At 39.5% G+C, this 66,480-nt stretch overlaps 2 protein-coding genes across 10 annotated transcripts in view; one reads left to right on the top strand and one right to left on the bottom strand.

Moving 5' to 3' along the window:
• The window catches only part of jhamt (juvenile hormone acid methyltransferase), an 8,571-nt gene extending 584 nt beyond the window's left edge, over positions 1-7,987 (bottom strand). Inside the window, exons 1-5 of the mRNA XM_076191357.1 lie at positions 7,500-7,987; positions 5,065-5,252; positions 3,149-3,322; positions 2,086-2,233; positions 1,578-1,818 (exon numbers count right to left, since the gene is read on the bottom strand). Of these exons, the coding sequence (XP_076047472.1) occupies positions 1,649-1,818; positions 2,086-2,233; positions 3,149-3,322; positions 5,065-5,252; positions 7,500-7,635 (816 nt within the window). The 5' untranslated portion in view covers positions 7,636-7,987 and the 3' untranslated portion in view covers positions 1,578-1,648. The remainder of the gene's footprint in view (positions 1-1,577; positions 1,819-2,085; positions 2,234-3,148; positions 3,323-5,064; positions 5,253-7,499) is intronic.
• Positions 7,988-25,510: 17,523 nt separating this feature from the next.
• Positions 25,511-50,412, top strand: LOC143029262 (palmitoyl-protein thioesterase ABHD10, mitochondrial-like). Of its 9 annotated transcripts, XR_012966810.1 has the most exons (8): positions 26,034-26,073; positions 30,121-30,235; positions 35,607-35,773; positions 39,879-40,026; positions 43,326-43,610; positions 47,565-47,763; positions 47,867-47,980; positions 48,239-50,412. XR_012966810.1 is itself a non-coding variant. In XM_076191963.1 (7 exons), exons 1-6 carry the CDS (start codon positions 26,057-26,059, stop codon positions 47,733-47,735), a joined length of 903 nt encoding a protein of 300 aa, XP_076048078.1. In that variant the 5' UTR covers positions 26,034-26,056; the 3' UTR covers positions 47,736-47,763; positions 48,239-50,412. The 9 variants fall into 9 exon arrangements, 7 of the variants coding, with proteins under 7 accessions (XP_076048080.1, XP_076048079.1, XP_076048082.1 ...); XR_012966809.1 differs by having other exon boundaries at positions 47,565-47,980; XM_076191963.1 differs by lacking the exon at positions 47,867-47,980.
• Positions 50,413-66,480: the final 16,068 nt, after the last annotated feature.

Raw genomic sequence — 66,480 nt, 5'->3', positions numbered from 1 at the left:
GTGTGTGTGTGTGTGTGTGTGTGTGTGTGTGTGTGTGTGTGTGTGTGTGTGTGAGGTCACAGTATTACCCGTAGATCAGTCATATACGAGCTCTGAGCACTCTTCCGGGAGGGAAATAGCTGTCGATCACGAGTCCAACACGTGATCCAAGTGCGGCAGGGATTTTTTTTATTAAGTAGAAAGTAAGGAGCCTACGCCAGGAGGCGCTGAGTGGCTGCGGCAGGAGCCGTCACCTTTGCCCTATTATGCGCTTTGGAGACTGTTGGGACAGGTAACAAACGGTCCTTGCTAGTAGTCGGCGAGGAGTCCGGGATTCGAACCCACAACTAAGCGAATGCGAGACCAGCACGCTACCGATGACGCCACCAGCGTAGTTAAAGGTCGTTTATGAATAGGAGGAAGAGAGAGGTAGACAGAACAAAACCCTAAAGGACACCAGGCATTTAAGACATGGATCTTCATTGCTGACTGTCAACAACAGCTATAGAACAGCGAAAAAGAAAGAAATGACGGTGGTATTCTTAAAAAAAATTCTTTCCTTATATAAATCTTATATAAATCCTTAGAAGAGAAAGATTTATATAAGGGATTTTTTTTAAGAATATTGCAGTAAGAATCTTACGGAGGTATTTTTGAAAAATCTTTCCTTATATAAATCTTTCCCCTCCAAGGATTTATATAAGATTTATATAAGGAAAGAATTTTTTTTAAGAATACCGCCGTGAGAGAACAGAAAGATGGCTAGACACCACACTAGAGTAGCCATGGTCAGAAATACCCAACTACTTATGGACCAAAAGGTCTGTCGCTATGTTCTTCATTTGTAAACCTTTATAAACCTTTGTAAAATAACAGAATAGAAGGATTATTACTAGAAAGAGACTTAGAATGTTGGATCAGTCTCCAGAAATAAGGCTGAGCTATCATATTACTCAGGTTAGGTAACTTGAAAGTTCCTTCACCAGTTGGATCAGTTTATGAAGAGGAATAGTGTTGTGATCATTGAAATCTTCTAATATGGAGATTTTAGTGAAAGGAGAATGGGGGTAGAATGCGTTCTATCATGGAAGTTAGGTAGTCGAAGAATTCTGGATAGTTTATGATGCTGGGCGCCTGATACACGATAGACAGGTAATTAGTGGAGGGATTTTTTTTTTTTTTTTTTCAGGCAGAAAGTCGAAAATTCGAGAGACTCGAACATGGGAACACGGACGACAGCAAGATCCTAAGGCACATATCCGCAACAATCAGCTTAAGACTAAATTCTAATAGAGAGAATAGAAGAGGGAATGCGGATTATCTCTGTCTTCCAGTAGCACAGTTATGAGGAAGAAACCCAAAGAGGAACACTACGGTATTGTAAGGGTTGGAATCAGTCGCCAAGATCACACTGTAAGAAGCACAATGTGACTGTCGTAACAAAAAAGAGAAAAAGAGCACCACCAGCGCAGCTGTAAGAAATTCAGAGAAGAACACTACCGTAATGGAAAAATGGGAATAAATCTCCAAGTTCGTACTGCAATAGATGCAATGCAACTACCACAGCAAGAATTTTTTAGAAAAACCGAGTATTTCACCTTTGTCACAAATCCTCGGTAGATCACCTACTGCGTCGTCTTCGTGCCCATCCCTGATCAAAGCACCTTCACTACTCAGGACGCGTGAGGTGAGCTACCATCAGGTTGTAGTGGGCAAATGTTCGGCCATCCTGCTGTGGCGTGTTCATGTCGGCCAGAACTTGCAGGCAATCCTTCACAAAGGCATCGTGATCGTTCTTTGGGATTCGTGGCAGGAATGGATTAACAGCTTTGATGGCATCTGTCGAGAGGTAAACACTCAATGTCAATAAAAATTCCTTGTCACCAAGAACCATTTAAACCCCTTCACTACAGTGACTTTTCAGTGATATTCTCAATAGATTTTAATGTGGTTAACCTAGACAAAAAAAAAAATCAAGCAGGAGGGGCAGACTCGAAATATAATAGTCTCAAATGATTAAGTTTCGTGCAGTTCATTTACATAAAAAAGCCAGAGAAAGAAAAGACTTTTTCATAGACCATAATGAGCAGACGAAAGTTTACTTACTGATTAGGTAATTGATGTTCTCAAAGACATAAAAGAGCTGTGGAGCTTTGCATTCGAGGACCTCGAAGCCGATCTCAGTGGCGGTGTTGGCGAAGTCCGCGGCAGGGTCAGCCTTGTACTGGTACCGAGGGACGAAATTACTCACGTCCTGTGGAGAATAGATGCAAATAATCCCTCCACCGTGACACCCCAGATACATTTTTGGTTTGACCAAATACCATATGACTTTTACAGTAAATGAGATCACTCTTTAGACCTGGGTCTATCGCCTCACCCCTTCAGTACTGATACATTCCAGATAGATATTTTTATTGAACAAACTGCTACATTTATTTTTTTAGTCTGTGAGAATACTATCAATGAAATCATTCTTAAGACTCAGATTGTCAACTCTATGTCAACATGTGTGTGTGTGTGTGTGTGTGTGTGTGTGTGTGTGTGTGTGTGTGTGTGTGTGTGTGTGTGTGTGTGTGTGTGTGTGTGTGTGTGTGTGTGTGTGTGTGTGTGTGTGTGTGTGTGTGTGTGTGTGTGTGTGTGTGTGTGTGTGTGTGTGTGTGTGTGTGTGTGTGTGTGTGTGTGTGTGTGTGTGTGTGTGTGTGTGTGTGTGAAGTGAATTAGAGCCTACTAAAGGGTCATACCCTATCCTCACTTTGTTTATTGGTACGTTGTCAAGTTAAACCTACAAATTACTTGAGAGAAGTCCACCCGTGACGATTGAAAGAGGTGTATTTTACATCACAACGGGTATATAGACCTAAATGAAACCACTTGATTCATATTATATCACCACTCTTAGGTTGCGTTTACACCAATCGAACCATCGAATCGATTCAATTCACAAAAAATCAAGACGATTCATGAATCGTGTTGTTGATTCTCCAGACTAGTTTCATCGTAACCGTTTACGCCAGGCGAAACGCAGCCTTAGCCAGATTATTTTTTCTCGCCTTGTCTCGACCCAAACCGGGAGATGAGAAAATGAACACAGGAACTCAGCTCAGATGTACTATTTGTAGGATTACAGGACATAAAAAAGAGGCTTCGGGTCATGCCCGATGTGTACCTTCATGTATTCAGCCCAGCGGGGTTTCTCTGCCATGCGTTCGTACATGGTGAAGAGCGGATGTTGTGCCAGGAAGACGAGAAGGGCCTCTCCGCCTGGCTGCAGAAGCTGAAGGACATTCGTGAGGCACTGCTCCTGGTCCGGGATCCAATGCAGGCAGTAGAACGAGAAGATCTGCAACACGGTAATGTCTTCGTTAGAGTGATTCGTAATTGTCGCCATTCTGAAGTGGGTGAATCCGTGGTTCCCCATTCCAGAGATCTTACTACATGGTCCACTATGGATCTACTGCAGACGATGAAATAGTTTCTTCAATACGCAATATGCCATCACTGTGGTTCTTACAGGTCGCTCCTTTTCAGAATATGGCGTTTTTGGCCACCAAACTCCGACCCAATACCACATCCTGCAGATTCTGCTTTTTTACCCCTTTTGTAAAAAAAAAAAAAAAAAAATCAGAAGCGCTTTTCTTCTCTTCTGTTGGGAATTATATAACTTTCTTCCTCCAGATATCTTTTCATCTAGCTGCAACTGACACTTTAACTCTTTGATACCAAGAAATTTCTTTAAGCTAAATAAAATTGACATTAAACAAAACATTACATAGAAGCAACTACCGGGCCTGAAAGCATTCAACAGCAAATGTGAAGACACATTCTGGTTTTCAGGCACTTATACACTTCAAGGTGGTGACGTCGGCAACGGAATTTGCTCAGAGCTGGGCGCATTCCTCGGTGCGTTCCTAGGTGCGTATTCCGGTGTCCTGACTGACACATATAGTCAGGACACCGAGGAACGCGCCCAGCTCTGAATTTGCTCTGACTAAGGACAGGCAGTTTTATAAGCTGAGAGGGTCAACTCTGGCATCCGTGGAGCAGTGCACTAGAGACTATTTTTTTTAAGGTCTTCAAACCAGCTAAGAACTGAAGGTTTCAACAAAGTAAAATAAAGGATTCGAGGATACAAATGATACAAGTTTGTCCATTGAACCTTATTGAACATTCTACCCAGGAGGATATCATGTAATAGCATTCTACAAAGGATTACAAAGGAAGAACATGCCGACAGGAGACCTTTTGGATGTGAAAAAATTGTAATAATGATAAACAAATAAATGAATTAATAAGATTGTCTCTTTTTAGCAATACTTTTTTTCAGTTCTTTGTCAAGCCATTTTGGGCGATCCTGATTTGGGGGGCGTCTGTCCTTTAACGGGATGTAAGTATGAATCATCTTAGTAAGCGTATTTTGAAAGATTTCCCATATCTAATCTACAGGTCTTAGGCTTAATTTTGCCTCCCAATCTGTAAGCTGAAGCTCCTGACGTAGTCCTATGGACTGAACTTTACTGAAATCTGGTATTTTAGATACACAAGTATTTATTCTAAAAAAAAATTAGCAGTTTGAATCTAAGCTGTGATCACTACTTGCAATGGTTTCACCAACTTCTACATCAGTTATCATGCTTTCGCGGTTAGTGATCAATAGATCGAGTAAATTTCCATGTCTTGTGGGTTCTTTTACGTGCTGAACTAAGTAATTGTCACCGAGAAAAGCTATCAAGCGACTACCTATATAGCCATGTTCTAGGGTCATCCAATTAATGTCAGTAAAATTGAAATCACCTATTACCAATAAGTCCCGGTTGCAGAAACTAGACAGTTCTTGAAACAACAGTTTGTTGTCTGCTAATGATAATGTATATACTACACCAATGTAATGTATATACTACACCAACATTTATCTTTTATCCATTTGTTTGGGTTAATTCTACCCACAAACTACCATATGCATCCTGTTACACTTTCTCTAAAACACAGACATTGCTTTTAACGTACAACAGAACACCCCTACCTTTCTTGTGGTTTCTATCCTGATGAAGAATAGTTTCTCAGACAACGAAATGGTTTGCATACCTTAGTGAATCCCTCTGGGAAGATTTGCCTGGGCTGAATTATCCGGGCGATGTCAAGCTGCTTGAAGGACAAGCTGTTGTGCTCGAAGTTCTTGGAAGCGAAGGTGACCATGTCATGGGATACATCCACACCCACTACCTGGTCCACAGTGGGCAGCAGGGGCAGCAGAAGGTTCCTCGTCACGTCGCCTGACATCAGAAGGAGGAGCAGAGTTGAAGAATCACTACATGAATAGATACAAACTGATACAGAAATAAGTCAGCACTGAATGAGCAGACACCAACTGTTGCCCCAGTTACGCTGCTTTCTAGTGGGATCACCTACCAGCCAGAGCAAAATAGATACACTATGCTATTGAACTGAAGGAGGTTAAAAGAGTTAAGTTTACCAACAAACAAAACTAAAACATATCACCAGGTTTGAGAGGTTGTTGATATGGGCTGTAGTTCACCACCATTTCTATTCTTATGGACAACCTCACGCCGCTAGGTTTAAGGGATCAATTGCCATCATGAGTTACAAATTCATAAGTGATTCGCCTGAATTGCAAAATATCATGACTAGAGATTGGTCACTTTTTCAGTATACTGTACCACTGTTTGAACTCTCTCTCATCACCTGCCAGAGAGAAATGGTATTCTTGAAACAGAATAACTGCATGTCAGACTTGAATAATGAAATCTAGGTTCTCTAACGGGCTGTCGAGTAGCCAACCAAGACTCCATCTGTTAATTCCTTCCACTAGGCAAGAAGTCTTGTGACCGATCCGTAAAACACGGACAAAAGGCGATGTACTGTCCCTCAGAGCCAGTTTTTCTACGATAGTGGTTCTTTACTGATCCATGATTATTTTTTTCTTTTCTGTGGTCCAGACGTCCACTGTATTTGGTAATGAACTGGAGATTAGTGGTTATGTTTTTAGATGTGTTAAACATGCAGCATGAAAAATATTAGCAACTGTTTTAGATAATGTCTTATGTTTTTGTTTGTAATAAATATATGTTACACACCAAAACGTTTGCCAGGATATATCCATGACGTATTTTCTAACTGCGCTCGCCAGGTGATCCGTAAATCGAAATGAGTCAAGAAACACTGCCCCCCTAAGTCTACAACTCGAGCTTCTTTGAATGCTGTCAGCACAACTCAGCTAGGTCAACTTTTTGCCCATTTACTGTAGTTCCTCTCAATGACCTAACTCTTTAGATTTTTTTATGTGATGAGTATATCAACGCGTTCCCACTATACAACATTCCCTTGATCTTATATCTCCGTGGTTTAATGTCTCCATATGACTGAGAAATGAATCATAATGAAAGAGCACATGAAGGCATCCCCCACGGGGCCCACAGCCACAAAAAACACAGAGAGAAGCATGTTCCCTTTGCAACCTCCCAACGTGAGTGACCTCACAAGCGTCCAATGTCATTTCGAAAACGTATCAGTTGACCAAGGCTCCATTGGTTAATGTCTTCCACTAGGCAAGTACTTCACTCCGAACACTTCCTTTCCAGTAGGTAATGGTAGAGTTCATACTCCTACACCAGTGGTTCTCGACCTATGGTTCAATGAGCCCTTGTAGGCCACAGTTGTTCACAATTAGGACAATGAATCGAAAACTAGTAATACCTAGTGGATACACTAGGGCTCTAGTCACTAGTGATGGGATTTCTAAGAGGCTAAACAACAGCAAGACATAAGAACGGGGGTACATAAGGAAAGAGGTTGAGAACCCCTGCTCTACAGTACCTCTACCCTTCCACTCGGCGCTGGAGTAAAAACGACAATGATCCTCGATTGGTAATGCAGAGCGACCAAGTGGTATCAACCACACCACTGCATCGAGCGACTACGCCGTTGAAGGGCACACTTCCTCGGAAATTGTGGAAGAGAACGACTGTTGAGAATGTGAACTCTATTATTACCTGCCGACAGCTCGTAGTAGAGTTATTCTCTATTAGACCTGAGTGAAGTCGTTCCGCCCCGCTGACTGGCTGTCGAATAAATAATACGCTCACGAAGCACATCGTGACAAATGTGAAGAACAGGGATAAGATATGCTGCAATGCCCGCCAGTGCCGCCTTTTCCAAGATGACCGTCATTGTACACAATCATGTGATCGAGTCTACTGATTCAGCCATTGATCAGTGCTTAGCAATCGCCGAGTTACTCTACGGAGTTCGGAAGATCTAGAGGCCTAAGACAGAAAACACAAGATAGAAAAAGACTGAGATCGAGAGAACCCGAGATGGAAAACAATAGCTCGAAACAGAAAGATCGAGACTGAGAGAACTCCAGTTCGAGAAAGTTTGAAATTGGAGGAACTCGAAACCAAAGAAAGTTCAAGATCGAGAAAACACGATGGCGAGAGAACTAGAAATCGAGGAAACTTGAGATCGAGAGAACCCGACATCTTAGACTACCTTCGCCGCACCTGAGCCACAGCCGATATCAAGGATCTTCTCCCCTTCAGGTTCCCAGTTCATGGCGGGCAAAGCGCCCCTGAGGACCATGAGGGCATCACGGCGCTGAAGACCGTTGCTACTGACGTAGAGCTCTGCGTTTTCCATGGTTCCTTGGGTCTTGTCTCACTCGAAAATAAAAAAGAAACTAAAGTCTTGTATCGGACTTCTTCGGGAGGATCTTCGTCTCGAAGACTGACGACGGACTCGCCGGGCGAGATAGAGTGGTCAAGGGAAGTAAGGGGAAAATATCGACAGATTTCGATTTAGCTCGGGTTGAGTTCGAGGGTGAGTTAGCTTTGAGGACTATGTCTTTCGACTGTCCTAAGATGAGGAGGAGGTAGAGGAGGGGGAAAGGAAGAAGGGAGGAGGGACTAGGTATTCCTCTCTCTCCCGCGATCAGCGAGTCGCCTGAGACTGGACCTGGCGTACTCCGCTTTTATAAGACTCGAGGGTCAGGAGGGGGAAGTGGAGGAGGAAGAGGAGGAGGTTAGGAGGGGGAAGGTTGTGAGGGGAAACAAAAGGAGAAGGAGGAAGTAGTGAAGAGGAAAATAAGATAACTGTACACTTTTTTTAATAGAAGGCTCTGAATCTTTTCACTAAAGGCGGCCTCCTACCAAAAAATATGTACATAAATAGATGATTAAATAGATAAATAAATAAATAAATAAATATGTAAACAAAAAGATAAGAATTAACTTTAAAAAGAAAATACCTTTAAATAGCGGGAATTAGCCAGAATAAAGACATAAATCAGCAAACAAACCGAATGGAAACAGATTTAACCCTCAGGCTAAACTATGAACTTCTCTCGGTTGAATTAAATTGCCAGGCGACAGCCAGAATAAAAATATCCCCAGTAATTGGATCGAGGTGCGATTAACTTTAGATTAGGAGCTTCCCTTAGCTGAATGAAATGCTTGGTGGCAGTCAGGATAAAGAAAAATGTGGACAAAATCTTAACAACTGTCGCATCGGGCTACATTTGATCAACAAAGAGTTTATGTTGAAACTTTAAACAACAGGAAGCTCTCTGGCTGAGTGGGTTAGGGCGTCGTTACTTGCGGAGAAGGTCGAGGGGGTGTCGGTTCGATTCCTGCCACCGGCGAAGTTGAACCAAGGGCATGGTTCATTAAATTCCACGCTACAAAGTCCTCTGTGAGGGGCACCGTCCTAGCCTTCCGATGTAGTGCGCTGGTGGCGTAATCGAAAGCGAGCTGACCTCGTATTCGTTTAGCCCTGGGTTCGAACCTCGCACTTCTCTGCCCCAACAGTCCCTAAAGTGCACAGTAAGTGACGGCTTCAGCCGCAGTTACGCGCCTCCTGGAATAGGCTTCTGACCATCACTTGGCAGCAATCAATGACATAGTCTAGTGCAGCGTTGCCCCCACCTTTGCAATATCCCGGAACCCTCCCAACAAGTATGATGTCCCAAGGAACTCCTACATGAAAGAACATTTTATAATCTTAATTTATCTATTTCTCTTTCATGAAGCAAACATACTTTATTCTGATAACCTCCTCAGGACAAAAAGAAAATTGTCTTCTTCAGGTTTTTTGCAGGTTTAGAAAATAAAAACAACATTTCTTTTTCTGAAAATTGATTTAAGTACATATTAACTGGAGACTTTTTTTCTAGAATGTTCACTTCATCACTATCTCTCAAGAAAACCCTGGCAAACCCTCAAGGAACCTTGGTTAGGAAGCGCTGGTCTAACCTAATTGAACTAAAGTCTATATTGTTAAACTTAGAAATGGTCATTCATTAGGGTGTTTCTGTGATCATTCTATTTTCCGTGAAATTTTACTTTAGAACAATGTTTAGGTATAACCTAATCAAACCTAACTTATCCTAACCTAACCTAGCCTAGCCTAACCTAACATAATTTATCCAAACCTAATCTACACTAACTTATCCAAGGCTAACTTAATTTATCCATACCTAACTTAATTTAACTTATCCTAGGCTAAACTAACGTAATCTAACAAACTAACTTAACCTAACCTAACCTAACCTCACGATTGCTCTGTCGATGTCTCAATTTACTTGGTGAATTGGCTGGAGGGACAAGGAATGACAACAAATGAAGAGTTGATCTTTGTAAACCTGTCTGCAACTGAACTCATAATTCTTCTAATATTTACAATATTTACTAAGTTTTATGCCTTCTCCAAGTCCATGAAAGACAAGTACAATAGTTTCCTTTCCTCACATAATTTTTTTCAAACTATTTCAAGGCAAATATTTGATTTCCACATCCCCATTAATTTACGATAAATATTCTATTTGTACCACCTAAGGTTTGCGGATGACATTATTCTTATTTCAGAAAGAGCAGAAGACTTGCAAGATATGCTGAGTGATCTGAACAAGGAAAGTCCCAAAGTAGGTCTAAAAATGAATAAGAGTAAAACCAAAGTAATGTTCAACATGAAAGTTCAAAGTAAAGAGATTATAATCGATGGTGAAAGTCTTGAGGAAGTTGAAGAGTATAATTATTTAGGCCAGATGGTGAAAATAACCAATGATCATGATAATGAAAAAAGACGTATTACAATTGGTTGGAAAGTGTTTCGTAAGTATGATAAAATCCTGAGAGGCTCTCTACCTTTATGTTTGAAACATAAACTTTACAAACAATGCATTCTGCTAGCAATAATCTACGGGTGTGAGACTTGGAAACTGACGAAGGCGATGGAAACAAAGCTAAGGACTGCACAGAGGAGAATGAAGAGATCAATGATGGGAATAACGCTGAGAGACAGAAAGAGAGCAAGTTGGATGAGAAAGCAGACTAGAGTGAAAGATATTGTGGAGGCGGTAAAAAAAAAGAGGAAGTGGAATTGGGCAGGTAAGTTGGTGCGAACGAGTGATGAGCGATGGAGCAAGTGTGTTACTGAGTGGACGCCGCGAGATGGGAAGCGTGGAAGAGGGAGACCAAACAGAAGGTGGAGAGACGAGATTGAGAAGTTCGCAGGAGTTATGTGGCAGAGGTTGGTGCGGTCGTGTGAGTCGTGGAATGCTATGAAGGAGGCCTTTTGTTCAGCAGTGGAGTTAGGATGGCTCTGATTATATATACAGTATATATATATATATATATATATATATATATATATATATATATATATATATATATACATACATATATGTATATATATATATATATATATATATATATATATATATATATACTGTCACAAAGTCTGCTGGTGAAATGACGTGACCTTACGTAATAGGCTCTAAGAATATCACGTCTCTTATGCTACAGGGAACAATGTTGGGCGTGGTGTACCCCCAACGGGCGGGGATTGAGGGTGGGGGTTGGGGCAGAGGCCAAGGACAATAAAGAAAGATAAGAGAGTCAGGAAATAGAAATGTCACCAAGTAGCCAACAAGTGCGCGCCGCGTTTATGGAACTGCCTAGTGTAGGCCTCATTATCTTTTGCAGTCCCCTTCATTCTTATTTTCTTATGTTCACATCACTCGGTGTGTTGTTTGTTTTTGCTGGTCACTAGATAGGGCCTGTCGTTTTCGTCCCCCTCATCCTCGCCTTTGTGAAAGGGACGTTTGGGACACTGATTGACCCGAGCCTGATTTCTACCAACATTTCGATTTCGATTTTTTTTTTTTTTTTTTTTTTTTTTTTTTTTTATATCACTGATGTATCTCAAGGACAACAATGCAACACCAATTGGTGTACCACAAATTTTCAAAAGAGAATGACGGGTAAATGAGTGGTTGATGATCTGCTCCTACACATTGTTATGATAAAAAAGCATAGCAAGTTAATTTTCATCTCAAATTGTGACAAATTGATGCTCAAGCTTCGGGACTTGACCATTCGCGTTAATCACCCTGCGTTTACCTTATAAAGTACAGTATCTCTATCTTCAGCCACAACTTGAAAATTGGTAAGAGTCGTTAAAGCTAATTCCGTCGTAAAGTGAGGCTAATTCTTTCCACGTACAGCGCCATCTCTTGGTATTAGTTGCGATGAGGTCATGAGTTGTGAACCACTCCAAGCGTCCTGTAGCAAACCAGACGGTATTAATTCAGCGATATTGAGAGTTTCATCGTCTTTTGAAAGTAGTCTCAGCTCCCTAGATATATCTGACAACAACCAAGATATGTGGATAAGCGTCATAGTTATATGCTATAAACTCGAACCGGAATATATCTCTGAAAAAAAAAATCGTGTTGGTGCTTACCAGTGTGAATGTTGGTTCTGTAATGCTGCCTTTGGGCACTCAAAAAAGCAAGGGTAGTATACGGGTGAACGGACCATACACCCAACGTACAAAACCCCAATGAGTGAAATAGGTCATACTCGGACAAAACCCCGGTGGTAATCTGCAGGTGAAGTTAGGTTAGGTAGGTTGGTTTAGGTTAAGAAAGTTAGGTTTGTTAGGTTATATAGAAATATTGGAAAATTACAACGACAAGCCATAAACATTATTCTAAATATCAACAATAAATTATACGAAATTCGACTAAAACCTATTAATCTGTTCTCCCCCCAAAAAAAAATTACTCAGAGGTGACTTAATACAGGTCTTTAAGATTCTAAAGGGGATTGACCAAAATTTTCGCATTGAATGAGAATCCGACAAGAAATATAATGGTCTCAAACTGTTAAGAAATAAATTTGATTTTGAAGTGGGTAGAAACAACTTCGCCAACCGTGTAGTTAATGAATGGAATAAACTTTCTGCAGAGGCAGTGCAATGCAGTTTAGTTCGAAGTTTTAAGATTCGTTTAGATAAACACCTAAGCAAGATGCTGTAATGTCTGCCATCTATTTTATATTATTTGTTTGTTTGTTATTATTTGTCTGTTTGTTTATTATTATTTGCTTGATTTTCATTTATTATCATGTATCTGTCAATTTATTATTATTTATTATTTTCCTCTTTGTTTATTATTCAACTATATCCATTTATTTATTTTGTTTATTATTTATGCTGTTATATTTTTTACTTGTTTATTTATTTATCGTTGTTACAACTTTTTTTCGCATCCAACCTAGTTATGGATCAAAAGGTCTCCTGTGGGCATGCTCCTCCTTTGCAATCCTTTGTAAAGCTTCAGTATGAGTAAAGGTCTAAAGAAAAAATCATATAATGTTTAGTCAGTATTGTTTCTCTAAATTCAGAAAAAAAAACTGCAGTTTAAAAATTAGTAAGTCAAGTTGTCTGTGTCTGCCTGTAGGAGAACTTGGTTTTATGTAACTTGAATTACATAATTTAATGTTGGGACCCCTAACAAAACCCTGTCTTCCCAATTAATCTATCTTCTGTGTTATTTTGTTTTATTTTCCCTTTTGTTATATTTATTCTGTGTATTTTTATTCACTTATTATTTCTCCTGCTTTTATTTTTTAGTTTATCTGATAAATCTGATCAATTTTCCAAAAACAACATCTCTTATCATTTGTTTTGCTTATTCTTAAAAAAAATATTTAGTATTATTGTAAGAGAATTTAGCCCTATCATTTAGCTCTACGTGTATATTCTGTAGGTAAATAATGTTATTGATTCTGAGCGGTTATAGTAAACTTTCTTCTCCTGTCTTTCTCTCTTAGTTCTATATGTTATCAATATTTCATTATTCTCCACATTTTTCCTCCTATTATTTTCATCCCAATCGTGTATTTTCCTTAGTAGTTCTTTTTTACTTTCATATTTCCTAAATGTTGTATTACATAGCTTGCGACACTCGACGAGATCACCATTCATCAAACACAATGACAATACATGAAGAAGGAATATGACTCATGACGTCACTGCAGAACAGATGGCGCCACGGATTGGTTTTGGGAAAATGGATGAAGCAGACGACGTTTTTTGGGATAGGATCAATTATCTCAAGTTGCAATTGTTGAAAAACGAATGACTTTTTGTGTAATTTATTTATTTAGCTATTATTGACTTTGGGAAGTACTAAAAACTAATTCCGGTAAAATTAGGCACCTTTTATTTACAAAGTGCTTACCCATTAATCTTTCCTTTATGCTGTTCCCTTGAAACCGTCTTTTACCAATTCTTTGGGTACACTTTTTCTTTCCCCTGTGATAGGGAGGGGAAAATATGCCACCGTGATTGTTATGCGAATCGTAAATGGCGACAAAGTGGAACTGAGTTATGGGACTAGGGATCTTACTCTCTGTATGTTCATCCTACGAGAAGTGAAGTCTGGTATATAATATTTATTGATAAAATGTTGAAATGTTTTCGTTTTACTGTTTCAAGGAAATTTGTCATCATTCCTATTGAATATATTTTCAAAGCACTTCTAGGGGAGCTAACGAGGTTTTTTTTTTTTTTATCTTGTTATTATATTTGTTTTCTCTCTTCTTTTCCCATTGTATTTTTTAGGAAGGTGTGGGTAAATTACTTGTTACACTCATCTTCCAATACCATTTCCACTTCTAAAGTCCTTCTGCCACGCATTATATAATGTATTCCTTAAAAACAGGAACATCTTCATCAGTCTACTCACCATTAACCTAACCTAATATCTAACTAAATCACTTAGCATCTGCAGCCAATCCTTGTCTGCCACTGTGACTTCCCTGTCCACGTGTCAGCGCTTGGTTGCCTATTGGAACACGTACAGGGCAAGGAAAATGGCCTTCCATCACCACTCCAGAGACCTCACTGCTCTTCAAGAAAGCAAGACCTCACAATCGTTGAGTGATATCAAGCACATCGATCATCATGGCCAACCTAAATATCATCAATCACCTCTCAGATCCCCAATTTCAACTCCAAAATAGGAACTGATGCAGCAAACATCCAACAAATCACTTTCCTACTGTTTTCCTAATCTCGTAGATAGCAACCAACTCATTTTCTTAGCCATTTAAGTGACAGAGAGACACTGGAAGGATCATGGTAACAGACCTCTAACCATACAAATCACAAACCCGAATTCCTGTCTCAGAAGACTTCCTTCAAATCCCGTTTGCCTCCTGAATTTACACCTAATATCTAGAATACAACCGAATATTTACAAAAACAGAACTTCAAAATTCCCTCTCCAACCGCAGACCAACAGCCCCAGACCCAGACAAGGAAAAAATAGGAACATATGGCACGGCACTTGCATTCAACTGCATAAACCTATTATTGACGCTAAACCTATTCAGAGTTCTTTCGACCCTCTATTCCTGCAACCCATTGTCCCACGAAGTCCATTCGTGGTTCATAAGTGGGGAAGTGTACGTGTACTTAGTTGTATTCATTGGAGGCAGACTCAATTCAAATTGTTAGGAAAGGAAGACCGTGAGAATCTAACGCCAGGAGGCGCTGAGTAGCTGCGACCGAAGCTGTCGCCTTTGCCCTATTGTGTGCTTCTTGGACCGTTGGAGATGCAGGTAATATGCAGTCAATACTAGGAATCGGAGTGTGCGGGATTCGAACCCACAACTAAGCGAATGGGAGACAATCACGCTTCCGATTGTGTTATAAACACACAAGCGGAAGAGAAGTAACATCTTCCCAGTGTTCCTGACCTTTAGGAAAATTACCCTCACTCCTCCTTTCCTTATCTCTTCTACTGGCCCGTCCCACGATCTTGCCGACCTGCAATGAGATCCCATGGGACACACCTGCGTCACCCGGCTGCGTCGGATCGACCAAAGTTTCCTTGAGGCCCAAGGGTGGGACAAAGCCTCCTTGAGGAATTCACGTGCAGTACTAGCATCAGTCCCTGCGATGACTCAACTAGAGCATCGCCTGACCACCTGGTGATGAACACTGGATTCTTTGAGGAATGCACATCTCATACTTGGTGACTTAGCACCATGAGAATTTTTTGTGTCCGACTTTCCAGGCATGGACTTTGACCTCGCGCCAATTAGGAGCACGGGTCATGATGCGACCCATGTATTGATTGTTTTTGGAAGTATGGAAGTATACATTTTCCTTATACAAAGTCTGATCAGGTGGAGAAAGAAAGTAAAAAAAAATGAATGTTGATATGTGAAAATTATTATGTACGATCGCTAAAAAAAAGTATCGGTAAGAAATTGTACGTAAATGGACGTAAGTAAACGCTAAACTCTGACACATTGTTCAAAATACTTGGAAACTGTTGGTACGCCCTCGAATGGAATTCGTATTACATTCATAATGCTTCACAGTCGACAGAAACCATCAGAGGTAGCAAGTGCTGTTTAGATATTTGACTTACACATGCCAGTGAGGCTACAGCGGAAAATGTGATAAAAAGCGAGACACTTCCGGAGCAGTGACGTATTGATGCTTTCTCAACAGAAAACGGGATCTGTTATACGATGAAAAGAAAATAAGAAATATGGTTTCTTTATTTTGAACAAACCCTGTATGTGGTAGATAAGTTTAACACGGTAGACAGAAGGGGGTCCACATGACCAACTGTCTGCTATGCCACGCGCCTCACTCCAACACTACTGCCTCTTACATCCGCTTGTTAGATATTTGTTACCGTAGGATTAAACTTAGCGGCTGTTTGTCGTCACCTCTTGCCACATGATATATAAGATGAGTTCTGGTGTTCCATCCACAGTTTAGGGGGTTCAGGTGTGTGTGTGTGTGTGTGATTTCAGTAACGATAAAATATGAACAAATCTTGCCGGTGCAAATATAATTACTCTTAATCTTGTCACATCTTCACACATTAAATGCTTATTCTACGGCACGTATTTTAACGGGGGGGAAAGGGTAGGGCGCAACTCTGTCACGACTACGAGCTGTACAGCAACATCGATTCTGTTGTTTCACTCGTCTCCCACAAACACCTAAAACTATCAACCGCTACTTTTTTGAGTGACTGTACATTCCGCTGAAATGCAAATTTTCTTTCAATACTCGAAGGCGAGACTGTTAGCGAGGTAAGATGCACGGTTGAAAATTGACCATCCTAAAAAAATATATACATATATCATACAGAATATAGCTTTCTTGAAAAATATATACAATTGAAAATATCCGCTAAATCAAAAGTGCTTGAAAGGCTGCAATGAACCAATGCAAATACAAAAAGAAATTCGTTCATTGTTTCATGGTTGCAGACTTGCAGTAACGACTAGTAGACCTCGCTGCGAAGGTAAAGTATGATCTTGAAAAAGGAATTTACTTTCTCAGCTGATAAATCACTACAATATGGAGATTATAAAATATGGACTCACACCACATGCATATGTGAAGTTTGTTAGACTTAAAACATTACAATAGGTGGACATATTTTACATGTACAGTAGTTACCAAATTTCGTTTGTTCCGTAGAAATGTATACAATTTCCTACAGCCATATTGAAATGTGGTAAAAAATTAATCCAGCAAGATTAGTGTTACGTTGAATTTTTTTTATAGTTACATTGATTACGAATAAATTTAAAAATTCCGGTCTCACTAATTGCCGAACAAACCGAACAAACCGAGAAAAGCCAAACAAAACAACAAAACCCAAACAAGGACGGGTTTTGCTCAAATGCACACTTCTATATATGTATGGTTGCATTATTTGAACTATTTTCTTTAAAGTGTGTGATTTCCATGTAATATGATCAAAGAGAACTTACGTTTTTATTCTCTGCAATTTTACCGACCCCGGCTACGACTCGTCCAGCCCGCCGTTTATGATCACTGGTGGTATGGATCAAACTACACTCTTTTAAGTTTCTTACTGTTGTGTTATTAGTGTAATAGACTGCATATAGTTGAATTATTTAAACTCTTTTCTTTAAAATGTGTCATTTTCATGTAATTTGAACAAAGAGAAGTTATGTTTTAGCCTCTGCAGTATGACCGACCACAGCTACAAATACCGTAACAAATTAGCATATGGTTGCATTATTTGAACTGTTTTCTTTAAAAGGTGTGATTTTCATGTAATTTGATCAAAGAGAAAAAACGTTTTTATCCTCTGCAAAATTACCGACCCCAGCTACGATTCGTGGTTACAAATTTACCGCTAGCCTGCCATCTATGTTCTGCGAATGCAGATCATCACTGAGCGTCAGGGTTGCCAGATTGGCGTTTTTAATGCCAAATTTTGTATTTTTGGAATGTTTTTACTGTGTTTGACAGGAAAATTTGTTGGGTGGCATTTTTGAGAATTTGGCATTATTGGGGGGCGTTTTTAAATGCCCGGTCGTGATTAGAGATCATTCTTTTACTTGTATGAAGGATTAAATGATGATGTATGTGAATGATATAAATTTATCTTGGTTATATCATGTTGTAAAGATTTTGTGCCTAGCCAAAGGATGTTTCAGCTCTTCTTTAGTGAAAATATGTATGAACGGAGTAGTGCATCAAACATTTCTAAATCTGATGATGCTTTTGATTATATTTAGACACAATAGAAAAGTCACAAATGTATTTTCTATTTATGTATGTCAGAGTCTCTAGGAGGTTGTTTAATAAACTGGTTTAATTTATTGTAGAGGATACCAAAAAGTTTACTTAGGAACTTAAACGTAATGTATGGAGTAATACATTTTATTTTAGTTATTGGTATTTTTTCTTTCTAACATAATACGGAGTATAATATATTTTATTTTGGAAGTTCATATCTTTCTTTCCTTTTCACACACAGTCTTGAAAGTAGATTTATTTCAGAGGATGGTGGTTTATTACAGTACCACTAGAATTAAATGATGTACATGAATGATATAAATTGATCTTGGTCATATCATGTGACATTGTTTTATATTGGCTAGTCAACAGTAAAAACAAATTATATTGTAATTGTAGTTATACACATTATTTTTAACTACTTGATCTTGGTTATATCATGTGGTATTGTTTTATATTGGCTAGTCAACAGTAAAAAATATTTTTCATATTGTAATTGTAGTTATACACATTATTTTTAACTACACATGTAAAACCAAATGCAAAAAAAAATCTTAGAAAATGTAATGGTTGGCATTTTTGGGGCATGTTTTAAAAACAATTTGGCAGTTTTTGGCAGCATTTTGTCAGAATTTGGCTTTTTTCCTGGTAGAAAACCTGGCAACCCTGCTGAGCGTGGTTGATGGAGTTGGCCAAAAACATAATACTTGTAGAATTTCTTGTGAGGTTCGAACATGTGGGGCATATTTGCATACTAACTTGAATAAATGTAGAGTGAAAACTTTTATTTTAAAAACTATTGTTGTTTATTTCTTTATAATATAAAGATTACATAAATATTGCATACAATTAAATACAAAATTTTAATTAGATGTTATTTAAAATACGCTATACAAAATTTATAGGCTATGAAATATGACATTGCATACATTGTATTATGCAAAGTAGACCACTTGAAAAAAGAAACTAACGAAGCAGAGCGCTTTCGTATATTACATATTCAATGCAAAAAGTACATAGTTGAATAGAAATACATATTTTGTATATACATGAAAAAGGAATACAAAAACTCCATTAAATATTGACGTCAACTTCGCCGTGTTCCATCATGCCAACCAAGAAGACCACAGAATGGACTGGGATAACGCACCAATTATTTTCAAATTCCATTGTAGCTTTCAAAATGGTACCATCGCAAATGCCAAGATATTCCGCAAACTACGTTCCAAGAACTCGGTGAGATGTCCCTTGGGTACTGGTGCAACTCTTGCGTAACGAACTGGTGCTTCGAGGATAAACTGTTGCTTTTTTGTATAACCATAATAGTTTGTTGCTGGGAGCACAAAAAGGGAACAAATATTTTTGCGCAATACACCAAGTACATCAACACCTATAACCTTGGGTAAGTTTGAATTTAAGATTTGTTATATTCTTGGGGGTGTTTCTCCGTATCGGTTATCGCTTGTCGCCCCCCCCCCCCCCCAATAACAATCCTGGATCCGTGCCTGGGTGGTATGGATCAAACTTCATTCTATTTAGAAACACTATTGTGTTTTCAGTGTAATAGACTGCATATAGTTGAATTATTTTCTTTAAAAGGTGTAATTTCCATATAATATGATCAAAGAGAAGTTACGTTTTTATCCGGAGAGATACAATAGATTCTGAATGGAGAACATTCACGCTCGATTGCTCATCACATCGATTACGCCCTGTCATTTACCCTAGTCTCTATCTCTGATTGACGTGCTACACCACACCGAAATTACCGAAAGTACTGCTACCCGAGACTTCCCCCTTCTTGAGGAATCTCACTCTGGCAGGATAATGTCCCAGTCTCACACGTCTAGGTGCACTCGGGCCTCGTGTTGCGAGATTACAAAGGATTACAAAGGCGGAGCATGCCGACAAGAGACCTTTTGGCCCATATCTAGGTCGGATACGAGAAAAAATCATAATAATAAAAAATTGATAAATAAAAACTATAATAATGTATATAACAATTAGAATACATAAATAAATGCAAAGGTATAGTTAGATAATAAACAGGTTTCGTGCGTTAAGCGACTTATTTGGCACCAAAAGGATTTTTTTTATGTTCATTCATCCATTCATTCATAAATAAATAAATGAAAGTAAATAAAGTATAAATAAAGAATGACCAAAGTAGTTATGTTGGTGCTCAAAATATAATAATGGCATTTTGGTGTTCTAAATTTTAAGTAAACAAAGAAACGAGTTAAGCGTAAACATGTCCAACTTCAGAATAAACTTAAATACATGTGCGAGCAGCATTGCGATGGCATATCAAATGCCAATTATTTCCTTCGTCATGTTGGAAGAAGTCTGCGATCATGAACTAAAAGTTTCAATAAACTGTGTTTTTCATGATGATATCTGTGCTACAACGTTGACAAATACCGGTAATTCTACTCGTCTTATATAATTGTAAATTTATTATTGTGAATGATTATATTACGTTGTATTGAAAATAATGTATATTATATGTGTCTATATATATAAAGAATGATCTATACATAAATTTCAATCTTTTTTGAATGATTATATTACATTGTATTTAAAATAATGTATATTATATGTGCCTATGAATAATAAAGAATTATCTATACATAAATTACAATCTTTACTTTTTGTCTTAATACTGATGTTTTAAGCTGATTATCCTAATATAACTTGAAGATGAGGACTAATTGCCCAGAAGACTAAATGTCCGAAGACTAAATGTTCACAGTTATTTTTCAAAGGAAGACTAATTGTCAGACGACTAAATGTCCATAGACTAAATGTCCGAAGACTAAATATCCGAAGACTGAATGTCCGAAGACTAAATGTCCGAGGACTAAATGTCCGGATATTAAATGTCCGAAGACTAAATGTCCGAAGACTAAATGTGACAATGGTTAATCAATTAATAAAGGTTTATTGTATAAATTATGTACATGGATGTATACATTAATATACAATGCGGGTAACAGCACCCCAGTGGGAGAGTTGTTGTGCCCTAGTGGGTGGAAGGTGAGAGCGTGGTTCATACTTTCACAGTTGTTATTGGTCAATTTGAACAGAAGATTATAATTTCGTTGAGGTTGAAACACATGAGAACGCAACGAGGGAACAGTTTCTCACTAAAGTACTTTGCGAACTTCGGTAAATCCTTATCGAATTTTAGGTGCATCATATGAGACCTCTCATTCACAGTTTCATTTTTCCTTGATTGTTCCGTGGACTCAGCATTTAGATGACGTTTTGCATTTTCCTCCAAGTGGCGGGTGCACAGAAGGAGCGTCGCGTTCGGGAAGAGAGGGCACAGAACATCCCACGTAGGGTCGTTGTTCTTGCCTTTTTAGATTGTTGTCCGCACTCGTAAATTCGTGGCTAGGTGCTAATTCCCGCACAGTGCTACCGAAAAAGAGTTGAACTGGTAATTCCATCCCCTGTTACATGAATCGTTCAGTTCTTCACACCACCACACTTGTCAAGGACCGCAACGGCATTCGTATCAGGTTCCAGATGAGCTTCAAACTTGCCTAAGGTTATAGGTGTTGATGTACTTGGTGTATTGCACAAAAATATTTGTTCCCTTTTTGCGCTTCCTGCAACAAACTACTATGGTTATACAAAAAAGCAACAGTTTATCCTCGAAGCGCCAGTTTGTTACGCAAGAGTTGCACCCGTACCCAAGGGACATCACACCGAGTTCTTGGAACGTAGTTTGCGGAATATCTTGGCATTTGCGATGGTACCACTTTGAAAGCTACAATGGAATTTGAATATAATTGGTGCATTATCCCAGTCCATTCTGTGGTCTTCTTGGTTGGCATGATGGAACACGGCGAAGTTGACGTCAATATTTAATGGGAGTTTTTGTATTCACTTTTTATGTATATATAAAATATGTATTTCTATTCAACTATGTACTTTTTGCATTGAATATGTAATATAAGAAAGCGCTCTGCTTCATTAGTTTCTTTTTTCAAGTGGTCTACTTTGTGTAATACAATGTACGCAATATTTCATAGCTTATAAATTTTGTTTAGCGTATTTTAAATAAAATTTAATGAAAATTTTGTATTTAATTGTATGCGATATTTATGTAATCTTTGTATTATAAAGAAATAAACAACAACAGTTTTTAAAATAAAAATGTTCACTCTACCTTTATTCAAGTTAGTATGCAAATATGCCCCACATGTTCGAACCTCACAAGAAATTCTACAAGTATTATGTTTTTGGCCAACTTCATCAACCACGCTCACCAGGGTTGCCAGGTTTTCTACCAGGAAAAATGCCAAATTCTGACAAAATGCTGCCAAAATGTTTTTAAAACATGCCCCAAAAATGCCAACCATTACATTTTCTAAGATTTTTTTTTGTATTTTGGTTTTACATGTGTAGTTAAAAATAATGTATATAACTACAATTACAATATGAAAAATATTTTTTACTGTTGACTAGCCAATATAATACAATACCACATGATATAACCAAGATCAAGTAGTTAAAAATAATGTGTATAACTACAATTACAATATAATATATTTTTTTACTGTTGACTAGCCAATATAAAACAATGTCACATGATATGACCAAGATCAATTTATATCATTCATGTACATCATCATTTAATTCTAGTGGTACTGTAATAAACCACCATCCTCTGAAATAAATCTATTTCAAGATTGTGTGAAAAGGAAAGAAAGATATGAACTTCCAAAATAAAATATATTATACTCCGTATTATGTGAGAAAGAAAAAATACCAATAACTAAAATAAAATGTATTACTCCATACATTACGTTTAAGTTCCTAAGTAAACTTTTTGGTATCCTCTACAATAAATTATAATCAAAAGCATCATCAGATTTAGAAATGTTTGGTGCACTACTGCGTTATTACATATTTTCACTAAAGAAGAGCTGAAACATCCTTTGGCTAGGCACAAAATCTTTACAACATTTCCCACATGATATAACCAAGATAAATTTATATCATTCATATACATCATCATTTAATTCTTGATACAAGTAAAAGAGTGATCTCTAATCACGACCGGGCATTTAAAAACGCTCCCCAATAATGCCAAATTCTCAAAAATGCCACCCAACAAATTTTCCTGCCAAACACAGTAAAAACATTCCAAAAATACAAAATTTGGTATTAAAAACGCCAATCTGGCAACCCTGACGCTCAGTGATGATCTGCATTCGCAGAACATAGATGGCAGGCTAGCGGTAAATTTGTAACCACGAATCGTAGCTGGGGTCGGTAATTTTGCAGAGGATAAAAACGTTTTTTCTCTTTGATCAAATTACATGAAAATCACACCTTTTAAAGAAAATAGTTCAAATAATGCAACCATATGCTAATTTGTTACGGTATTTGTAGCTGTGGTCGGTCATACTGCAGAGGCTAAAACATAACTTCTCTTTGGTCAAATTACATGAAAATGACACATTTTAAAGAAAAGAGTTTAAATAATTCAACTATATGTAGTCTATTACACTAATAACACAACAGTAAGAAACTTAAAAGTGTAGTTTGATCCATACCACCAGTAATCATAGACGGCGGGCTGGACGAGTCGTAGCCGGGGTCGGTAAAATTGCAGAGAATAAAAACGTAAGTTCTCTTTGATCATATTACATGGAAATCACACACTTTAAAGAAAATAGTTCAAATAATGCAACCATAAATATATAGAAGTGTGCATTTGAGCAAAACCCGTCCTTGTTTGGGTTTTGTTGTTTTGTTTGGCTTTTCTCGGTTTGTTCGGTTCGTTCGGCAATTAGTGAGACCCTAAAAATTCCTAGTAGGCTAGTTCAAAGGATTACAAAGGCGGAGCATGCCGACAGGAGACCTTTTGATCCATATCTAGGTCGGATGAAAAAAAATAATCATATTAATAATAAATAAAAACTATAATAATGTAAATAACAAATAAAATACATAAACAAATGCATAGGTATAGTTAAAATAATAAACAAAAAGGTAAATAGTAAATGATAATAAATTGACATATAACTAATAATAAATGAAAATCAGACAGTCAAATTATAACAAAACAAAAACAAATAATATGCTGTAATGATTATGATTTATGTTATATACATAAATCATAATCATTACAGCATCTTACTTAGGTATTTATCTAAATGGTTCTTAAAGCTTCGAACTGAACTACATTGCACTACCTGTGCACGAAGTTTATTCCATTCATTAACTACACGGTTGGCAAAGTTGTTTCTACCTACTTCCAAATTGAATCTATTTCCGGACAGTTTGAGACCATTGTTTCTTGCCTGATTCTCATTCAATGTGAAAATTTGGTCACTTTTGATGTTGTCAATTCCCTTTAAAATCTTAAATTTAGACCTGTATCAAGTCACCTCTGAGTCTACGCTTTTTTAGGGAAAACAGATTCATGTGCTTAAGTCGATTTTAGTATTATTTTTTTTTTATATTATGAATCAGTTTTGTGGCTCGCCGTTGTACTTTTTCCAGTCTGTCAATGTCTTTAATGAGATTCGGTGACCATACAAAAACAGCATATTCCAAATGTGGACGAACTAACGATTTATATAGCTTGTTAATGAGTGATGGACTTTTGAAATCAAAAGATAGCGTAATCAGTCCTAGAATCTTATTTGCTTTCTCAGAGGCTGAAATACATTGTTTGAATGATTTGAGATCGTTAATGATAATTACGCCGTGATCTTTTTTAACTATCCATTTTTGTTAACGAATTTCTAAACAACTTGTAATCGTACTTACTGTTGATTATACTTATGTGCATAACCTTGCATTTATTTGTGTAAAATTTCATGACCCACTTTTCAGACCATTGCTGTAATTTAACTAAATATTCTTGAATATCTAATTGGCTTAAGTGATCATTTGCCACTCCGCACAGTTTTGTATCATCAGCAAATTTGGAAACAGTAGATTTTAGTCCATGGTCTATATCATTTATATATACTATGAATAGAAGTGGCCCAAGAACGGAACCCTGAGGAACTCCACTTGCAACACTTTTCCATCCAGAAGTTTTTTCCATTTAAAACAACTCTGTTTTCGACCTTTCAACCAATTACTAGTCCAACCTAATAGGCTACCACTTATTCCATGCAAAGCTAATTTAGTAAGTAGTCTTTCGTGTGGGACGGTATCAAAAGCTTTTGCAAAGTCTAGATATATTAAATCTATATTGTTTCTTTTGTCATAATTCGAGATAACTGTGTTGTAGAATTCGAGTAAGTTAGTCACGCAAGAACGTTTCCGTCTGAAACCATGCTGGCTATTATTTATCAAACGGTTACTTTCTAAATGATATTCGATAGCATCTCTGATGATAGTTTCCATTATTTTTGCTACGATTGAAGTCAAACTTATAGGCCTATAGTTATTTGGTTTCTTTTTGTCACCTTTTTTGAATATGGGAGTAACGTTAGCTAGCTTCCATTCTCTTGGGACATCTCCGGATATGATGGATTTCTTGAAAATAATTTCTAATGGAACAACAATCTCATTTTTCATTTCCTTTAAGATTCTTGGATGCCAACCGTCAGGCCCTGGTGTTTTATTAACTTTGAGTTTGTCTATACACCTTTTAATTTTTTCTTTTGTTATATTTACCGTAGTGAGTAAGTTTACCCCAGACTTTTCACAGGTTTCAGTTTGGAATTCACTTTGAGGTGTTTCGTTTACGAATACCGAGCTAAACTAATTGTTTAAGATATTACACATTCCTTCATTTGAATATTCTCATTTTAGTATGGAAGAAAATTGGCTAAAAACTATAAATTCTTCCCTTATAAAATTAAAAGTTAAGCTTTTGAAAATATGTATTATTGGATAATAATACAGTCTCGTGTGTTTGAGAATGAAATAAAATTTGCACTTCACATTTCTTGTGATAGATTTGTACTGATCGAAACCAGATTAAGTCAGTAAAATCTCACGGGAGTTGTAAGGTAATAAATATATTCGGTAAACACTCGGGTCGTACTATTTTTATTTTTAATATGTCATAGTTAGAATTTTACCAAGTTTGTTTTCATCAATAAATAAATGTCAATTACGTTCATTCCTAAAACAATAGCTAAATTCACAAAACGAATTTGGTAAAAATGCTAGATGGGGTTTTATCATCAAATCGTATATTAACGCCATGCACTTTTCACCTTTGTAAATAATCAAAGCAAATTACTTAATATCTTGTATATCTCTTGAAATCTCAATTCCGAGTGAAAAATACCCACAATGTGACAATCTCTTTTCGATGCAATCGACATCGTTCATTTCATATTTACCCTTTTACATGAGTTTTCTACTCTTAAGTAATTAGTCTATCGCAGTTTACTCCATGTACCGAAATATGTTTTTAAGTTAAGGCTTTTATCCAAACATAACCAAACCATCGTTAACCCAACACTACCCAAAATTAACCAACCCTAACATAGCCTTACCTAACCAACATATAATATAAAATAACCCAACGTAACTTCATAAGGTAACCAACACAAACCAGCACACCTGCATTATATTGGTCATGTCTGGCAACACAATTTACACTTCCACCCTTTCTCATGTTAAACTCATACTCACATACCAAAAGGCTTTTTTCCCCTATCTAAGGGAGGTGACCAGCCTAGGGATATCCAGCACCTGTTTGATTTCCCTAGTTCGTTGTGGATTACTTGTTAGGTCTTTGGATCACGTGTTGGACTCGTGATCGACACCTATTTCCATTCCGGAAGAGAGCTCAGAGCTCGTATGACCGATCTATGGGTAATGCTGAACTTACACGCACCCCTGCCCCCCCAGCTACTGCCTGGCTCAGAAGCAATGCAACATGACACAGTACCTCCACAATGGGGCTTGATATTCACAGCTTGTTTACCCTCATTTCTTCATTACATTACAACCCTCCACCCTCATCTACTCAAGAATAGAGAATATGAGGAGAAATCTCTTTGGACTGCATCAGTTTATCATCCATTGATTACCACTATCCACTGGCATATATCTTTTGCCTTCAACCTTACCTGCTCAACAGATATTCCCCTTTTACCAAAGGTCCTATTCACTCAATCCATCCATCCCAATCACAGTCTTCCACCCATGTTTACTCCATCTCTGCCTTCCGCACTTTTTGTCAGTTGGTTTTTATGCCTATGTTTTTTTTAGCTACCTCCCTTATAAGGGGGAAAAAAGCCTTTGATATATGTATGTGCATATGTTCTCCACTCATAATTTCCATATTCCCAAACCATCTCAGTAATGTTTGATCTACCCAATCTACCACCTTTTCCAGCCTCACTCTCTGCCTCATCTCGTTTCTCTATCTGTCCTCATAACTCCCACCATACTTTGTAAACATTTCATCTCAAACATATTCAGGTTTCTCCTTTCTCCTTCAAATTCCAAGTCTCTGACCCATACAGTGCCAAAAGGGTTAAATCACCCCTTTGTACAATCTTTTCTTTGTGTTCATCCCTAGATACATCTTACTCATTACTTCGTTCACCCAAGACATTTACTGTACTTGCTTCCCTCATTCTACAGTTTACCTCCACCTCCACTCCAACATTCCCTGTTACATTTGACCTTGAATACTTGAAACAATCCACTTCCTCTTAGCTTCTCTCCTTTAAGATCTCTAACTCACTGCAATGGGTCACACAAAGAATTGTCACCCCAGAATGCCCACGTGAAAAATTGTCACCCCATGAGATCCAACCTGAAAAATTGTCACCCCAGTACGCCAAATATCAACAGTAGAATAAAGATTAGGTTAGGTTGAATGAGGGTTAAGTTTATTGTCATCAACTTAAACAACTGAAGAATCATAAACCCAGGATGGCCTACATGAAGAAGTGTCACCCTAGGATAGCCCATATGAAGAATTGTCATCCCAGTATGCTGAATATCAACAGTGGAATAAAGATTAGGTTAGGTTGAATGAGGGTTATGCTTATTATCATCAACTTGTACAACCGAAAAATCATAAACCCAGGATGGCCCACATGAAGAATTGTCATCCTAGGATAGCCCATATGAAGAATTGTCACCCTGTCAAAGTCTGGGGTGACGATTCTTCATGTGATCCACTGCCACCCACACCTCTTGTACATTTCATCACTTTACTTACACTTGCTTTCAACTTTCTCCAATCACATTCCTTCCCAGACTCCATGAATAACTGCCTTAATTCCTCCTCTGACCCTGTCACCAATGTAGTGTCATCCGCAAACAACAACTAGCTCACCTCCCACGTCTCTCCACTCTCACAAACCATCTCCAAATCCCTACCCCTTCTTCACCTCAGACCATTCTTTCACCCCATTTCCAACCCTAACACAAGTTCTACAATTCATAATAACACAGCAACGTGAATCATCAATCATCCCATACATAACATAGGTATTTTAATTTGAACTTTCAGTTAAAAGATAGATTGTTAGTCATTTACTATATTTGTTGTATTAAACTTAATCTGTATCTTTGATTTCTAATTATCATATTTAGATTTGAATTCATGTATTGTTTGAGCTTGTGCTATATCACTTTCTAAGCTGTTCCACATATTTATGCTTCTATATAGAAAACCATTTCTTCACATACTTTCAACATGTGGTCTTTCTTAATTTATTTCTATGACCTCTTAAAGCCCTCCCATCTTTAATCAGATCTCTTCCATCAATGCATTCTAACCCCTTTAGTGACCTGAATACTGTAATCATGTCACCTCTTTCTCTTCAATCTTTCAAAGTTGGCAGACCCAGTATTTTTAGTCCTTCAAATGGTTTATCTGTGAAGCTGAGAACTAGTTTGAATAAGAAAATTGTGTTGCCAAGTAGGGTTGTTATATTACTGAAATGCCCCTTAATCTCTTCCATACAATGGCCCCTACATAGGCGTCGTGAGGCAGGAGTGGGTATGTGAGGATGCCAGCTTTGATGTCTTGATTATATATATTTTGTTGCTGTAGCCGAGTGATCTCCATATTCTGTGAACTGGCTTGATCATATTCTCTGTGGTTGTTGACATTCAGAATGAAAGAGAATGAATAATACAGCTGCAACTTTATATTTTATAACAGGAGTATTGTGATGTGATGGATCATCAAATCATCATACATCAGGCAGCTGAGGCTGCCCACAAAAAATTGACTTGTATTGAAGAGGTTAACCTAACCTAATGTAAAGTTTTCAATATATATATATATATATATATACTGTATATATATATATATATATATATATATATACCCAGATGTAAAATTTTAAAGGGATAATTAACAATAAAAAGTAATTTATGACAACTGTTTATAGAGATGAAAATATTTTATTATTTCTTATGTTTTTTTAGGATTAGATTAAGTTTAATTAGTTTTGGTTCTTAGGTTATGTTAGGCTAGCTTAGGTTAAAGGTTAGATATGCAAAACTTGCTCACGTCACAAGGCATGACTTTAGGGTTATATGAACAGTATCCACCCCAGACTTCTTCATATCAAGAAATACAGTGATGTTCTTCATATAATCCAAGCATGTATAGTGTGTGTGCACATATACTGTAAATATTTTATTGTACCTAGAACAGCAAGTCTCCAGGAATGTAGCAACAGCCTCCAGGCAGGACCATAATTCACAACAATACAATATCTCTTCTGTAAGTGACTTATGATCCCACTTGGAGGCTGTTGCCCTTTATCCTGGAGACCATAGGTCTTCTACAAGAGAGACCAAGGTGCAATAGAGTGATTTACTGATTGTTCAGGTAAACCTTTTAATCACCTACTGAATTTTATGAACCAGACAACAAGTCATATTTAATCCAATGAGTCACAACATATATTGGCTTAACTAGGTCAGTACCAGTGTAATACCAGTGTAACCAACTAATCAAAACATCCATCATAACCTAACAGAAACAAGATAAGCAACAAAATGAATCTTCATTAAACAAGAACAAGTCAGACTGTGATCACTGAGTAACTGCAGATGCACCAGTAATCAATTGTTTACAGAGGAGATAGTGTTCCTCATTCATAATTACAGATTTCAGAAAATAAGCTATTCTCAGCTTAGTAACATGCATCTACAGGTTGCAGATATTAACAATATATAAGGAAAGTGGAAGAACAAATGACTTAAATTGACTTTCATTCATTTTCTTGTCAGAAAGTGGAAGAGTAAACTACCAAAATTTACTTTTATTTACTTTTTCAGCAACACCAGTACCATGCTCAGGCAGTGTTCGAGGAAGTTGGCATGGATAAAGCATTCTACACAAGTGATGGAGCTTCATGTACCAACCCCAGAACCTCAGAGCCAATCCACATCTGTAAATATGTCATCTTATCAATTGTTTTCTTAGAATTATTATTCAGTTACCTGTACTAAATCCTTCATCTCACCAGCTGTGTCTTGTTGCATTGCTTTTGATTTTTGACCTTAACAGGCAGTAGAGATGGCCCTTCATCTACAAGGAGCTGAGATAAAGGGGAAATAAGTAGGTTTGGAATGGATGATGGAGGTGGATGCCTTGGCTGGCTACCTGTTTTATAAGGGAAAGATGCCTTTTGGGTTACAGTGATCCCCTGGTATTCTTGAGGGTTAGGCCCCAAGACCCCTCACATATATACGCAAATGTATCGAGCTTTTTCTCTCTTACAAGGGAGGAAGCCAAAGTCAAGAGGCATAAATCCACTCCCTCCCGTTTCATCCCTACACATTACACACACACAAGACCCCTTGCAAATAGCAAAAAATTTCTGATAGTGGAAACACTCTTTAAAAAGGCCTTAGAACACACCTTTTAATAGTGCATTGTTTTAATGCTTTTATGTTGTAAGATGTTAATAATCCATCTTTATATTATTCATATATATATATATATATATATATATATATATATATATATGTGGAAGGTTGGAGCCACACTTTGGAGGCAATGTGAATAGCAGAGCATTTAAAGGCTGTTTCATTCTACGGATTTACTCTAGTAAATCATAGCCAGTTGTCTTGCACAGAGTCAATTGTGAACTGCACTAGGAAGCAAGGCCTGACCATGAAGGCTGTGACGGTTGCCACTATATCAATTTTTGGTCATACAGTAATATTTACAATGTGACAAGTAGGTGTTTACATGGTTAAGTGATGCACTCAATATTAAAAATATATATAATAACAATACATAGAAGGACATGGCATATTTTAATAATACATAGTGAAAGAATGAAATATGAAGAAAATTCCTTCTGTCGATGTACGCTACTTAATGGTTGTGTCATTGTCGGACCAGTTGTCCTAAGAGGTCAAGGTCAGGTCACCCTAATTCCATTGTAAAATAGCCTCTGGTCGGGTTCTGGTTAGACCTGACACTCAACAACCGCTTGGTGCTACTGCTGCAACATACACATAGTGTGACATCCTGTGACGTATAATATATCTTCTTCCAACATATATATACATATATATATATATATATATATATATATATATATATATATATATATATATATACAGTACTCATCAAAAGTATGTGGCACCTGCCACTTGCAGTGGCGCTTTTGTAACGAAAAGAGGAATGTATTTTCCAAAATGAAATTATGTAGATAAAATGTATCTGGCAACCCCCTGATGTCATACTGTGTCAACAGAGTAGAACGTTTAGGAGAACCCAGCCAGTCACTCCCACACTGCCATGGGAAGAGTATTTACAGGTAAGCCCTCTCTTCAGGACCTTGCCTTTTTTCATGCTGATTTTCTTAATTTCCCTAGGGTCTGTATCATTACCATGCCCTCTACAAAGTAATTAACTAAAGATAATTGCCCAAGTCATTGGACTGAAGAAGGCAGACCATGGAAAAAAGAAATCAGTGAAATGTTGAATGTGGCCAAGTCTAAAGTCAAGAGATACACAGTGTGATTTCAGGAGGGAGGGGAGCTGAAACTGTTATCCCGGGCACTTAGGATAAGGCATCCTAAGAAGACTTTTCCAAGGATTTTTGAACATCATAAAGTGTACTTTAGAGTCATATCCACTAACAAAAGTAAAATCTCTGAAGAAGTCTTCATAGGACCCCCTGTTTCAGGTTACTGGGATGGTATCTCCAGTCCTCCTCCCTCCTGAAATTGCACCATGTGTCTCTTGAATCTAGACTTGGCCACCTTCAACATTTCACTGATTTCTTTAGTTCTATCCCTTGCTTTCTTAGTCCAATGAATTGGGCAATTGTTCCTTTACTTAATTCCTTTGAAGGAGCCATGATAATTATACAAACCCAAGGGAAATGAAGAAAACCAGTGTGAAAGAAGGCAAGGTCCTGAAGAGAAGGGTTACCTGTAAATGCTCTTCCCACGGCACTGTGGAGCAACTGGCTGGGTCTCCCTCACATTCCACTCTGTTGGCCCAGCATGCAGGGGGCTGCCAGATACATTCTATCAACATAATTTCACCCCAGAAAATGCCTTCCTCTTTTCATCATAGATATGCCGCCACAATGGGTAGGCACTGCATCATCAAATCATCATACTTCAGGCAGCCAATGCTGTGCACAAGAATTCAACTTGTATTGAAGAGGTTAAGGGCAGTCTATGAGTTTTTACGAGAGTAGTAGAGCCTGTGGAGAACAAGTGGTTTGAGGGACTGTGACAGGGACATGTCATGTTGCCATGGTTGTTCAACATGTACATGGATAGGTGGGGGTTCACTGTTCATTATATAAATAGGTAGATAGAATAGCAGAGCCACAACTGTTCATGGCAGTGAAATGGGGGACCATAAATGTATGGGTCAGTGTCAACATGCATGACATTCCCCATACTGTGTTCTCCAGAGATACAATGGCTGTAACTCCCTAGAATGCACAGGAAGCATTTTACATATTACATTATCATATATGTTTGTCATCCCCCCCACTCACATTTCATCACCATAAGCCACTACTGCATATTAGTATTACGTTATAATTAGGAGTACAGTGCCAATCTTTTTAGGTACTAGAGCTCTGGAGAGTCTGACAAAAGCTTGCCATCCCTATCATATCAGGCATGATATTCTTCCAATTTAAACCTGAATTCCAATTTTTTCTTTTCTTGACAATGATCTCTATTTTTGTCATTAATTCCCGATTGTCATTAATTCCTGATTGTAATAAACGATCCTGTTAAAAAAAACATTTTGTTGTGGTCAAATAATTTTTGGTTGCTGTGAAGTTTTGGGTGATTCATATGTCGGCTGTATCTGTGTGTAAGCGATTTATTTTGTGCTGGCCCGCAAGTGATTTGTTTTGTGTAGCATTGCATGGTGTGGTGCACACATGTACGTATAGCAAGGTGATGACTCGGGTAGATTTTATTTTGGCCGAATTATATCAATAGCAACATCAACGGAACAGCTTGCATGCATTTGTTTACTAGCAATTCAGCCCAGGGACTCAGCCTAGGGCCATGGCCCCCTGACCCCCACTGGGGCCTCTGCCCTGGACCCCCAGCCAATGTAGATTTTTTTTTGGTTACCTACTATCATGCCTGTCATATGTAAACTGGGCTCACTGTATGTCACAGTGATTAAGTATTACATGTTTGCATTCATAAATTATCATGAAATTAATATAAAGAAAAAAAGAGCCAAGCACTTGCAGAGGTGCAGGGAGCTCCAGCGAGAGGGAAGGGGGTGGATGGGAGTGGAGTATGGGGAGATGGAATGGGAAGGAGTGGTTTTTATACCTTTGTTTTTTGGCTACCTGCCTTGTAAAGGGGAAAAAGACTGGTATATGTATAGATTAACAGCTATTTAACCCCTGACTTTGGTATTCTCTTTGCAAGTTTTAACTAACTCGTATGTAATATTGTAGTATATATAATACTGGTTCATGCACTAAAGCTCCTTGTATTAAAGAATTTCAGAAAGCTAAAGAACTATAAAACAAATATAATTACTACCTATTGTATAACAGCTACTACAACGAAATAACCTTTTAAAGCTGCAATATGCTTATTTTACAGTTATCATACTTAGATTTGAGTTCATGTACTATATTGTTCCAGCTTAGGTTATTTCACCTTCTAATCTATTCCAAGTATTTATGCATGTGTATTTCTTCACATCCTTCAGACATTTAGACTTTCTCAATTTGTTTTCATGACCTCTTAAAGCCCTCCCTTCTTAAATCAATAGATCTCTTCTACCAGTGTTGTCTATCCCCTTTAGCAACCTGAATACTGTAATCACATCACCTCTTTCTCTTCAATCTTTTAACCGTTTCCATCAAAACTTCTTATGGATGAAGGGTTGTCACACTCTGGTGTTGTTTTTGATATACTGTATCAAACCTGGCTACAATTTGAACAGTTCTCTCAATCCAATTGCCAGTGTGTTTTTTCCTTTAATCAGGAAAATTTCTTTCTTACACTAGATATGAAATGAAGGCAAAGTACAAAATATATAACTATACTCATTCACAAAATATACATACATACATACATACATATACCAAAAGCTTTTTCCCCAATACAAGGGAGGTAGCCAAAAAAACAAAGGCATAAAAAACATTCCCACCCATTTCATCCCTAATACAGTACCCTCCACCCTCTACCCTCCCTCTTATCTTGGCATCTCCTGGATGACAGGTCATCCCTGCATCTTGTCCACTGCCCTGGGTCAGAATCAGTGTTGCAATTTATATGAGGGGCACTTACAAGTGCCAGTAACAGGTGCCATTTTCTATATCTATAGGCCTAGTCTATTCCTATTTACCAGGCTTCACACAATCCTTCCACTTCTTTATTTTTGTGTGAAGAAGGTTTACAAATTATCATTAGCTACCTATCTGAATCTTGCTTAGGACAAAGTGCATATAGTGATGGCACTACTTGCCCATGCCTTCATTGATGTAGCGACCTCTGACCTCCATTGCATTTTGGCCATTTCTTGTCCTCCTATGCTGCCTCATTATCCAGCTTAAGGGCCCAGTCACACCAAGCTTACAACATGTTTCCGACCACTGGCAACCAGGTGGTCACTGGCCAGTTGCAGATAGATATATTACAATACACACTGAATAGTCCCCAGTACATAGATTTCATCTTATCAACCACATTAACTTTTTTCATTTCAATTCCTTGCATAGGTTTTTGTGTCACCGACTGATTGCTTGATTTTTGGTCAAGGTGGTTGGAAACAGGTCGTGAGCTTGGTGTGACTGGGGCTTAAGATAGCTTGGTTGTAACCAGATCCACCATAAATATATACCATGGCACCACAAGATATCAAGTAAGGACAGTTACAACATTATATTACTCTCGTGGGATATGTGGACAAGCGTTACCTAACATAACTTACATAAGCCACTACATGACAGGGTCAACCCTAACTCTTGCTTGTTGCATGAGTCAGAGTGTGGTAAGGGACAGGGATGACCCTTCATCCACAATATGCAAAGATAGGAGGGAGCTATAAATGAGTACTGAATGGGTGTGGGATGGGTGCATGCTATGTAAGGGGGAAAAGACCTTTTGTATGTGTATAAATGTACCTAATCATAATATTCAGTAAAGAAGTAATTCATGCAAGGTCCAGTCTCTTTTCCTCCATTAATCAAATTGATCTTAAGAATTTTTTATTGTTTTAGATTGGATTATGTCTACTTATCTACTACTAAATATAAGAAAGATGGTAGAAGCTTTGAGACAGTTACATGTTGTTGCAGATTGTGGGTAAATTGAGTGGCATACAACGAATGGTTTCCTACAAGAAATTGGATGGCTTGAGGAATCCAGGAATTATCTATATTTCTGGATTTATGTCTGGCATGGCAGGAAAGAAACCTACAGCTCTTCATTCCTTCTGCCATAAATATGGATTTCCATACATAAGGTTGTTTGCTAAGCTGTTACCCTTTTTTCAATGTCTTTAGGTATTGTCAGTAGTTGTTACCCATGCATTCACATTAGTGATGCTTGATTTTACCTCTTTGTATTTAGATAGAATATGTATGCATACATACATATACCAAAGGCTTTTTTCCCCCTTATAAGGGAGGTAGCCAAAAAACAGGCATAAAAACCACTCCCACTCATTCCATCCCCATCACACTCCACTCCCCTCCACCCTCTTCCCTCCCTCTTATCTTGTGTGTGTATATAGAATATAGATAAAATAGTATCTATTTTGTTTCAAGGAGCACTAGTTTCATCTGCACCAAAGCTCACGCTTGTGCAGATGACCTAACAATAATAGCTCAGCACAGCTATCAAGTAACCAGCAACAATCGCTAGATTTTGCTCATAACTCATTCAAGGAATAAGTATTGTATTGTTGTCTGGATATGGTAAGAGCTGGCAGAGTTGTTGTTGTTGTTGTTGTCGTTCCCTAGACTGTCTGTCCGAGCAGTCCCGTCTCCCCAAGGAATGCCATAGCCGAAACTGGGTTTTCCCACAAATCCTTTATAGAGCGTATGTTGTGTTGTTTGCGTGCATGATTGTGTATAATGCAGTCTTCCATTATGTGTTGTATGGTATGGGGTGAAGTGTTACATCCTGGGCAGCTGTTCACAATGCGGTCATCCAGCCTCTTCTGGTAGCTTAGAAGTGCTGGGTGGTGACCGCACCGCAGTCTGGCCAAGTGGACTCTGTCCTTTCGTGGGAGAGAGGATTCAGAAGGGTGGATATCAGGGGGTCTGGCATGCAGCAGTGTGTTGTCTTTCAGTGTGTTAATGGAGCGGTGAGTGATATGATTATGAATATGTTTCTGGAGGCTGGTATTTGGTGGTTGTGGAGGAAGAGAAGAGAGTATCTGTGCGTGATAAAGGTCTTTGGGTGTTGTTTTAATGTTTCTTGGTGTGTGTGGGTGTTCTGCTATGTAGTGTAGCAGGTGTAATGTGTTTGTGGTGGCTGCGGCAAGTGTTTGTGTGCCTCTCATGTCAAGGTGGTCCTTGACTTTGAGGACTTTTGTTTCATGGTGTAAATGGTCTGTAGGTGTTGTATTTGTGCAGCCTGTAATTGTTTTTAGGGCTTTGTTTTGTATGATTTGAAGGGTGTTGTGGTGTGTCTCACTGAGATTAGGAGCCCATGCAGGACTCGCATAATTCAACACTGAGCGTATGCATTGTTTGTATATTGTTATATTAGTTTCTTTGTTTTGTCCAAATGTTGTTCCAGTGATTGACTTAAGTGTGTTAAGTCTGGGTGTGCATTTGTTTTTTATGTTTGTGATGTGTTGTTTGAAAGACATGGATGTATCGTATGTTACACCAAGAATTTTCGGTGTGTTTGTGTGTGGTATTAGAGTATTGTTGATGTAGAGATGAGGTATGTATTTGTGTTCTTTTGTCCAGTTGGTGAGAAGTGTTGCTGTAGATTTGGTTGGAGCTATTTTGAGTCTGTTTGTGATGAACCATGTGTTGAGTGTAAAGGTATGGCTGGATTATTTCTGCAGCTTTGTCTGTGTTATGATGTGTGCATGTGATTGTTATGTCGTCTGCGTAGGAAGAGATTTGTATTTCTGAGGTGTCTGGCGTGGGTAAGTCATGCATGTATAGATTAAATAGTGTGGGGGATAGAACTGAGCCCTGTGGTACTCCGTTCTTAATGTTTCTGATGTGCGATGATTGGCCATTATATGACACGTAAGCATTCCTACCTGCCAGATAATTGGCCAGCCATCTTTTGGTGTTATTGTGCATGTCTGTGTTATATATTTTATTTGTTAGGTTGTGGCGGGGGATAGCATCAAAAGCTTTACTAATGTCTAATGTTATAAGAAGTGTTCTTTGGTGGGGCCTATCTGAATTGATGCCATCTAAAATTCTTTGTGTGAGGTTTGTCAGAAGCGTGTTTGTGGAGTGTAGTGGCCTAAAACCGTGTTGTGAGTCAGCAAGGGGAATATGTGGTGTGACAAGTTTAAGTATTAGGCGTTCAATGACTTTAGAGGGGGTGCAGAGAAGTGTGATTGGACGGTGCAATGTTGGGATTGTTGGGTCTTTGTTCGGTTTTGGAATGGTGATTATTTTACCATGCTTCCAGATGTCGGGTATAGTGTTGTGTGAATAGCTGTAGTTTGCAATGTTTGTGAGTGCGTGTATACCTTGTGGTCCAATGTGTTTTAGGTGGATGTTGCTTATGTTATCAGGGCCACAGGCAGATGAGTGCTTGAGACTATGTATTATGAGTTTTGTCTGACTGTCTATGAAGGGTATATAGTCTGAGTCTGTGGGAAAGTCTTTCTTACGTCGAATGGTGCGTCGGTCGTCAGGGTGAGAAGTGAGATGGCTTGTCTGTGCAAAATGACGTATGAGTGTGTTTGCTTGTTGTCTGTTTGAGGGTAGATTATCTGTTGTCGTGATTATTGCTGCGTGAGAGCGTATAGTGTTACTGTTGGATAGTGTAATGCTGTTGAGTGTTTTGTACAATTTGCTGGTGTTTGTTTTGTGATCAAGTGTATTGATAAAGTTTTGCCAATTTTGTGTTTTTTGTTCATGTATTTTATTGGCAATCACAGTGTTTAGTGTTTGTATTTGGTCTGCTATGTTTTGAGGGATAGGTGTGGGGGTACCGTGTTTAAGTGTGTCACATTGTCTGATGAGGCTTTGGATTTCTGGTGTGAAGTTGGGGTTGTGTGATTTTCTGTTGCCTCTAGGGATGTATCTCTTGTCTGCATTTTGTATGATTGTATTAAAAGTGTGCACAGCATTGTTTATGTTTGTGATTGGTGTACTGTTAAGTGTTTCAAAATGTTGTTCTGTCTCTTCAGTAAAAGCTTCCCAGTTAGCTCTCTTGTAATTGGTGTAAGTGTGTCTGGCCGACTGGGGTGCATCTTGTTTTGGTGGTGATGATGATTGGAAGGTGGTCAGAGCCAAGGGTTCCGACCACTCTCCATGATGTTGTTGGGGTTAGGCAGGGGGAGCAGAAGGTGATATCAGGAGAGGAGGGAGTGTAGAGGGCTTGGTGTGGGATATGTGTATGATTATGTGTGTTGTTCATGATAGTCAATGTGTCAAACTGAGTCTGTATATCAAGCCCTCTGTCTGTGTCAGGGTTGTCGACATACCAGGCAGACGACTTGGTGTTGAAGTCACCACCCATGATCAGGTTGGGGATTGAGGCTAGTTGGCTAAAATGAGGCCTGAAGGTGTCTGGAACTGTGGGGGATGATTGGGGGGGAATGTACATGTTAACTATTGTCAGTGTTGATTTGTTGCCTGTGCGGATTCGAATGGATTGGATTTCTGTACTACTATTACCCTACTGCTAAATGGTGACATGAATGAAGTCATGCTACATAGTTCTTGTTTCTCTAAGGAGAGATTTTACATACATACATATACCAAAGGCTTTTTTTCCCCCTTATAAGGGAGGTAGCCAAAAAACAAAGGCATAAAAACCACTCCCACCCATTCCATCCCTATCACACTCCACTTCCCTCCACCCTCTTCCCTCCCTCTTATCTTGGCACATCCTGGATGACTGGTCATCCCTGCATCTTGTCCACTGCCCTGGGTCAGAAGCAGCGTCGCAAGACACAGCACATCCACAGCAAGGCCACTTCATTAAATCAGCGACCCCCTTCTCTGTCCCCTCATGCAGAAAAGGAGAAGACAGGGAGAAATCACTTCGGGCTGCATCAAATTTTTCTCACACATACTCCCTCACCCCCCATCCCCCACCCATTCCACCTCATGCATCACAACAGGAACGATTTTACTGTAGAGCTAATGTCTGGTGGGGTTTGACACAGTAAAGAATTTGGTGGTTGGTCTTGAATTGATGTGTGGTGTGGTACAAGTGGTATATTGTTGTTGATATTTGAGTAATATAATGCAGGGTTTTTTTTTTGTTTTTTTTTTTTTCATTTAGTTGGTTGTGCTTGTGTGACATAAGGAAATGGGTGAGTAGTGTTGAGAACAAAGAACTGATGAAATTTGAAAAATTGGATTAATTTTGTATTACATCACAGGAATTATCAGTCTTTACTAACTTTGCAGATATGATGCGACAGGTCTAGGAGAGTCGGCCAATGAGGTGCAATTAGCAGAAGGAAGGTTTACTCACTGGCTAGAGGATGCAGAACACATGCTACTTAACCACACAGAAGGACCTCAGCTTGTTATTGGATCATCCATGGGAGCATGGGTAGGATTCCATACATTATTATTATTGATCTTATTTATTTATTTATGTTACTTATTTTTGTTTATTTTATTTATTTATTTATTAATGTGTTTTTTTTTTGTTTTTGTTTTTTTCATGTGGCTGGAAATTATCCAATATTCCATTACTTGAGGCCTCCCTTTCAGGAGACTCCAAACCTGCTAGATAACTAACTAGCTACAGAGCCGCCAGATTGACCCACAAGTCTCTCAAGGAGGAGATATTGTATTGTCTGATTAAGACTGGGACAATGTAGGATGAGGTGTTTACTCTCATTGTGTTCATTGCACCTGGAGCAGTGTGATTCTATGACTAGGCATATTCTGTGTTGGTGTTTTATAAAGGCTGGATGGAGTGAACTTCAGAGGAATACCAGAAACAAAGTGGATGGATGGGATGAAGGGCTTTGGGTACAAGAGGAATGCCTGTTGAGCAAGGAAGAATGAGTGCAAAATGTTTGAAATTAAAGAAGAGTGGTTGTAAATGGATGAAATGATGCAGACAAGCCGTTGACCCTGGTCTCTCTTGCAGAGGACCCACAGCCTTCAGATAACTGGGAACAGCCACTGGGTGGGAGTATAAGTCACTGAAGGAAGATAATACAGGGGGTCACCGCAATTCGACAGGGATGGGGCGGTCTATTATCGGTTGAACCTGGGTTCTGTCGAATCATGATGCAGTTTTTCCCATAGGAATACATTGTAATTAGGGGGGATAGGGACCGACCTCCAGCCCAGACCCCCGCAAAATATCACTATGACCTCTAAAAAACACTAACTTAGACTAAATCAGTAATATTAAAGGCTTCATTTTTATCTAATTTTGTTTATTAAACACATTAAGCTGCTGTACAGTACATTTTTGGTGGTGGATGTTGTGGCCTGCAAGTCCTCCCACAGTGACAAGGCACGCTCCTGCACGAGCCCCATGCTGATCGGCATCTTGCATTGTGTCCTGTCCTCTATCCACTTGATCAACATGTCCTCCATCGTGTCGAGACGGGAGTCCCTTGAGCCACGGAGAACAAGGGAAGTCGTGGAAGATGCTGATGCAGTGGCCTGGCGGTACTTGTCCCTGTTCTTCCAAATCGTTGATACTGTTGATCTCGGGACACCCATTTCCGCTGCAGCGGCAGAATGAGCCATACCTGCCTCACACTTCCTTATAAGCTCAAGCTTATCTCTGAAAGGCAGGAAAGTGTGTTTCTTAGGGGTGGTGCCGTAGGTGGATTTGGGCGGCATGGTGGTGGAACAGCGGAGCGTGGCTTGCCTCGACGATGGCTGGGGCAAGAGTGAGACAGAGTGGCGCATCGGGAGTGGGGGCAAATTCGACCGGGTGCATGGCGAGCAAGATTTGAATGTCGAATTGTCGAGTCTGGCTGTCGAACCTTGAGGGTTGGGTATAAATTAGCTACTGTCGAATTTGCGAACGCGAATTGCGGTGACCCCCTGTATTTCAAATTTATGATACAGACAGAAGAAATGTGCTTTTTGTCCACTCTTTTGATGGAACAGGAAGGGGGGTTGCCATTTAATGAAACAAGGGACAAGATTAGCTGACCAGTGGAAGCCAGGGGAGAGAATCTTGAAAATATTGATAACCAGCATCTACAGTATATGAAGACAGGATCAGATGGAGGGGCTACATAATGCAGAATGACTGACCAGCTTTAATGCTTAACAGGAGACTGTTAAGAAGTGGGGAAAACGAGATCCAGCTGTCAGGCCATATTGTGGAAGAACTGTGTCTTGCTGCATTGCCTTGATTTGAGCAACATGACAGGAGATAGGTGACCCTTTGTTCATAAGGTGATAAGATAGGAGAGGTGACAAATGGGTTTTGCATGGGTGTGTGTTCTAATTTGGCCACCCCCTTTATAAGGTGGAAAGGGCCTATTTTGTCATGTATGTTTTGAGAAATGGGTGATAGTGAATGGAGAAGTGATACTAATAGTGTTGTATGGAGCAGACTTGGAATATGAAAAAGTCAGAAAAGAAGAGATGAGGTGTCTGAGAAATCAAAAAGGTGTTACAAGTACAGATAGAGCAAGAAATGTGGAGGTGAAGTAGAGCATAGGGGTGAGACAAAAACTGTTGGGTTGGGTAAAACTGAGTGCTGTGGTGGTATGGGCATATGGAAAGAATGAATAAAGAAACTAACAAAGAGTGTAGAGAACAGAAGTGGATGGTGAGAGCTTGTGAAAGAACAAGACGGGTATGCCAGTGTATTTACGTAGTTGTATCTTACAGGAAGGGGAGCTATGCTCATGGTGTCCCGTCTCTGTATCTCGCAGAATCTAAATTGTTCTTCAATTTATGTATGGTTTTTGCACACACTATCATTTCATGGGGAGTGGAGTGTATTAGGGATGGAATGGGTGGGAATGATTTTATGCCTTTTTCTTTTTGGCTACCTCCCTTGTAAGGGGGGAAAAAAAGCCTTTGGTGTCTGTATGTCTGTATCATTTCATCCCATTTGGTCCATACATCCACCACTCTGTGGGTCTTATCAGGTGTAGGCTTATATCTGGGGTTTGTTGTTGGAATATAAAGTTTGGCTATGATATGATATGAGTACATTACTGAGATGTATGAAGAGAATTAGTCATAAATTAGACCTTAAGCTTTCATTTTTCTTTGTACCGAATTGTTATTTTGTGGATTTTGTTACCTATCATGAGATGGATGGATGGGGTGAAAGGGACATTGACCAAGGAAAGGAGAAGGCAGGATGAAAGGGTAAGTGGAGAATGGCTGTGAAAAGATGATGATGTGATTCAAGGATGGAAGGCGAGGGTTAGTATGGAGTGGTTATGCGTGAATGATATTTTGACGCAACCTGAAGGGATTTCACCTGATCTTCTCTATTTCTGTATGATGGGATAAAGAGAGGAGTTCACCAATTAACTGAAGCAGCCTTGCTGTGGATGTACTGTGTCTTGCTGCATTGCTTCTGACCCAGGGCAGGGGGAAGGATACAGAGATGACCTGTCATCCATGAGGAGCTAAGATGAGAGGGAGGGAAGGGTGGTGGATGGAAGTGGAATGGGTGGAGTGGGTACATGCCTTTTGAATTAGCAACCCCTCTTATGAGGAGGAAAAAACTTTTGTATGTAGATAGATGTGTATATGTATGTATAGATAGATATTACATATCTTTGATATAACTATTCTTGTTAATTTTATTATATTGGTATAAAGTGTTAGAAAGTATGAATGATTTTTTCATGCAGTGGTCTATCATTTGGTGACGAGTCTCAGAGATATGCCATTTTATTTCAGATTTCCAGTATCTTGGTACAGAAACATCCAGAAAAGTTTCATTCTCTACTTCTAATTGCCCCAGCAGTAAACTTTGCTTCGCGTTATATGAAAACGATGTCAGAGAAGCTTCCTCCCACAGTTTTGGAGAAGTTGAATAGAGGAGAAGTTTTCAACTATTTTAATCCTGACTATGGAAGTATGCCTTTATCCCTATCCCTGTTCCACGATATGCAGAAGCACCAAGTTGATCTTGAAAAAGGGATTGTTGTTAACTGCCCCGTGAAGATCATTCATGGAATGAAGGTAAGATAAAACGTGAGCATGTGATGAACATTTTTGATATAGTCTACTTCATGTGTGATCATAGAAAGACATGTTCCCAGTTTCTTCTCAATTTTTTGTGAAAAAAAAACAAGAAGGAAGAGTTGCCATGTAAATAAAGCAGCTGACCATGCTGTGGATGTGCTTGTCTTGCTGCATTGTTTATGACCTTGATAGTAATGATTTACTAAAAAATGACAAAGGAAAAACAAGAGGACGCAAAAAGAAACTCAAAAACAATAACTATAGAAGAGATCTGAAAAAAAATAGCTTCCCACAGTGGATATCTGGAATAATTTAGATAAAGAAACAGTGTGTGCAAACACTATTCAAGATTTTGAGAAAAAAAATTATACTGAAAGATACAAATACGGGTCACCATGAGCATAGCTCCCTTTCCGTATAATACAACTAGGTAAATACACTGTAAGTGGGAGACAGGAATGACTTTTCATCCATAAGGAGCTGAGATGAAAGGGAAGCAAATGGGAGTAGGATGGGTGGATGTGGGTACATCCCGTGGCTGGCAACCTCCCTTATCAGGGGGAAGAAGCCTTTGGTGTATAGATACATAGATGTTCTTAGTGCCCCCTTATAAGTGTGAAAGCCTTTTGGTATATGTATTTATAATTTTTTTAAGTGTTTTGGAAATACAAGGAAGAGAAACCATAAAGTACAAGCTGTCAGGAAAGCATGTAAGTTTCTTTGCTGAGAAGGACAAATGACAGGTTCCTTTTTGTGGCCTTGTAAGACGAACAGTGGAGCTGCCCGTCTTCAGAACCCATCAACCCCCTCACCTTCATCAAAGGGCCCATAGGTCATTAAGGATATATATATATATATATAATATATATATATATATATGTATATATATATATATATATATATATTTTTTTTTTTTTTTCTTCCTCTAATTGTATTTACCTACAGTGTTTAGGAAGAAAGTCAAGCATAAGTACACATGGGAGAGGGTGGTGGATGGAAGGGTGGTAGATAGGGCTTTAATGGGCTATATAGTGGTAACCAGGAGAAGAGTAGGAAGAGTTTTGGATGTACATGTACTTAGGGAAGAGAGTGGGGGAATATCAGATTGAATTTTGGTGGAAGGTAAGTTGAGGGTGGAAGATAGATGGAGCAAGAGGAAAAAGACAGAAGGTAGGGAGGTGCTTAGAGTAAACTGCTTAAATGAGAAAGGAAAGAAGAAGGATTACAAGAAGCTTAGAGGAGTGGAAGGGAGTGAAGGATAGATAGAACTATGAGTGGAGGAGGAATGAGGATGTTACAAGGAGGGAGTCACAAGGTGTAAAAAGAGGAGGTGAGGCGGAGAGCAGATGTGAAAAGGGAGTTGGGAGATAGGATTGATGAAAGAGTATTTGGATGGTTTTGACACATGGAAAAAATAAGTGAAGAAAAATTAGTAAAAGGTGTGAAAGGCAGAGGTGGAGGGAGTGAACATGAGGGGGCGACCAAGGATGAGATGGATGGATGGGGTAAAAGGGGCATTGGGAAAGAAAGGGATGTCTGTTTAGGAAGGAAGGGAGAAGACAGAAGATAGGGGTGAATGGAGAATGGTTGTGTATGGATGATGCTGTGATGCATGGAAAGGAGGGTAAAGGAGTATGTGTGAGTGATATTTTAACACAGACCAAAGGGATTTCTCCCCATCTTTTCTTTTTCTTCATGAGGGGATAGAGATTGGGGGTCGCTGATCAAATGAAGTGGCCTTGCTGTGGATGAGTTGTATCTTGCTACATTGTTATGATCCAGGGCAGTGGGCAAGATGCAGGAATGACTCGTTATTAAGGAGGAGCCAAGAAAAGAGGGAAGGAAGGGTGGTGAATGGTAGTGGAGTATGTGGGGATGAAATGGGTGGGAGTGGATTTATGCCTTTGACTTTGGTTACCTCCCTTGTGAGGGGGAAAAAGCCCTTGGGATGGATACATATACCAAAGGCTTTTTCCCCCTTACAAGGGAGGTAGCCAAAAAAACAAAGGCATAGAAACCACTCCCATCCATTCCCTTCCCTTCATACTCCACTCCCCTCTACCCTCTTCCCTCTCTCTTATCTTGGCACCTCCTGGATGATGGGTCATCCCTGCATCTTGTCCAATGCCCTGGGTCAGAAGCAGTGCCACAAGACACAGCACATCCACAGCAAGGCCGCTTCATGAAATCAGTGACCTCCCCTCTCTGTACCCTCATGCAGAAAAGAAGACAGGGAGAAATCCCCTCGGGCTGCATAAATTTATTTCTCATACATACTCCCTCACCCCTCATCTCCCACCCACTCCCACCATGCACCACAGCACCATTCACACACAACCATTCTCCATTCACCCCTATCTTCTGTCCTCTCCCGTCCTTCCTCGATAGACATTCCCCTCTTTCCCAATGCCCCTTTTGCCACATCCATCCATCTCATCCTAGGTTGACCCCTCATGTTCATTCCTTCCACCTCTGCCTTCCACACCTCTTTTACTATTCTTCATTCATTCTTTCCATGTGTCCAAACCATCCCAATACTCTTTCATCAACCCTATCTCCCAACTCCCTTTCCACCCCTGTTCTCCTCCTCACCTCCTCATTTCTCACTCTATCCAGCCTAGTAACCCCTATCATACTTCTCAGGCACCTCATCTCAAACACATTCAAACTCATTCAAACTCCTCTCTTATGTTCCATGTTTCTACCCCATACAGTGCCGTCTGCACAATCACTCCTTCATACAATCTCCTCTTAGCATCCATTCCCAAATGTCTATTTCTCATTACACTTTTTAATCCCCCAAGGCATTCACTCGCTTCTCTCAATCTACATTCTACCTGCACCCACACTCCTCCTTTTCCTGCCACATTCACACCCAAGTATCTAAAACTATCTACTTCCTCCAGTCTCTCTCCCGTAATACTCACTTCCAGTCTGCTGCCACTCTCTCCCCTTGTGCATCTCATCACCTTACTTTTACCCACATTTATCTTCAAAATCCTTCTTTTGCACACCTTCCCAAACTCTGTCACTAACTTCCTCAATCCCTCCTCTGATCCTGCCACAAATGGATATATATATATTATATATATATTATATATATATATATATATATATATATATATATATATATATGTATGTATTTACCTACAGGAAAGGAGCAATGCTCATTGAGTCCTGTCTCCAATTCTCTAATTTTCTAACACACCTAGACTCAAATTCATGTAATCTATATCTTTGATTACCAGTTATCATATTTAGATTTCAACTTGTGTAATGTTTGAACTTGAGCTATATCACCTTCTAAGCTATTTCACACATACATCAATATGGAAAACTGTATTTCTTCCCATTCTTTCATCATGTGGTCTTTCTTAATTTACCTCCATGACCTCTTAAAGCCCTCCCATCTTTGATCATGAGATCTCTTCTATCAATCCAATGTATTCCCTTTAGTGACTTAAGTAAATACTGTAATCATGTCACCACTTTCTCTTTGATCTCTCAAAGTTGGTAGACCCAGTACTTTTTCCTCACATGGTTTATCTGCCAGGCTGGGGACCAGTTTGGTTGCTGCCCTTTGTATTCTCTCAATCTTGCTTACTTCCTTCACTCTGTGTAGGGACCATGTGCGGGTCTGTGTGTCCCCAGTTAATGTAAGACAGTCAAGGCATGCACCTTATCTTCACAGTTTCACCCATCCCATTCCCATCTATTTGTTTTCCTTTTAATATTAGCTCCTTGTGGATAAAGAGCCATCCCTGTTCCTTGCCCACCTGGGTCAGAAGCAATGCAATGAATCACCACACCTCCACAGTAAGGCCCAACAGCTGAATATGGTTAATCCCCACTGCTTCATTACATGGTGACCCTCCCTTCTCGTCAACTTATGAGGGAGTTTCTTAACACAGTACTGTAATTATGCTAAACAGAACCTTTTTCATTTTGCAGGACAAAGATTCTCCTTATATGAATTCACTGGATCTTGTTAAAGCATATGAGACTGAAGATGTTGAGCTCCTGTACATAAAGAATGGAGAACACTGGCTTTCCGAGCCAAATGATTTAGAAGTCATCTATGATACAATTTTGAGAATGACTACAAGTAGTTCCAAAATGTAATTAATGAAATGTGTCAATGGACTTTTCTGTAAGAAAAATTGCAAATCTTTTTGATGCATTTTATGTTTTATTGTCTTAATCAGATTTTGTTGTTTATAGGCTATTGATTACTGTTTTATTTATTGTTTTAGTAGCTGTGGATCTCCTGAAAGAGAAAGTTGAAGCAACAGATTGATTGATTGTTTTATCCTTTTGCATTTACAAATGAAAAATTTAGTGTGAAGGAAGTGAGGAAACAGAAGAAGGTAGGTGTTTTTAGAGCTGTATGGAGAAATGACAGAATGCCAGTAATAGAAGTGAAAGGAATTTATAAAGTAAGACTTGTACCAACTTTTACGTATGGAAGTGAAGTTTGAGTGGTAAATGCAAGGGAAGAAAGTTTGTTTAGAACCATTGGAAACAAGATGTTCAAAAGCTGCAAAAGAAGATGGAATATGGATTATAGTATTTGCAAGAAAACAGACATATACAGGGTGTGTGTGGTAATTGTTTCGTTGTTTCAGGGACACGGTGTGGAAAGACGTGGGTAACCACACCACTCAGAACAAAAGCAACCAATCAGTATATGTCAAGACTTTGTCCCAGCAACACCTTGCGTCCATGGAGAGCTTTACATTTCCTCATCTGTGGAAAAGGTATGCAGTACTTATGTTAATCTCGCCAGACACAGCAGCAGCAAGATCTTAGAACTGCTAAAAGTGACTGAACAGTTTGTTAGGACCATCAGGAGGGAGTTGATTTCTTCTGACTATGATTATGAAGGTGTTGCCAAGAGGAAACATCATTCTTGACAGTTGTACACCACCAGGGATGTCGAATTTGTCCCTCAATTGCAAGCTGTAGTTGATGAAGACCCCAGCCAGTCCATGAGGTCCATTGCTAGAGAGCTGCAAGTGTCTGAGGACACCGTAAAAAAGTGTTTGCTTGAAGATATCAGATACAAGTCGTACAAGATGCATAAGGGTTGACTCCTCTCTGCAAAGGTGCAGGAGAACTGCTTCAAGAAGAGCAAGAAGATGCTCAACAAACTGAAGCACCCTCTGGAGAACAACATGCTCTGGTTCTTTTCAGATGAAAAGAACTTCTGCCAGGACCAGACCCACAATTCTCAGAACAACAGGTGGTTGGCTGTCTGTCCCAAGGATGTGCCAAGAGTCATGAAAACCAAGTTTGTTGCAATTGTCATGGTGTTTGGGGTAGTCTGCAGTGAGGACCAAGTCATGCCCTGTTCTTTCCCCAGGGGCTCAGGGTGAGCACCATAGTGTACTTTGACGTCCTACAGACCCATGTGAAGCCGTGGATTGAGGAAGTAACTGCTGGTAGACCCTATGTGTGGCAACAGGACTCGGCACCATGTCACACCTCCAGAAAATCTCAGAAATGGCTCTCCAACAATTTCTTTAACTTCGTTGCCCCTGATGTGTGACCCCCTAACTCTCCTGACCTGAACCCTATGGACTATTTTGTATGGGGCGCAGTTGAACAACATACTAACCACACCCCAACCAAGAGAAAGGATGAACTGATCAGTCGGATCAAGGTCGTATTCACCAATCTCTCTGAGGAGGTTGTGAGGAAGGCCTGTGCCAGGTTTCAAGGGTGTGTTGAGGACGTTGTTCATGCCGAGGGCGGATTCATCGAGTAACGGGACACCAGATGTGTGCTGATACAAAGTCTGTTATCTTTTTTGCAATAAATGCATTTTCAACTAAATAGTGACTTTTTTTGTGTGACCCTAAAAAAAACGAAACAATTACCATATACACGCTGTAGAAGGAAATGAGAGAATACCAATAGATAAAACAGGTCAACTTTGGTTTGGGCATGTTGTGAGAATGTATGTGAAAAGATAGCCTTGAAGAATTCCTGAAACTGTGGTGCCAAGAGTGAGAACAAGAGGTACATACATACGTACAAATACCAAAGGCTTGTCCCCCTTTACAAGGGAGATAGCCAAAAAACAAAGGCATAAAATCCTCTCCCATCCATTCCATCCCTGCATACTCCATTCCCATTCACTCCCTCTCTCACTCTTATCTTGGAGAACAAGAGGTAGATTGAGGAAAAGTTGGCTGGAATGAAGGAAGCTGTAAAGAATCAGGATGTTCAAAAAGTGAAAATGTGTATGGATGCCAGGAGGAGTCAAAGAATGTTGTATAGATCTAGTCAACAACATGTTCCTGAAAGGGGGTATATTGTGAATGAGCTGGTAGTATCACTGGGGAAGGAATGCGGTTTACGTCATGGTTGAACTTGGGAGTAATGAAAGAAATGTTTGGACACTTGGAAAGAATGAGTGAAGAAAGATTAGTAAAAGGTGTGGAAGGCCTTCCCAAGGGGTGGTGTCTTTCCCCTTGACGTATCATGTGTTGAGAATTAAGTACCAGTCCATAACTACCTCAGAACTACCTCAAACTAATGTGATGTAAACGGTGAAGACCAATGTCTAAAATAGATTGCATGAAATAGCTTATGTGAGATTATAAACGAGAGATGAGTATGGTGAATGGTCAGAAATATGGTGTTCTGATTTTTATGCCTTGTATGGTGTATTATGGTGACCATCTTGTCAGTAATTTCATGTGGCTTGTACTATCATATTCTAGTAGTGTTATTGTAAGAATAGTGCATGTATATCCAATGTACAAAGAGTAGTGAAACATACTTGGAAAGAGAATATTCATGTTTTATCTCATATTCCTCTATGTTTAATTGTTCGCAATGGAAACCTAGTCCAAACCCCTCTCAATGTTGTAACAGACGTCAAGGTTCGTTGCAATATGAATACATATATTCCAGTAGACAAGATATTCAGGCTAGAGTCCGATTGATTCTTTACAATATGAACTTGGTAATGTGACCAAGGAACAAGGCACTTATAAGATCACATTAACATCTAATACTGAGATTTGGTTGCTCACACAATAGTGTCTGCCGGTTGTTCACGAAAAAAAAACTCTACATTGATATCATGTCTACTCAAACATATAATTAACACTCCTTTCATCAACCCTATCTGCCATCTTCTTTTCCATCGCCACTCTCCTCCTCACCTCATCTCTCACCCTGTCCAATCTTGTAACCTCTACCATACTTTTTGGATATTTCATTTCAAACACTTTTAAACTGTTCATCACTGCCTCTCTTAGATTCGGTGTCTCTGCCCCATACAGTGCTGTCAGCACAATCACCCCTTCAATCTCTTTTTTGCATCCATTCCTAATTGCCAATTTTTCATTACATTTTTTAATACCCGAAGTCGTTTACTTGTTTCTCTCAATTTATGATTTACTTCCACCACTAATTACCTAAAGCTATCCACTTCCTCCGGCCTCTCTCCTTTAAGACTTACTTCCAGCTCTCTGCCATCCTTTCCCCTTGAACATCTCATCACCTTAATTTTGCCTATGTTTACCTTCAACTTTCTTATATTGCATACCTTCCCAAACTCAGTCACTAATTCCCATAATCCCTCCTCTGACCCTGCCACAAGTGCAGGGTCATCAGCAAACAACAACTGGCTCACCTCCCATTTTTCTCCATTTTCTTTAACTATCTCCAGTTCCCTGCCCATTACCCTTCCATTTACCTCCCACACCACCCCATCCATGTACACATTGAACACCCATGGCAACATGACACAGAGAGATTGATTTTTCCTGGAGTAGAATAAACATTGCAGAGTTGCAGCTTTCCACTGCCTACGAATATCTCAATGAGTTGAAATGTCATGTCATCATGTCAGTTGATAGGGGATGGAAGAGTGAATGTAACTTAGAAGGCCATTCCTGATATCGTGGACATACGAGATGTAGTCTGAGAGCTGGGTTGCCTTTGTCCCAGGATCATGGTGGCCAACAAAAGCTTCTTGGATAAATATAACTTGTGCTTGATGGCGGTCTACATAGGTCTTGAGGGAAGTATTTTTTAGATATTTGTTGATGCCACAGGCATTCCAACTGATGATGTAGTTTCATCTCGTTAGCAAAGTCTGCCTTTGGGTTTACAGGTGGCTAGCAGACAATGATATGGAGGTGGTACCACTCTTGAGGCGCGTGCCATTGAGGCTTGATAGGTATTTGGTTATTGAACCTTTCGAACCAGCTAGTGAGGTCCTCCAGTTTCTCAGAGAAGGTGGTGACAGTCGTGATGGCGATTGGTGAGACTTGACAAGCAATGTTAGGGTGCGCTCAGTGGAGGCTTGCTGTGCGGCGAGGCTATCAGAGCGCGTTTTAATTGATGTGCAACGTGCCATTACGTTGGCAATGACCTCGCGGAGAGCAATTACTTGTGGCGAGTCAGTTTGGTTTGAGGGTGTCAGCGGTGGGACGGCTCTTAGGTGCGATCGAGGGGGTGGTGGTGATGCGTCTGTAGTCTGGGAGGTGGCTACCTGAGCGCGCTTCGTACATCCGTGCCATACATTCCAGCCGCTGTCGTGACAACGGGGGCATTTCCACATAGATGAGTTTGGGAGACTGGTCGGCTGTAGAAGCTTCATTAGTATTGGTGGGCTGAGAGGTGGTGTGATGTGGGCAAGCACGGGAGGGATGAGGAGAGTGCCTGCACACCAGCCACACATGTCATTGGTAGCATAACAATACCGAAATGTGTGTCCCACACCCCAGCATTTGAAACACCAAGGTTGTTCATCTTTCATCCTTCGGAACTCAAACGGTGGTAGGCAAGGAAGCTGAAGTGATGTTCTGTATGCAGTGGTTGGGGAAGGCTCTAGACGATAACAAGGCGGTTAATGTTTATCCCGTAGTTATAGAAACGGCGCGCGGTGTATACGCTTGGAAAGTTTTTCGCTTGGGATGGGTCAACGCCGACAGGGTAGCGGGTGACGAGATACGTGGGTAATTTACGTAATCTATCGATCGAGTCCTGAACATCGAGATTCAAGGATAAGAAATTACCCTTCGTAGCACTCAATGATCTCGGTACGTGTACGTGAAATGTACACATACCAAGAGGTGACAGCATACATTTTCACCTCAGCTAACTCCGGATTGAGCCTGAATGACTTGGTAATTTCAGCAAGCCAGCGAAGTTACATATCCACTGCTAGGTTCTCACAGAAGATGAGCTTAACATAGTAGTTCTGGGAGCAAAAGCAGGGGAAGTATTGGCAACTAGGCAAATTGAACTGTGGGGGAGAGGGTGAAGGTGAGAGAGGGAGTTACCGGAAGCCGTGGGTTGGGAATTCTCGTCATGCCTGAACGACTTTTAAGCTGGAGAATAGGATTCGCTCGTGTTCGAATTCTGGTCCGCAGATAGTTTGGTGGGGATGGCGACGGTGGAAGTGGCGATAGAGGCTGCTGCGATGGCAGTGGTGGGCTGGGTAGTAAGGAGCAATGGCTGCCATGGTGTGGTACCAACATGTTCCTCGTTCATTGGCAATGAAGGCCAATGTGCTCAGTGATGTCCTCGTCGTCACTGAGGGCGAGGTCGGCATCAATATCGGTGAGGATGATAAGTCCAGAATAAGCCATGCTGCCTCAGTAGTATGGCAGAATGTAGGCAATTGGTGCTAGTTGGAGTGCAGTGACGTGGGTATGACGTTGAGACACGTATTACTCCTCATACTGCGCATGCGCACACGGGTGGGGTGGTAGTAGCCAAGGATCAGATTTTTTATGGCAAATATTGACTAAGTCTTATAGCCCTGAAAACCACTTATACCTCAAGACTGACGCCTGGTGCTTACTGTTGTGTTCAGTTAAGGCTGGAAGACAGTAGCTCGCTAGATTTTCTATAATCACTTCGAAATAGTAGGTCACTTCCGAGTATGTTTACATTCAGAGCCAGCAGTGGCCTATGTAATCCACTGATCACAGCACATTGGTTCAATGCCAGTGGTCTAATGACGACTGTTCCAATGCTAATTGGTCTAATAGACCAATTAGTCTAAAGACATCTAGTCTAAAAATTGTCTAATAGTCCAATTGGTTAAAAGATAACCAGTCTAATATAAAGAAATGGTTTTGAAATAGAAATAATAATGATAAAGCATTTGGATCAATTGTAGAGCACTCTCCCCACACATTGATCATTAAGAAAACTGAAAAAATAATCATGGAGGATATTGCAAAGCAGTGTTTAAAAAAAAATCGAGCCATATATATAGGTTAGGTCTCACACAGCAAAGGAAGAATCTCCGTTTTAAAAAGTAACTATCCATGATCAACTGTGGACTCTCCACCCCAACCTCAGCTGAACTATCTCAAGCACATGTGAAGGTATTCTATAATTGTTCCAAACATTTTATTTTCTTACGTTAAAGTACATAATAGATATTTTGCTTAATTTGTGCATCTACATTTATATTGATTTGAAAATACCTTGAAATATTTTGAAATATAAAACAAAAATGTGAAACATTTTCTACTTCGGAATCAAAAAATCAAATTATTAACCACTGCTCATATAATCTAAAATATCATTGTATTTCTCGTTAAAGAATGTTAAGATTCACTCTGCACGTTCAACGTTGTTTTATTTTTATTATTATTATTATTGTTGTTGCTGTTATTATTATTATTATTTCCAATTGGTATTAGACCAATGGTCATTGGCGTAAGCAAATGGTCATTTACTGCAAGCCTTTGCTTTCCTCTTTCAAAGGACAGTTTCACACACAGTCGGCTCCATGATGAAGGGCTTATGCGAATTTACTAACAATGTTGTAAAAATTTGCTTAGAATATCACTTTGACATGTAAATGACGAAATATAATGAACGGTTGTTTGTAGGACCCAGTAATATGGCAATTTATAATTTGAACTTTCGTATTATTATGCAAATGGACTAACGATGTTGTAAAAGTAAACTTAAAACATCATTTTGTCAACATATACATGACGTAATATCACTTAGGCAAAAATGTAGTCTTCGTGATTATGACGTAATATAGTGAACGACTGTTTGGAAGACCCAGTAAGATGGCAATTTGGCTATAGAACTATCGTATCATTAGAATAATTATGTACATAGACGAATCGGTGATAGGAGCAATTTGTATTGGACCATTCAGTATTAGACCGAACAGACTAGCAGGTCGGATGTGTAGGCAATTATTTTTCTGTAAAATACTGGAAATAAACGATACTGGACACAGTACTTAGCGGAAAATATTTGATACCATATAAAAAAAAAGTGGTATCGCGTATCTCTACATTGAATGATTTATTTTATTTATTATCGTTGTTTATTTACTATTATAATTTTATTTGTGTTATTTCAATCGCAGCGCATGGAAAGAACGTTACTGGAAGCCCGTGAACACCCAGTGTAGCTGACGGACTTACCAGTACCATGCACAAGGATTGAACCGATACATCTCGGCTGTAATCTGAAAACTGGTTTGCAGGAAGTTAGGCCCCGCGGTAGCCCAGTACCGTGTCGAGTTTATGACCAGGTGGTCGTGAGTTAAATTCTAGGAACCCGTTACGGACAATGATGTTGCGTTGGTTTCCGACACCCCTGACCAGGCGAGGAGGCGACCCAACATTGGCTTAAATATATATATATATATATATATATATATATATATATATATATATATATATATATATTGCAACACTGCTTCTGACCCAGGGCAGTGGACAAGATGCAGGGATGACCCGTCATCCAGGAGGTGCCAAGATAAGAGGGAGAGTGGAGGGGAGTGGAGTGTATTAGGGATGATATGGGTGGGAATTTTTTTATGCCTTTGTTTTTTGGCTACCTCCCTTGTATGGGGGAAAAGCCTTTGGTATATGTATGTATGCAACGAACCTAGATGTTACAACAATGAGGGTTCGAACTGGTTTCCATCGAACTGGTTTCCATCGCAAACAATTAACAGGAATACGAAATAAAACACGAACGTTTTCTTTCCACGTATATTTCACTACGCCTCGTACATTGGAGATGCGTGCATTGTTCTTATAGTTACACTAGATCATGATAGTACAAACCACATGAAATTACAGATGAGATGGTCACCATACTACACCACATAAGTCACGAAAACGGAACACCATTTTTCTGATCATTCACTATACTCATCTCTCGACAATAATCTCGCATAGGCTATTTCACGCAATTTGTTTTAGATAAGGGTCTTTCACTCCTCACAGCACACTAGTTTGGGGGTATTTAGGGACAATTTTCAACACAAAAACAAGAATCGACGAGGGGAAAGACACCACCCCTCGAGCAGACCTTGCTTCGGAACTGCCGAATATAACCTGCTTACCCTCAGATCGGGTATCCCGTGTTGCAAGACGTAGGATTCATACACTCTCCACACATAATGAGTCGGTGTAACTATATGAAACATATTTCCATTAGTTTCCTTAATCTACAACACCTTCGTAACATTATATATATATATATATATATATATATATATATATATATATATATATATGCAATGTTGACTACGAAGAAAAACTATTAAAGCAGAGCGCTTTCGTGTATTCACATCTTCAGTGCAAATAGGACATGTATTATTTGCACTGAAGATGTGAATACACGAAAGCGCTCTGCTTTAATAGTTTTTCTTTGTGGTCAACCTTGCATTTTCAAGAACACACGCTCCCAGTGTTTTTCCTGCATATGTATATATATATATATATATATATATATATATGTATATATATATATATATATCGGCTTACCTCTATCAAGGTTTCCCACAGCGTGAGAGGGGTATTGCAAAGTGAGTGAATCACTAAATTTGTCGCCGTTAAGAGTTTTGTTTTCTTTGGTGATTATAGAGACATTAAAAAAAACGAGTAAATGAGGTAAAACTATTATATTGCCATCTTTGTGTGATTTTTAATATATATGATGGGGTGGTGCGAGAGGTGAATGCTAGGGTAGTGAGTCAGGGATTGGAGATGGTTAAAGAAAATGGAGAAAAGTGGGAGGTGAGCCAGCTGTTGTTTGCGGACGACACTGCGCTTGTGGCAGGGTCAGAGGAGGGATTGAGGAAGCTGGTGGCAGAGTTTGGGAGAGTATGTGATAGAAGAAAGCTAAAGATAAATGTGGGTAAAAGTAAGGTGATGAGATGTACAAGGGGTGAAAGTGGCAGTAGACTGGAAGTGAACATTAAGGGAGAGCGACTGGAGGAAGTGGATAGTTTTAGATACTTGGGTGCAAGTGTAGCAGGAAAAGGTGGAGTGAAGGTGGAGGTAGAATGTAGATTGAGAGAAGCGAGTAAATGCCTTGGTGGTTTAAAGAGTGTAATGAGAAATAGACATTTGGGAATGGATGCGAAGAGGAGACTGTATGAAGGCGTGATTGTGCCAACAGCACTGTATGGGGCAGAAACGTGGAACATAAGAGAAGAAGAGAGAAGGAGTTTGAATGTGTTTGAGATGAGGTGTCTGAGAAGTATGGTGGGGGTTACTAGGCTAGATAGAGTGAGAAATGAGGAGGTGAGGAGGAGAACAGGGGTGAAAAAGGATTTGGGAGATAGGGTTGATGAAAGAATATTAGGATGGTTTGGACACATGGAAAGAATGAGTGAAGAAAGACTAGTAAAAGAGGTATGGAAGGCAGATGTGGAGGGAGTGAACATGAGGGGACGTCCTAGGATGAGGTGGATGGATGGGGTAAAGGGGGCTTTGGGGAAGAGGGGAATGTCTGTTGAGGAAGGAAGGGAGAGGACGGAAGACAGAGGTGAGTGGAGAATGGTTGTATATGGATGATGTTGTGACTGCATGAGGAGGAATGGGCGGGGAAGTGGGGGGTGGGGTAGTATGTGTGAGTAAATTTTGACGCAGCCCGAAGGGATTTCTCCCCGTCCTCGCCTTATATGCAAAGGGGGACGGAGAGGGGGGGTCGCCGATTAAATGAAGCGGCCTCGCTGTGGATGTACTGTGTCTTGCGACACTGCTTCTGACCCAGGGCGGTGGGCAGGGTGCAGGGATGACCCGTCATCCAGGAGGTGCTCAGATGAGAGGAAGGGTGGGAGGGGTGTGGAGTGTATTTAGGGATGAAATGGGTGGGAGTGTTTTTATGCCTTTCCCTTTTTGGCTACCTCCCTTGGAAGGGGGAAAAAGCCTTGGTATATGTATGTATGTATATATATATATATATATGTCGACGTTGATTCCAAATGCTGATTCCAAAGAAAGACTGGATCAAGCATCCTGTTGTTTTTCATCCGCAAAAAGTGAAGCCTGCGCATTTTTATAGGCGCCATGTTGGGACCACTTTCACGGTAAAGCGGTGTATGATACGACTATAGGTTATGGCTAAGAACGGGACTCGGTGTTGTGCTTTTGGATGCAACAAGCGTAAATAACGCATATTAGAGCAGAGAGAAGAGTCCTAGGAGTAGTGAGGGAACAAACGAGTTTGTCAACAAGACTGTGCAACGTGTGCTGTTTTGTCTGCGAATGGGGCAAGGATGCAAAACCTGGAAAAATTGTCTATGCAGCCAAACAAGTATTGGTTTCTATTTGGGGTACGGTGGGAGCTTGAGAAGGTCGATGGCCACCATATCAAATGGTTTAGAAGGTGGAGGATGAGTTAGGAGAGGGGCCTGACCGCAAATATGACCTTTGTGGAAGTGACAAGACCATTTATCTGTGTAAGCATGGATATCTTTACCCAAGAATAATCAGAAAGATTGTAATATGGCATGTGTAACGCAATTACTCTTGCCAGGGTGTGCAGCTTAGGGAAATCATGAAGGAGGACTTCAGGAATCCAGTGTTGCTTAACGATATAGAACATCAACAAGCGAGTAGTTTTTGTAAGTTAGGGGGGAAATCTGAAATGTCTGTTGTGTCCCCCGATTCCAGGAAAAATATCACACGCTTCCATAGAGGGTCTGAACGCTGTGCAGCTTTAACGCGTTCCTGAGTGAAGTTGATTGACTGGGGAGGTTGGGTGATGGCAGTAACATGCATGCTCAAGACACCAGCAACTGAGTTGGTTTTACCGTGAATATGATAGGAGGGTGGTCATAAAATATTGAATGGCAAGTTTTACTGATAACTTTTCCCCCCACGAAATAGATGTAAGATAGCTTGGTAGTCAGTATAGATGTGCATTTCATATCCGAAAATTATGTCTTTCAATTGTCTAAGGGTGTACACTACAACAAGAGCTTTGATTTCGGTGACTGTGTAATTAGATTCTGCTTTGTTGAGTGTGCGACTGGCGTATGCAATGGGGTGGTTTTCCATGTTGCATTACAACTGCACCTAGTCCGGAATAGGATGCACCAGTGTATAATTTGAAAGGAAGCTCAAAGTCTGGGAAAGCTAGGGCAGGGACCTTAGTTAAGGCAGTTTTGAGGACAACAAATTCTTTACCATGATCAGGAGTCCATGTGAATGGAGTATCCTTCTTTAGTAAGGATGTGAGAGGCGCGGTTATTCCGCCGTAGCCGGAAATGTAGCGCCTATAGAAACACGAGAGACCCAAAAAGCAGGCGTATTCTACTGAGGTAGGTCGAGGGAAGTCAACGACCACTTTCACGTTGTCATTAGCCATAAGGAAAACATGCACATTCAGTACATGTCCTAGGAAACCTATTTTATTCTTAAAGAAGGAGCACTTCATAAGCTTTACTTTCAGACCTGATTGTACCAGTCGAGGAAAGAAAGCTTAGAGTGTTTGTAAATGTTCAGTGGTAGATTTCGAGGCAATGACTATATCATCAAGAGTCGTGTAAAAACCGAAGGGGCAGAAACAAGTCCCATGGCCAACCTTTTGAATTGGAAATGTCCATTTGGTGCACTAAAGGCTGTAAGAGGTCGGGGTTTAGGAGCAAGGGGATTTGAAAATATCCACACATAAGGTCGAGAGTTGTATACCAGAAAATCACATAAGTTTATACCTTTATTAAGGCGGGATAATGCTATTTGGGTAATAGTAATTTGGGAGAGGAGTGACGAGAAGAACAAGAAGCATGTAAGGTGGGGGAGGTTGTTAGGGACTAGGAGCTTTGATACCGCAGGACATGGCACGGTCCGAGGAATGAAAACATTCTCCATGGTATTCACAGAACTAATTTGGTGGAGTTGAGAGACGTTTCCAACATTTAGAGGCAAGGTAACCAGGTTTTGAACAAATTTGGCAAACAATGCGTGTTTTGGAAGGGGAACGTTGACATGATCGAGACAGGTGACGAGAACGAGGAGTTCGTGTTCTCGCGTGAAACGGCTTTGTGCAACAGGTTATGAATGTGGGATTGTAAGTGGAACTGACTGGTTCACAATTTGAGAATGTGCATTTTCTGAATCATGGAATTTCCTCGAAAAATCTGTCAGTGTGATGTTTGATGGAAACTCAGCTGTAAACGAATTGTCAAATGTTTCAGGGTGTAAGTGGGATAGGAGTACAAAGTAGAATATCAGGGAGACAACGTTGCCCACAGTCATGGTGTCGTTGGAGACCCAGGCAAATGTTTTGAAAGTACCTCTTAACTCGCTTTTAAGGCTGGAGGCTTTCTTTGGGGATTTTTCTTTAGAGAAATGGGGACCTTTGTTAAATAATTTGGCCAATTTATTCAAAGGGGATAATGGACCAACTTGATCTAGGATGCCAAAGGATTTCTTGAATTGATCAACGAAGGCTGATTATTTGGGGGTCTCATCGAAAATATCCGACTGAAGGATATCTCCGGTTTTTGCGTCATTGAGGTCCACACGAGGTCTTAAAATCGCTAGTTTCTGAGAATCATCAGGGATATTTGTCCTTGTAATTTCTTCGTCAGCTTCCGCAAGGAAGTTGTGCACAGGTATATTACTTCCGATGAACTTTGGCAATGAGCAGCCATCATTTACTTAGGTCACCAGAACACTCATACCGGGAGAAAATGCAGAGAAAGAAGATGCCATAACAGGTGATTGGACTAAGGTGGAAGGAGGAAGTGTCGTGGGCTTAGTGGGAGAAGGCGGAGATGTGGTATGTTTGGACTTTCTCCCCATAAAATGACAGTAACGGAATCATATTTCACAGGGAGGTGTCAAAATTATTACCTACTTACCTTACACAAGGAGAGATGAATGATGTAGTGAAGGTGAGTTTCCAGGACAGTAGATATGATGATGGGGTTTGGCTCAAGCAGATGGGCATGGATCTAAAGATTGAACGTTGGTATGAATAAAAGTAACGATAATATCACTTATGACTACATGTACATAATCTATATAAATATATTAAACTAAATATAGCATATATAACAATATTAAGCACATGGAAAGAGAAATGAAAGAAAGTTTAGAAGTTTGAACGCGGACGTAGTAAGCACTGGTTGTTGATAAACACTGGGGCGGTCCTTTGCTATGGAGATTTGCTCAGATGGCGGAGCGCGGAGTGGCTGCCAGGTCTAAAATGGCTACAGCATCCGTGGGTGAGCACTTGTAGAACACGAAATTAAGGCACAATAACTGAGTCAATAGTAGATAATGTACTTAAACCTAGGGGGGAAAATAGAGACACAATGTGAAGGAGAAAGTTTAGCACCACGGGGAAGTCTTTGTTGAAACAGCAAAAGTTACTTAGCAGATACAAGTTTTGTGGCAAATGTCCCAAGGAGGTCACTACGTCCCTCCAGCGTATCCGGGGCCGGCCACGGGATCCTCTCCCGTCCATCCTTTCGACGTCCACTCCATCTGACTCTTTCTGGACTATACTTGAGGATGTACTCGTATCCAAGCCACCATAACCCATAAATCAGCGAAAAATAAATCTTCTGGTGTGAGGTGGGCTTCTTGTTCTCCTGTGTCTTGTTTATTAGAACACTTATCACTCAGCCTTCCATCATGAAGTGAACCCCCTGAAAAAGTAGCCCCTTCAGGCAGTACCTCCACTGAAGTCACCCCACCCCCATCCGACCACTACCCTCCGGTTCTGAAGCCTTCGAAAGAGTTTTTAGAATTTGGATAGAATTATCTAAATTTTCCATAACCTATTTTGAGAAAGACAACTCGAAACCTGTCGAGTGAGGTGTCTCAATTCTAATAAAGACACTTTCAAAGTCCCGTGATTCCCTTCCCTCGTTTCCCGTTCGAAAGAATATTCAAATCTTCTTGATGAAGAGATTAGGTGACGAGAGTCATTTGTTCACATCCCCTTCTTTCTACGTTTTCTTTATGGTCGACTTAGTTTACTTTTTCACTTCTGCAGTGCTCTCTTTGTCTTCGAATATGTCTTACTGTTCTCATTTCCACTTTCCAAACGCTCCAGGCAGGAGAAAATAATCCTTTAGAATCTACACAGCGTCTCCAAAATAGCAGTAACGATTTGGTAAAAAAAAAAAAAAAAAAAAAAGAATCTGAAGTCTAATAACTGTTCCCCTCAGCATCTCGGTTATACTTGTGTAAGCGACTTTCAAGACTTGGTATTGTTAGAGAATTTATTGGTATATTTACGTTATCTTTTATTCTCTAGGTTTGTTCTTTTTTTAAGATGTTGGTATTTAGCCTTTACGGTATTTATTTACTATTGTGGTATACAAGAAAGGAACAACGGTCGGGGGAGTCTTGAGCAACGTTCCCTCTAAGCTGTGCGCATGCGCGCGCACGTGTTTTACAACTAGCGCACATAAAGAAAAAATGTGCGCACGCAAGGTTTTCAAATTATATTAAAATCCATTCAATAAAGAAGTTCCACCCAAACACCAACTTATAATTTCTCTAAAAAATATGGTAACTTGCCAACCGTCAAACAAATATTTATTTATTATTTTACCTCTTCTGACTAGCGCTTCCATTGCAAACGAAATGGCATTGCCGCCATAGGTGCGAGCATAATTTTCAGAGAAGGCAAAGTTTGCACACAAATTTCTGCTCACATTCACGGCAAAAAATTAGAGGGAACATTGGTCTTGAGTATGTGTGTGTCTTAACCGAATTTTATTTACCTAATAATAACATACCGAAAAGGAGCTACACTCGTGAGCCCTGTCTCTTTTTCTCTGCCCTATGCCTGGCCTTGAAATCGTTTGTGTTTTCAGCTTAGGATCTTCTAAGTTCTTTCGGGAATTGATACATCTATGTGGAAAGTTGTATCTCTCGAAATAATTTATTCTATCTACTTATTTGTGTGTTTATTTTATTTATTTATTAATGTATCTATTTATTCATTGATTTATTTCAACATTTATCTACTTGATTATTTATCTATTGACCTATCTATCCATCTATTTGTATGTCTATATATTTATTGTTCTATTAATTAATTTTGTCTATTAATTTATCTATTTGTTTATTTATTCATCTATTCATCTGTTTATTGATTAATTCTATTTATCTAATTATCTATATTCATTCATTTATCTAATAGTTTATTTATTCATTAGTTAATTTATTCATCCATTTGTTTATTTCTTTGCTCATTTATGTATTTGTTCATTCTTTCATTTGTTTATGTATTTATTCATTCATATTTCAAATTGTTTCCACGACCTTGCGACTCCCTAAATCATAGGACCATCTTGATGACCTCAATTGGTGCTCATGCTGTACTTTAGGAATTCTATGCTGACCAGCCAATGTCCAGGGATACATCTGAGCTAACGCTAGATGATTTTATTTATTTATTTATTTATTTTTATTTTATTTGTGTCTTATCTTATTCTATTTTGCTTAGGATTGTGGGCACGAATAGATAAAGCTGTTTTCTTTTCAGCTTATTGTTTTTTCTTTTCTTCTTTTTTCTTGTTTGTCCGTTTGCTTGGTTTCAGCTGCGAACCAGGGAATTTTAGGCCCTTTTCTTTTCTGAAGGTGGAGGGAATGTCACTGAACATGTCAAGGTGCCATCTTCGACCACAAAGCCGAATCCTTCCCTTCCCTTCACCCTCTTCTTCCTGACATCGATGGCTGGGGGGCCAGCAAGCGACCGCAATCACCGAAGTTGTCGCAACTTTTCATGAGAAGCCGTACGGCCCACACTGACCCGTCCATTTCAGTCCCCCTCCTCTCCCCATTCCCCCTCCCCCACTTTTTTTTTCTTTGTTTCCCTTTTTAATTTAATTTCCCGCAGTCTTCGTTGTCTTTCATGTTCGCCTTTTTTTTCTTTCTTTCTCTTTTTCTTTTATTGTAGCCATGAGCAACATTACTTCTGCGCCATCTTGGATCAGACAAAATGGAGTCCAATGATGGATCAAACAAGCAGATATTTGTGTACATTATCACATTTATTCGTCGTATATATTCATCTCATTTATATATATATATTCATCTCCTTGTTTATTCACTTATCTATTTATCTGTTTATTTATTTATTTATCTATCTATCTATTCATTTACCTATTATTTATCTCATTTATTTATGTATTAATTTCATTGGTTATTCACTTATCTATTTATCTATTTATTTGTTTATTCATCTATCTATTAATTTGTCTATTTTCGTTCTTTGGCTTAACTAGTTTGATTGTTTTACACAACAGGAAGGAAAAATAATTAATCTGACAACTTGATACTCTCCTTTGGCCTTGCCCGAACCTTCTCTTTCTGGCGACCAAAATACCTCAGAGGGCACTGACTACAAAAGCTTGATTCGTTCAACACTATAAGGATACATGTGGCACCCCTACGGCCCAGTCACACACAGCTTTTATTGAAAGATAGTTTTCGTTCATGATAGAATTTTTATTCCTTTCCACCTCTCTAGTCAGTCCTTTCTTCTTCTTGTCTTCCTTCATACTCCTTCGCAACCCCAACATCGACATCAGTATTTCTTAACACTTTTTTTTTCGAATTTCACTGCTCATTTCTTCTTCTTCTTCCCAGTCACAACTTGGTGACGCTCACTCTTCACAAGATTCTTCGGCCGTGCAAGAAATGGGAAAAAATGTTAGAACACAACTTTTGGAGGAAGAAATCTAGCGCGGGAGATGAAGGAAGCCCACTCTTTGAACTTCAGGGAAGTTTCCTCCCATGAGATGTTGGTCAAAGGAGCAATCATGGTGATGGGAGTGATAGTGGTGGTGATAGTAATGGTAGAGGGGGCCAGTGAACTGTGTCTATAGAAGACAGATCCTGACTGCTTTCACAACGCAGTTCCACAAGGACGGAGGTCACTTTCATAATAATAAATAAATAAAAGTAGTAATAACCACATTCATATATGGCGTTAAACAAAAGTGGAATTATATCAAGGCCAACTGAGAAGGTTTTCAAAGAGGTGAATATTTGCTAGATATATGGGTTAGTCAATTTTTTATAAGATAATGCGAAAATGTAACCTAATTATTACGCAATATAATTAAAAGGCCTATCAAAATATCGGTAGCAGATGAACTTTTCCTTCACCGATCTCCGGCTGTTCTCGTAACGCTCTATGGGCTGTGACGTCAATCTTGCTGTTCACATTCTGATGCATGCCATGTGCGTGCACTATAAAATGCCGTGCTGCGCTGTCAACTTGATCAGTGATCTATCATATTTCGTGTGTTAGCAAGGATTTTATCAAGTAATTAGTTCGAAAATTGTTTATTGTGTCGCTGCAAAGTGCAACAGTGATTCGACGAAACTTTCTGCTATTTGGATAAAATCAAAACCATAAAATGCTAGAAACGTGCATTTTAGTGTTCGAACTTCTAAGCTATATTTTCATACATGAAATAACAAAAAAAAAGAAATCCAAAACATTCTCAGTTGACCTTTAAGGACGGTACCGAACATCACCAAACTACTAAGTCCTCTTTAAGAAACCATCAAAAGTGAGCTAATTCCGGTCACCACCAATGGATGGATACCAAACGAACAGGAAAGAAAAGTAATTGAGCTTCCACCAAGAATGGGAGGGCTAGGCATCTCAAACCCGCTTAACTTTGCCATCATAGAACACCAAAACTTTCTGAAACTCACGTCCTCCCTGACAAACAACATCGTGTCACAAGATCAACAGAAGGAGACCAACGTGGATGAAATCAGAGAAATTAGAAGAAACATATAAAGGGCAGGGAAGTGAGTCAGAAGGAGGTGCTTCGCACCTTATTAGATCAGCCTTTGAATCATATGAAAAGATAGCAATGGCACAGGAAGATAGGGCGTCCAATTGGCTGACAGCACTACTAATCACGGCAAAGTGATTCAACCTAAACAAAAGAGAATTCACGGGTGCCATTGCCCTGAGGTGTGGATGGCCATTGGAAAGGCTGCCTAACAGATGTTTCTGTGGTGAACAGTTTGATCTAAGTCATGTGATGGTATGCAAGCAGGATGGATTCATCTGTATAAGGCTTGAAGAAATAAGAGATCTCACTGCCCAAATGCTTTGGGAGGTATGCAAGGATGTGACCATCGAACCAATACTACTCCCCCTAACAGGGGAGAACTTCAGGCACCGCACTCCCAACACAGATGAAGCACGAGTGGATGTCAGCACAAGAGGTTTCTGGACACGGGGACAAGTGGCCTTCTTTGACATACGAATATTTTATCCAATGGCCCCCTGTTACAATAACCTAATTGTTAAGGCACCCCACTACCGAAATGAGAATGAGAAAATCAGAATGTACGAAGAGCGTGTACAGAAATTGGGTAAGGGCTCATTTACTCCGATAACCTTTACGACTTCGGGCGGGATGGGTCCAAGGGCAAAGGCATTCTACGCTTGTCTAGCAGAGGTGATGGCAGAAAAGGAACAACAGTCAAAGAGCATTATTGTAGCGTGGATGATATGTAGACTATCATTCTCACTCTTAAGATCAGCACACATACAAAACCTCGATTTTGAGCACATTGTGATAAAAAGTAGAATAAATTAACTTTTGTATTAAGCTTCA

This window comes from Oratosquilla oratoria, chromosome 10 (assembly GCF_046742065.1).
Source record: "Oratosquilla oratoria isolate Oo_2021 chromosome 10, ASM4674206v1, whole genome shotgun sequence".
NCBI classification, from domain to species: domain Eukaryota; kingdom Metazoa; phylum Arthropoda; class Malacostraca; order Stomatopoda; family Squillidae; genus Oratosquilla; species Oratosquilla oratoria.
This window is presented reverse-complemented; position numbering and strand designations above follow the sequence as displayed.

Excerpts from the sequence above, each read along its gene's own strand:
- LOC143029262 (XM_076191963.1), top strand. Across the intron at positions 40,027-43,325 it reads GATCATCCATGGGAGCATGG|ATTTCCAGTATCTTGGTACA; the intron begins GTAGGATTCCAT and ends ATTTTATTTCAG. Across the intron at positions 43,611-47,564 it reads AGATCATTCATGGAATGAAG|GACAAAGATTCTCCTTATAT; the intron begins GTAAGATAAAAC and ends TTCATTTTGCAG.